Raw genomic sequence first — 72,089 nt, forward strand, 5'->3', positions numbered from 1 at the left:
TACGTGGATGAGTTCAGCAAGTTAGCTCGCTACACCCCAGATGATGTGGCCACAGATGCCGCGAAGCAGGAGAAGTTTATGGAGGGCCTGAATGATGAGCTGAGTATGCAGTTGATGGTGGCAACATTCGCCAACTACCAGGAGTTGGTAGATAGGGCTCTCATGATTGAAGGCAAGCAACAGCAGATTGAGAACCACAAACGAAAGTATGAATAGGGGAAGTACAACTCTGGAGCTCAGCAGAAGCCTCGTTTTACCCCGAACTCAGGAGGACATACTCATCATAACCATGGAGGCCACACTCACAATGGAGGAAGTTCACACAACCACGGTGGCTCTAAGAATGGGAATGGGAATGGAGGAAACAACGATCAGAGCATTTCCACCCTAGCAACACCAGCCAAGAAGGATATGAGTCACGTTACTTGTTTCAAGTGCGGGAAGACTGGACACTATGCCAATGAATGTCCTAAGATAAAGAATGGGAACGGAAATGGAAGCTCAAGGAAGAAGCCCAACCCTTTAACCAGAGGGCAGGTGAACCACGTCAACGTGGAGGAAGTTGAGGAGTAGCACGATGTAGTTATTGGTAAGTTTTTGGTTAAGTCATTTACTACTATTGTCCTTCTTGACACTGGTGCATCGCATTCAAACATATCAAGGGGATTCTTGGATAAGTTTAAGTTGCCCACCGTAGCCCTTAAGACACCTATGTTAGTAAGATCACCTGGAGCAGAGTATATGGCTAGCATAGGATGTTTTCAATTGCCATTAACCATAGGTAGGCATGTTTTCCCCTCAGACCTGATAATTTTGGAGTCACAAGGATTGGATGTGATACTAGGCATGCATTGGCTATCGATGTATGGAAGAAATATCGATTGTGCTAGTAAGTCAATTCTTCTCACTGCCCTAGAGGGTAAACGGATCAAGATGTGTCCAGGCATGCACCAAGGAGGACTCAAGTAAATTCACTCTTGGGAGTTGTTCAGGAGGAAGTGCCAGTGGTGAAGGATTATCCTGATGTATTCCTAGATGAACTACCAGGCATGCCACCAGATCAAGATATAGAATTTTTGATAGAGTTGTTACCAGTCACCGTACCAATATCAAAGAGACCGTATCGGATGACCGCAAATGATTTGGAGGAAATTAAGAAGAAGATTAAGGAGTTATTGGAGAAAGGTTATATTCGACCAAGTTCATCACCATGGGGAGCCCCAGTGCTCTTAGTTGAGAAGAAGGATGGATCTTTGAGGATGGTTGTATATTATCATGCACTAAATGAGGTGATGATCAAGAACAAGTACCCACTACCGATGATCAATGATTTGTTTGACCAGCTGCAGGGAGCTAAAGTATTCTCCAAGATCGATCTTCATCAGGATACCACCAGCTGAAGATCCGAGAATAGGATATACCTAAGACAGCTTTTACCACAAGGTACGGGCTATATGAGTACACTGTCATGTCCTTCGGTTTGACTAATGCCCCTGCCTACTTTTTGAGTATGATGAATAAGGTGTTCACAGAGTTCTTGGATAAGTTTGTTGTGGTGTTCATTGATGATATATTGGTATACTCAAAGAATTAAGAAGAACATAAGGAACATTTGCGCTTAGTTCTCAAGAAGCTCAGGGAACATCAACTATACGCCAAGTTTAGCAAATGCGAGTTTTGGTTGAAGGAAGTTGGATTTCTCAGACATGTTATATCTGGAGAAGGTATAGCAATAGACCCTTCCAAGGTTCGGTCTGTCACAGAATGGTTGGCACCCACCTCAGTTGGAGAGATACGCAGTTTTCTTGGACTCGCTGGATATTACCAGAGATTCATTGAATTTTTTTCCAAGATTGCGAAGCACATGATGGAGTTATTGAAGGACACCAAGTTCAAATAGACCGAAGAATGTGAGGCTAGTTTTCAGGAGTTGAAGAAACGTTTAGTTACAGCCCCAGTGTTAATTCTTCCAGATATACGCAAGGATTTCCATGTTTATTGCGACGCTTCTCGCCTGGGACTTGGAGGTGTACTTATGCAAGACGGAAGAGTTGTTTACTATGCCTTGCATCAGCTTCGACCTCATGAGTTGAATTATGCCACGCATGATTTGGAGTTAGCAGCCGTAGTGCATGCGCTCATGTGACGCCTCGAGACCGATGCGCCAGGTGTCTTCCAGTTATTCGTTGTTGTTGTCTTGTCATTGGCTTGCCTGTTGCATCTTGTCATGTCATCATGTGCATTGCATCATCATGTTTTCAAAACTTGCATTAGTCCGGGTCTCCCAGTTCCGTCCGTTTTCCGTTCTGAACCTAGACACACTTGCACGCGCCCGCGGCATGTCCGAAATAGTATTTTATAAGTGGCCGGAAAATGTTCTTGGAATGGGTTGAAAGTTGGCGTGCGGTCTTATTTTAGTGTAGGTAGACCGCCTGTCAAATTTCATCGCGTTCGGAGTTCGTTTGATGCCCCAACGTATAACTATAGCGGCATTATAGCCGGTCAAATGTCGAACGTTTTCGGTCTCCGGAAACACTCGCCGGGCCTTTCTCTCTTCTCTTTTCTCATGCCCGAGGCCTTCTGCATAGTCCACTACCTACCGCCAGGCCAACCTAACCTCTCTCGTCAGCCCACGGCCCTCCTCGCGTGTGCGTCCGAAAGCTGTCCCGGACCTGACCCGGACAGTCATTTTCAATGGGTCCGGATCAACACCTAACATCCTGCAAGTATCTGTGTTTTCTTTGTTGGACTTCTTTAACCCATTTTTTCTCTTTCTTTCTTTTCCAATTGCCAGTTTGCGATTGGATGATTCTGAAGCCCCCTCAGACATCAAAACCTAACCCTCCATTCTATAAAAGGAAGGCCTAGGCCTCTAGTTTTGGAAATCCTACCCTCCTCCTCGAAACCCGCGCCGCCGCCAGCCTCTTTCCATGCTCGGTCGCCAGGTCCATCCTCAACACGTGCGGGCCCTCTCAGCCCAGATCCAGGCCCGTTCAGGCCCGGTTCAGTCGCCGCCGCCAGGGGGTTCTCGCAGCCTCCCGAGCTATGGAGGCAAGCAACCGTGCGCTGCTCGACCCCGTCGCCTCACCGCCGCCTCCTCCGGCTAGCGGTTCGCGCCGAAGCACCGTCGACTCAGGCTGACCTAGCCTCTAACCTTTCTTCCTCGTGGCTCTCTCTCTCGTCTCTCACATCTTCCTCTCCCTCTCTCTATTTTGCTCACAGGAGACCTCCATGGCCGCTCCAGCTAGCTCCATCGCTATCGTTTCGTGCCGGGAATGGGTGGATCCAGGCTCCCCGCACCCAGATCAGACACTGCTGTGTCATTCTGGCGCGCCGCCGCATCTTCGCCCTCTGGGACGGCATCGAACAGCAAGCAGCCGCTTCCCCGCTCGCCGTTGAACCCCCCCCCCTCCCGAACCGGTCTTCCCCGCTCGCCGTTGACCGCGTCCTGCTGCGTGGGCCGCCTCCAGCGCCCTCCTGGCCGCGTCTCGCTTCGTGGCCCAGCGCCTGCGGAGTCGGCCTGCTCGACCGCACCCCCTGGGCCGCCTCCACCGACTAGCGCCAAGGCCCAGTCGCCCGTGCCTGCTGCAGCCTTAGCCTACCAGATTCGCTGGCCCAAGGCCCGCGAGGTGAGCACAAGCCAGCCCATCCCTGCTTGCTTATGTGACGCCCTGGCGCTGAATAATATCCTGTGCTCAGCCAGATTCGGCCCATGTCATGTTTTTTCCCGTCCTACGAATTTGCTATTTAATCAGAGAACTGCAATTTTTCAGAAAAACCCCTAGAGTTCTTGCATATCATAACTCACCAACTGTGCATCGGATCTAAATAAATTATATATGAAAGTTGCTTAGAATTTTGTCTAGTTTAACAATATTCAACTTTCATGCATGTTAGAAATATTTAAAATGCTGTTTGGTTAAAGTTTCTCAAATAACTTGTTAAAATGTTTTAATTCATAACTAAATAACCGTAACTCTGATTTTAATAAACTTTATATGTAAATGGGGTGGAAAAATGCCTAGTTTAACATGGTGCACTTTTCTTGCATGTTTAATAACTCTAAAATATGGTTTAGGGCAGAACAGTACCAAACCTTAAAAATATGCATATGGGGTTTTACCGGAATTGTTGTTTGTTGTTTCCGGCCTCATTTAAACTTGCCTAGATAGGTAATTTTGTTATGCTTCACCTCTTGCCATCTTAACCAACATTTAAATTTGTTGAGTACCTAACCGGGAGAGAACTAAATAATTAATGTGGTGTTAACATGCAACTCGTTGCATATTGAGCTCCACTTAATTTGTAGGATTGTTTGTGCTCTTTGCCATGCCATGCTTCATTAAACCGGACATGCATCATACTTGGTTGCGCATCATGCCATGTTCATGTCGTGGTTGTTTACTATGTTGTTTGCTTCTTTCCTGTGTTGCTTCTTTGGGTTGGTTCCGATAACGTCGCGTTTGTGAGGATCCGTTCGACTACGTCTGTTTGACTTCTTCATGGACTCGTTCTTATTCCTTGCGGATCTCAGGCAAGATGACCATACCCTCGAAATCACTTCTATCTTTGCTTGCTAGATGCTCGCTCTTTTGCTATGCCTATGCTGCGATACCTACCACTTGCTATATCATGCCTCCCATATTGTTGAACCAAGCCTCTAACCCACCTTGTCCTAGCAAACCGTTGTTTGGCTATGTTACCGCTTTGCTCAGCCCCTCTTATAGCGTTGTTAGTTGCAGGTGAAGATTGAAGTTTGTTCCCTGTTGGGACATGGAGATGTTGTTTCTTGTCGGAACATGTTTACTTGTTGGGATATCACAATATCTCTTATTTAATTAATGCATCTATATACTTGGTAAAGGGTGGAAGCTCGGCCTTATGCCTGGTGTTTTGTTCCACTCTTGCCGCCCTAGTTTCCTCCATATCGGTGTTATGTTCCCGGATTTTGCGTTCCTCACGCGGTTGGGTTATAATGGGAACCCCTTGATAGTTCGCCTTGAACAAAACTCCTCCAGCAAGGCCCAACATTGGTTTTACCATTTGCCACCTAGCCTTTTCTTTCCCTTGAGTCGACCGGCTCAAGGGTCATCTTTATTTAAACCCCCGGGCCAGTGCTCCTCTGAGTGTTGGTCCAACCTGTCAGCTGCCGGTGGCCACCAGGGGCAACTCTGGGCTGGCCTACCGGAACCTTGGACAATCCGGTGTGCCCTGAGAAAGAGATGTGTGCAGCTCCTATCGGGATTTGTCGGCACATTCGGGTGGCTTTGCTGGTCTTGTTTTACCATTGTCAAAATGTCTTGTAACCGGGATTCCGAGCCTGACCGGGTCTTCCCGCTAGAAGGAATATCCTTCGTTGACCGTGAGAGCTTGTGATGGGCTAAGTTGGGACACCCCTGCAGGGTTTTGAACTTTCGAAAGCCGTGCCCGCGGTTATGGGCAGATGGGAATTTGTTAATGTCTGGTTGTAGAAAACCTGAAGCTGACCTTAATTAAAATACATCAACCGTGTGTGTTACCGTGATGGTCCCTTTCCGGCGGTGTCCGGGAAGTGAACACGGTGTTGGAGTTATGTTTGACGTAGGTTGCTCTAGGATCACTTCTTGATCATAGTTGCTTGATCGTGCTTTGCCTTCTCTTCTCGCGCGCAATTGCGTATGTTAGCCACCATATATGCTAGTCGCTTGCTGCAGCTCCACCTCGTACTTCTACCTTACCCATAAGCTTAAATAGTCTTGATCGCGAGGGTGTGAGATTGCTGAGTCCCCGTGACTCACAGATACTTCCAAAACCAGTTTGCAGGTGCCGATGTTACCGAGCAGGTGACGCAACCAAGCTCAAGGAGGATCTCGATGAAGATCTTGTCCTTTGTGTTGATTGTCCTAGTTGATCAGTAGTGGAGCCTAGTTGGGGTCGATTGGGGATCTGTGTAGCATTTGGGGTAGTCTTCTTTTATTTTGGGTTCCATAGTCGGACCTTGTGTGTATCTGGTTGATGTAATGTTATATTCATGTAATTGTGTGAAGTGGTGATTGTAAGCCAACTATGTATCTTCTCCCTTACGTATTACATAGGTTGTGTGAAGATTACCTCACTTGCGACATTGCTTTCAATGCGGTTATGCCTCTAAGTCGTGCTTCGACACGTGGGAAATATAGCCGCATTGAGGGCGTTACAAGTTGGTATCAGAGCCATCCCCGACCTTAGGAGCCCCTGCTTGATCGAATCACTGGCGTTATTGAGTCTAGAAATGTTTTGAGTCATTTAGGAATTATATATATCGGAGAGTTAGGACTTCTTTTTACTCCTCAGTCCCTTCGTCGCTCTGGTGAGGCATCCTGATGTAGAGTTTTGACTCTTCTCTTCTAAAATTTCACTAAAAAAATTATGGATCACGCGGGTATCTTGGAATCGTTCCGATCGATTTGTGACGAGAACATTGTTCTTGGTGCCTCCTGACATTTAGGGGTTGTGGAAGTGTCCCGGGGAGTTGAGCTCCAAGGTGTTGTCATCACAATTTTATCATTGCAGTTCTGGAATACCTGAGTTTAGTTTCGCCGACATCGAAAATCTCTTTTATGCAGTTGTTGGTGAGATAACCTCGACGCCACCCAGTACTGGGGCGGGAGTTCGGGAGTATTGCCATAACTCGTATAACGGATGCTTTTCAAAGGTTGAGGTAGATGATTTCCGAAGGTTTCTTGGTTATGTGTTGAAGGATGGATACAGCTGGATGTAGGATTTGCTAGTTTGGTTGAGATATTATGCTTCCCCTGTATCCCCAACACCTGATTGCATAACCGGAAAATTTCGGGAGTTTATAAGTGGGAATTCAAGTAGCTCTTAGGATATCTTTCTGACAGATGTATGATATGAAATTGGGGTTCGACGTCTAGTGGTCCGCCTATCCATGGTTGGTTTTACAGTGGTCTCGTTGTTCTTAAAGAGTCCTTGGCTATGCCGACTCGGGGACGCTTCGTATGTCATGTGCACTGCCTTGTACATGATGGTGATGTACGATCGAGCCCGTGTAGGCCCCACCACGAAAACTTCGGACGAAATCTCTATCATATGTTTGTTCCGGCTTATTTTGCAAGCCAATCCTTTGTTTTGTTTTGGTTTGTGGTATTCGAGTTGCTTCGAAGTCAAATGTTGACTCCATACCTTCCCCAAATGGTGTTCTCATACTCCGATGTGAATACTAATCCTTCATGATCATCGAGATTGTCATGTCAATCCTTTTCAACCGGTGTTTGCTTCATCCGTTCCAAGTTGTCTTTGCTTTCCCGCCCACCCACCCTTTTTCTTCAAGGAATCCAATGTCTTAATCAAGTATCCATCTTATTGATGTGAAGTCTCTCCATTCTTTCAATCAATGTTCTTACCCGGTGGTTTTCATGAAGATGCTCTACTAGTTCATCATTCTTCGCTCTTTTTCTTCTTCGGTGGAACCAATTCAAGCTTTGTTGATCGTATTCTTTTCTCGTTTCAAATGCCTTCTCTTACCGGTGCACCTCTTATTCTTTCACCTCTCGCTATTCTTTTGTTCTGGAGTGCTCAAGATATCTCGAAGATTCGTGTGCCACTCTACATTCGTTCAAGATCTTTCGAGGATGTTCTCTCGTTCAAGCCTTTTAATTCAACTGGTGGAATATCTCTTTTCAAGTAATCGTTCAAGGGTGTATCTTTTGAGTGGGCCCATAACCCACAGGTTTCCCCCCCAGGATCTTACCTGACTCTTCTATTTTCCCAGAGCTATTCTCAAACCTTTCGAAGTTTGACGTAAGAATGAATTATCATCAGTCAAATGCCTTCTCCTAGATCTTTCATAATTCTTCCATCGTTGGTTCAACCTTTCCATTTTTCATCCCGGAGTATCTCAACAATTTGGTGGTGTTTCTCATCGTCATTCTCAGATATTGAAGACCGAAGAAGAGTTTCTCTTTAATCTTGCTCCATTCTCTTCAAGATTCATGGTGCTAGCTTGTTGCCATCCTCTCATAATTATTTTCAATTGTGAGAATCCTTTTCACCCATCATGATATATTCAAGGGTATTTTCAGTTTGATTATCCGGAGCCTGTCATTTCAGAAGACTTGTTCATACTCAGTTTTCAACTCTCGTTCCCCAAATCTAACCAGTGCATCATTCAATATTCTTTAATCAACGCGTGATCTCTTCGTTTCAGTTGTATCTAAATTCTCTCAAGTATCTTCGTTCATTTCATAATTCTTCCTGGTGTTCCTTTATCTTTTCTTCGTTCATTTTCATTTCTTACGGTGGTTCTTCCAGATTTCTCTTCCTTATCAATTTATTCGTTGTCAATCCTACCAGTGGCTCATCGAAGACCTTCCCAAGTTGGCGCTATATCTCTCTTAATCCTTGCTACGAGAATAAGTAGTGTGCCAAATCCGTTGATTGTCATCAATTTAATTGGTGAAGGATAAGCATAATGTAATTCTTATTCTTGTTTCATCGAGTATATTCAATTACTTATTACAGAGGCTCATCAAATTCTCAGTTTCACTTGGTTCATCTCCCTTTTCCCGGAGTTCCAAGTTCTCTCAATTATATCATCACGGAGATCCATCTAAATTATTACAAGGTTTCACCTCGTGTTTTCAACTTCTCTTTCTTTTCGTTATCCTTTCGTTACCGGAATTCTTCATGGAGGCTCTACATGATGGCCCATCAAGCATTTAATTCCTTTTCGAAGTTTTCATCGAGATTCTTCTCTAAGGAGCTCAAGTATTCTTCATCTTGCATTCCGAAGTGCTATTCGTTCTATCTTATCTTTTGGAGGTGGTGTTATGTCATTTTTGATAATTTTCCTTCGTGTTTCATGATTCACAAGTTATCAAGAATGAGATATTTGAAATCCATCAATCTCGTCATTGGAGTTATCTTGGGTTATATTTCACCTAAAGCCTTACCTAAGGATTGTTGCTATCTATGGTGCTCATAAATGACCCAAGTTCTTCATTTATCCTCCCGGTGAGATAGTTTCTCGTATCCTTGTAATATCAATCCAATCAAATCTTTTCCGTGAGTGGCAAGTTGTCATCTCCTAATTTTGAGATGTCTTCTATAAGTACATATCAAGCTTATCCTTTTCATTGTTGGTTTTCCAACAATTCCGTTCGACACATCTCCTAAAGATGCTTTCAAGCTCATTTGAGGTAGAAGATGTTGTTTTCTTCTCCGTTCTTTTGATTCCATTCTTTTATCTCTTATGGAGGCATTGAGGTGTTGCTTTTTTCACTCATCATATCAGATTGTCAGGACCATGTTCTTTTCATGCCTATCCATTTAACCGTAGTGTTGTGCCCTTTTGCTCAAGTTCTTTTCGCCTTATCAAGCCTTGCATCTCTGTCAACCGGAGTGCTATCTGAGATCTTTTTTACCCCTTGTTCCATTCATTCAATAGTTCCGGAGGCAGTATGTTGTGATTTCATCAAGTATCTTCTCATCTTACCAAGTTCTTATTCAATTCCTTTTCTTTTTAGTCGGAATGCTGCCCAAATTATATCATTCTTAATCCTTTTCTATCTTGTTTTAACCAGAGTGGTTTCAATATTTATCTTGCCCTTCAACCTCAAGGTTTTTCGCAATGTTCTTTGTTCCTCTTTTCTAAAGGAGTGTTTTCGACCTTATTCACCTTCGTTGTGTTCTTTCTCGAATTTGTTCAACCTCGCAAGGTTCCTTGGTTTCACTCGTTTTGTCAAAGAAGCAACTTAGATTTTACCGCTTATCTTCCTTTTTCGTGTCCCTCCGGTGCCATTCTAGATCTCGGGACGAGATCCTCTTGTAGTGGTGGAGTGTTGTGACGCCCCGAGACCGACGCGCCAGGTGTCTTCCAGTTATTCGCTGTTGTTGTCTTGTAATTCGCTTGCCTGTTGCATCTTGTCATGTCATCATGTGCATTGCATCATCATGTTTTCAAAACTTGCATTAGTCCGGGTCTCCTAGTTCCGTCCGTTTTCCGTTCTGAACCTAGACACACTTGAACGCGCCCGCGGCATGTCCGAAATAGTATTTTATAAGTGGCCGGAAAATGTTCTCGGAATGGGTTGAAAGTTGGCGTGCGGTCCTATTTTAGTGTAGGTAGACCGCCTGTCAAATTTCATCGCGTTCGGAGTTCGTTTGAAGCCCCAACGTATAACTATAGCGGCATTATAGCCGGTCAAACGTCGGACGTTTTCGGTCTCCGGAAACACTCGCCGGGCCTTTCTCTCTTCTCTTTTCTCATGCCCGAGGCCTTCTGCACAGTCCACTACCTACCACCAGGCCAACCTAACCTCTCTTGTCAGCCCGCGGCCCTCCTCGCGCGCGCGTCCGAAAGCTGTCCCGGACCTGACCCGGACAGTCATTTTCAATGGGTCCGGATCAACACCTAACATCCTGCAAGTATTTGTGTTTTCTTTGTTGGACTTCTTTAACCCATTTTTTCTCTTTCTTTCTTTTCCAATTGCCAGTTTGCGATCGGATGATTCTGAAGCCCCCTCAGACATCAAAACCTAGCCCTCCATTCTATAAAAGGAAGGCATATGCCTCTAGTTTTGGAAACCCTACCCTCCTCCTCGAAACCCGCGCCGCCGCCAGCCTCTTTCCACGCTCGGTCGCCAGGTCCCTCCTCTCCATGCGCGGGCCCTCTCATCCTAGATCCAGGCCCGCTCAGGCCCGGTTCAGTCGCCGCCGCCAAGGGGTTCTCGCAGCCTCCCGAGCTATGGAGGCAAGCAACCGTGCGCTCCTCGACCCTATTGCCTCACCGCCGCCTCCTCCGGCTAGCGGTTCGCGCCGAAGCACCGTCGACTCAGGCCGACCTAGCCTCTAACCTTTGTTCCTCGTGGCTCTCTCTCTCTCATCTCTCACATCTTCCTCTCCCTCTCTCTATTTTCTCATAGGAGACCTCCATGGCCGCTCCAGCTAGCTCTGTCGCTGTCGTTTCGTGCCAGGAATGGGTGGATCCAGGCTCCCCGCACCCAGATCGGACACTGCTGCATCATTCCGGTGCACCGCCGCATCTTCGCCCTCTGGGACGGCATCGAACAGCAAGCAGCCGCTTCCCCGCTCGCCGTTGAACGCGTCCCCCCCCCAAACCGGTCTTCCCCGCTCGCCGTTGACCGCGTCCTGCTGCGTGGGCCGCCTCCAGCACCCTCCTAACCGCGTCTCACTTCGTGGCCTAGCGCCTGCGGAGCCGGCCTGCTCGACCGCACCCCTTGGGCCGCCTCCACCGACTAGCGCCAAGGCCCAGTCGCCCGTGCCCTGCTGCAGCCTTAGCCTACCAGATCCGCTGGCCCAAGGCCCGAGAGGTGAGCACAAGCCAGCCCATCCCTGCTTGCTTATGTGACGCCCTGGGCGCTGAATAATATCCTGTGCTCAGCCAGATTCAGCCCATGTCATGTTTTTTTCCCGTCCTACGAATTTGATATTTAATCAGAGAACTGCAGTTTTTCAGAAAAACCCCTAGAGTTCTTGCATATCATAACTCACCAACCGTGCATCGGATCTAAATAAATTATATATGAAAGTGTTGGGGAACGTAGCAGAAATTCAAAAAATTTCCTACGAAACACCAAGATCTATCTATGGAGAGACCAGCAACGAGTAGAAAGGGGAGTGCATCTACATACCCTTGTAGATCGCTAAGCGTAAGCGTTCAAGTGAATGGGGTTGATGGAGTCGCACTCGTCGTGATTCAGATCACCGATGATCAAGTGCCGAACGGACGGCACCTCCGCGTTCAACACACGTACAGCCCGGTGACGTCTCCCACGCCTTGATCCAGCAAGGAGAGAGGGAGAGGTTGAGGAAGACTCCATCCAGCAGCAGCACAACGGCGTGGTGGTGGTGGAGGAGCGTGGCAATCCCGCAGGGCTTCGCCAAGCACCACGGGAGAAGAGGAGGAGGGAGAGGGGCAGGGCTGCACCAACAGAGATCAAATCGCGTGTTATGGGCAGCCCCTAGGCCTCATATATATAGGGGAAAGGGAGGGCTGCGCCCCCTTTAGGGTTTCCCACCCCCAAGGGGTGCGGCCAGCCCTAGATGGCAAAGGGGGCGGCGGCCAGGAGGGGGAGAGAGGGGAGGCGCCCACTAGGTGGGCCTTAAGGCCCATCTGGACTAGGGTTTGCCCCCTCCCACTCTCCCTTGCGCCTTGGCACCTTGTGGGGGGCGCACCAGCCCACCTAGGGGCTGGTCCCCTCCCACACATGGCCCACGCAGCCTTCTGGGGCAGGTGGCCCCACTTGGTGGACCCCCGGGACCCTCCCGGTGGTCCCGGTACAATACCGATATCGCCCGAAACCTTTCCGGTGACCAAAACAGGACTTCCCATATATAAATCTTTACCTCCGAACCATTCCGGAACTCCTCGTGACGTCCGGGATCTCATCCGGGACTCCGAACAACATTCGGTAACCACATACAAGCTTCCTTTATAACCCTAGCGTCATCGAACCTTAAGTGTGTAGACCCTACGGGTTCGGGAGACATGCAGACATGACCGAGACGTTCTCCGGTCAATAACCAACAGCGGGATCTGGATACCCATGTTGGCTCCCACATGTTCCACGATGATCTCATCGGATGAACCACGATGTCAAGGACTTAATCAATCCCGTATTCAATTCCCTTTGTCTATCGGTATGTTACTTGCCCGAGATTCGATCGTCGGTATCCAATACCTTGTTCAATCTCGTTACCGGCAAGTCACTTTACTCGTTCCGTAACACATCATCCCGTGATCAACTCCTTGGTCACATTGCGCATATGATGATGTCCTACCGAGTGGGCCCAGAGATACCTCTCCGTTTACACGGAGTGACAAATTCCAGTCTCGATCCGCATAAAACAATAGATACTTTCGGAGATACCTGTAGTGCACCTTTATAGTCACCCAGTTACGTTGTGACGTTTGATACACCCAAAGCACTCCTACGGTATCCAGGAGTTACATGATCTCATGGTCAAAGGAAGAGATACTTGACATTGGCAAAGCTCTAGCAAATGAACTACACGATCTTTTGTGCTAGTCTTAGGATTGGGTCTTGTCCATCACATCATTCTCCTAATGATGTGATCCCGTTATCAACGACATCCAATGTCCATAGCCAGGAAACCATGACTATCTGTTGATCACAACGAGCTAGTCAACTAGAGGTTCACTAGGGACATATTGTGGTCTATGTATTCACACGTGTATTACGATTTCCGGATAATACAGTTATAGCATGAATAAAAGACAATTATCATGAACAAGGAAATATAATAATAATACTTTTATTATTGCCTCTAGGGCATATTTCCAACAGTCTCCCACTTGCACTAGAGTCAATAATCTAGTTCACATCGCCATGTGATTAACACTCACAGGTCACATCGCCATGTGACTAATACCCAAGAGTTTACTAGAGTCAGTAGTCTAGTTCACATCACTATGTGATTAACACTCAATGAGTTTTATGTTTGATCATGTTGCTTGTGAGAGAGGTTTTAGTCAACGGGTCTGAACCTTTCAGATCCATGTGTGCTTTACAAATCTCTATGTCATCTCCTAGATGCAGCTACCACGCTCTATTTGGATCTATTCCAAATAACTGTTCTACTTGGAGCTATTCTAAATTATTGCTCCATTATATGTATCCGGTCTCTCTACTCAGAGCTATCCGGATAGGTGTCAAGCTTGCATCGTCGTAACCTTTACGACGAACTCTTTTACCACCTCCATAATCGAGAAAATTCCTTAGTCCACTAGTTACTAAGGATAACTTTGACCGCTGTCCTATGATCCATTCATGGATCACTCTTGTACCCCTTGACTGACTCATGGCAAGGCACACTTTCGGTGCGGTACACAGCATAGCATACTGAAGAGCCTACGTCTTAAGCATAGGGGACGACCTTCGTCCTTTCTCTCTATTCTGCTGTGGTCGAGCTTTAAGTCTTAACTTCGTACCTTATAATTCAGGCAAGAACTTCTTCTTTGACTGATCCATCTTGAACACCTTCAAGATCATGTCAAGGTATGTGCTCATTTGAAAGTATTATTAAGCGTTTTGATCTATCCTTATAGATCTTGATGCTCAATGTTCAAGTAGCTTAATCCAGGCTTTCCATTGAAAAACACTTTCAAAATAACCCTATATGCTTTCCAGAAATTCTACATCATCTCTGATCAACAACATATACTCATCAGAAATTCTATAGTGCTCCCACTCACTTCTTTGGAAATACAAGTTTCTCATAAACTTTGTACAAACCCAAAATCTTTGATCATCATCAAAGCATACATTCCAACTCCGAGATGCTTACTCCAGTCCTTAGAAGGATCGCTGGAGCCAGCATACCTTTTAGCATCCTTAGGATCGACAAAAACTTTCTGATTGTATTACATACAACCTTTCCTTACGAAAACTAGTAAGGAAACTTGTCTTGACATCCATCTGCCAGATTTCATAAATGCAGCTAATGCTAACATGATTCCGACGGACTTTAAGCATCGCTACGAGTGAGAAAATCTCATCGTAGTCAACTCCTTGAACTTGTCGGAAAACACTTCGCCACAAGTCGAGCTTCATAGATGGTGACATTACCATCCACGTCCGTCTTCTTCTTAAAAGATCCATTTATCTCAATGGATTGCCGATCATCGGGCAAGTCCATCAAAGTCCATGCTTTGTTCTGATATATGGATACTATCTCGGATTTCATGGCTTCTAACCATTTGTCGGAATTCGGGCCCACCATCGCTTCTCCATAGCTCGTAGGTTCATTGTTGTCTAGCAACATGACCTTCAAGACAGGATCACCTTACCACTCCGAAGTAGTACGTGTCCTTGTCGTCCTACGAGGTTTGGTAGTGACTTGATCCGAAGTTTCATGATCAATATCATAAGCTTCCACTTCAATTGGTGTAGGTGCCATAGGAACAACTTCCTGTGCCCTGCCACACACTAGTTGAAGAGACGGTTCAATAACCTCATCAAGTCTCCACCATCCTCCCACTCAACTCTTTCGAGAGAAACCTTTCCTCGAGAAAGGACCCGATTCAAGAAACAATCCATATTGCTTTCGGATCTGAATTAGGAGGTATACCCAACTGTTTTGGGTGTCCTATGAAGATGCAATTTATCCGCTTTGGGTTCGAGCTTAAACCTGAAACTTTTCCACATAAGCGTCGCAGCCCCAAACCTTTAAGAAACGACAACTTAGGTTTCTCTAAACCATAATTCATACGGTGTCATCTCAACGGAATTACGTGGTGCCCTATTTAAAGTGAATGTGGTTGTCTCTAATGCCTAACCCATGAACGATAGTGGTAATTCGATAAGAGAAATCATGGTACGCATCATATCCAATAGGTTGCAACTATGATGTTCGGACACACCATCACACTATGGTGTTCCAGGCGGTATTAATTGCGAAACAATTTCCACAATGTCTTAATTGTGTGCCAAAACTCGTAACTCAGATATTCATCTCTATGATCGTATCATAGACATTTTATCCTCTTGTCACAATGATCTTCTACTTCACTCTGAAATTACTTGAACCATTCAATAATTCAGACTTGTGTTTCATCAAGTAAATATACTCAACATCTACTCGAATCATCTGTGAAGTAAGAACATAACGATATTCACTGCATGCCTCAGCACTCATTGGACTGCACACATCAAAATGTATTACTTCCAACAAGTTGCTATCTTGTTCCATCTTATTGAAACCGAGGCTTTTCAGTCATCTTGCTTATGTGGTATGATTTGCATATCTCAAGTGATTCAAAATCAAGTGAGTCCGAATGGTCCATTTGCATGGAGTTTCTTCATGCATATACACCAATAGACATGGTTCGCATGCCTCAAACTTTTCAAAACCGAGTGAGTCCAAAGATCCATCAACATGGAGCTTCTTCATGCGTTTTATACCAATATGACTTACACAGCAGTGCCACAAGTAAGTGGTACTATCATTACTATCTTATATCTTTTGGCATGAAAATGTGTATCACTACGATCAAGATCCAATAAACCATTCCTTTAGGTGCAAGAGCACTTATTCAGGTTTAATACTAATCTTGATGGTAGAGGGAGCGTGCGATGTTAGATCACATCAAACTTGGAAACACTTCCAACACATATCGTCAGCTCACCTTTAGCCAGTCTCCTTTTATTCCGTAGCTTTTATTTCGAGTTACTAACACTTAGCAACCGAACCGGTATCTAATACCCTGGTGCTACTAGGAGTACTAGTAAAGTACACATTAACATAATGTATATCCAATATACTTCTATCGACCTTGCCAGCCTTCTCATCTACCAAGTATCTAGGGTAATCCTGCTCCAGTGGTTGTTCCCCTTATTACAGAAGCACTTAGTCTCGGGTTTGGGTTCAACCTCGGGTTTCTTCATTGGTGCAGCAGCTGATTTGCCGTTTCATGAAGTATCCCTTTGTTCCCTTGCCCTTCTTGAAACTAGTGGTTTCACCAACCATCAACAATTGATGCTCCTTCTTGATTTCTACTTTCGCGGTGTCAAACAACGCGAATATTTCAAGGATCATCATATCTATCCCTGATATGTTATAGTTCATCACGAAGCTCTAGCAGCTTGGTGGTAATGACTTCGGAGAAACTATCACTATTTCAACTGGAAGATCAACTCCCACTTGATTCAAGTGATTGTTGTACTCAGACAATCTGAGCACAAGCTCAACAATTGAGCTTCTCTCCTTAGTTTGCAGGCTAAGAAAATCGTCGGAGGTCTCAAACCTCTTGACGTGGGCACGAGCCTGAAATCCTAATTTCAGCCCTCGAAACATCTCACATGTTCCGCGACGTTTCGAAAACGTCTTTGGTGCCTCTACTTAAACCATTTAACTGAACTATCACGTAGTTATCAAAACGTGTATGTCCGATGTTCGCAACATCGACAAACGACGTTGGGGTTCAGCACACTGAGCGGTGCATTAAGGACATAAGCTTTCTACTGATCGCATAATCGCTACTATCAACTTTCAACTATAATTTTCTCTAGGAACATATCTAAACAGTAGAACTATAGCGTGAGCTACGACATAATTTGCAAAAGGTCTTTTGACTATGTTCAGGATAATTGAGTTCATCTTATGAACTCCCACTCAGATAGACATCCCTCTAGTCATCTAAGTGATTACATGATCCGAGTCAACTAGGCCGTGTCCGATCATCACGTGAGACGGACTAGTTATCATCGGTGAACATCTTCATGTTGATCGTATCTACTATACGACTCATGCTCGACCTTTCGGTCTCCGTGTTCCGAGGCCATGTCTGCACATGCTAGGCTCGTCAAGTTAACCCTAAGTGTTTTCGCTGTGTAAAACTGTCTTACACCCGTTGTATGTGAACGTAAGAATCCATCACACCCGATCATCACGTGGTGCTTAGAAGCGACGAACTGTAGCAACGGTGCACAGTTAGGGGAGAACACTTCTTGAAATTTTGTAAGGGATCATCTTATTTACTACCGTCGTCCTAAGTAAACAAGATGCATAAACATGATAAACATCACATGCAATCAAATAGAGTAGTGACATGATATGGCCAATATCATATAGCTCCTTTGATCTTCATCTTCGGGGCTCCATGATCATCTTGTCACCGGCTTGACACCATGATCTCCATCATCATGATCTCCATCATCGTGTCTTCATGAAGTTGTCACGCCAACGACTACTTCTACTTCTATGACTAACGCGTTTAGCAAAAAAGTAGTTTACATGGCGTTCTTCAATGACACGCAGGTCATACAAAAAATAAAGACAACTCCTATGGCTCCTGCCGGTTGTCATACTCATCGACATGCAAGTCGTGAATCCTATTACAAGAATATGATCAATCTCATACATCACATATATCATTCATCACATCCTTTTGGCCATATCACATCACATAGCATACCCTGCAAAAACAAGTTAGACGTCCTCTAATTGTTGTTGCATGTTTTACGTGGCTGCAATGGGTTTCTAGCAAGAACGTTTCTTACCTACGCAATACCACAACGTGATATGCCAATTGCTATTTACCCTTCATAAGGACCCTTTTCATCGAATCCGTTCCGACTAAAGTGGGAGAGACTGGCACCCGCTAGCCACCTTATGCACCAAGTGCATGTCAATCGGTGGAACCTGTCTCACGTAAGAGTACGTGTAAGGTCGGTCCGGGCCGCTTCATCCCACAATACCGTCGAAACAAGATTGGACTAGTAACGGTAAGCATATTGAACAACATCAACGCCCACAACTACTTTGTGTTCTACTCGTGCAAAGAATCTACGCAATAGACCTAGCTCATGATGCCACTGTTGGGGAACGTAGCAGAAATTCAAAAATTTTCCTACGAAACACCAAGATCTATCTATGGAGAGACCAGCAACGAGTAGAAAGGGGAGTGCATCTACATACCCTTGTAGATCGCTAAGCGGAAGCGTTCAAGTGAACGGGGTTGATGGAGTCGCACTCGTCGTGATTCAGATCACCGATGATCAAGTGCCGAACGGACGGCACCTCCGCGTTCAACACACGTACAGCCCGGTGACGTCTCCCACGCCTTGATCCAGCAAGGAGAGAGGGAGAGGTTGAGGAAGACTCCATCCAGCAGCAGCACAACGGCGTGGTGGTGGTGGAGGAGCGTGGCAATCCCGCAGGGCTTCGCCAAGCACCACGGGAGAAGAGGAGGAGGGAGAGGGGCAGGGCTGCACCAACAGAGATCAAATCGCGTGTTATGGGCAGCCCCTAGGCCTCATATATATAGGGGAAAGGGAGGGCTGCGCCCCCTTTAGGGTTTCCCACCCCCAAGGGGTGCGGCCAGCCCTAGATGGCAAAGGGGGCGGCGGCCAGGAGGGGGAGAGAGGGGAGGCGCCCACTAGGTGGGCCTTAAGGCCCATCTGGACTAGGGTTTGCCCCCTCCCACTCTCCCTTGCGCCTTGGCACCTTGTGGGGGGCGCACCAGCCCACCTAGGGGCTGGTCCCCTCCCACACATGGCCCACGCAGCCTTCTGGGGCAGGTGGCCCCACTTGGTGGACCCCCGGGACCCTCCCGGTGGTCCCGGTACAATACCGATATCGCCCGAAACCTTTCCGGTGACCAAAACAGGACTTCCCATATATAAATCTTTACCTCCGAACCATTCCGGAACTCCTCGTGACGTCCGGGATCTCATCCGGGACTCCGAACAACATTCGGTAACCACATACAAGCTTCCTTTATAACCCTAGCGTCATCGAACCTTAAGTGTGTAGACCCTACGGGTTCGGGAGACATGCAGACATGACCGAGACGTTCTCCGGTCAATAACCAACAGCGGGATCTGGATACCCATGTTGGCTCCCACATGTTCCACGATGATCTCATCGGATGAACCACGATGTCAAGGACTTAATCAATCCCGTATTCAATTCCCTTTGTCTATCGGTATGTTACTTGCCCGAGATTCGATCGTCGGTATCCAATACCTTGTTCAATCTCGTTACCGGCAAGTCACTTTACTCGTTCCGTAACACATCATCCCGTGATCAACTCCTTGGTCACATTGCGCATATGATGATGTCCTACCGAGTGGGCCCAGAGATACCTCTCCGTTTACACGGAGTGACAAATCCCAGTCTCGATCCGCATAAAACAATAGATACTTTCGGAGATACCTGTAGTGCACCTTTATAGTCACCCAGTTACGTTGTGACGTTTGATACACCCAAAGAACTCCTACGGTATCCATGAGTTACACGATCTCATGGTCAAAGGAAGAGATACTTGACATTGGCAAAGCTCTAGCAAATGAACTACACGATCTTTTGTGCTAGTCTTAGGATTGGGTCTTGTCCATCACATCATTCTCCTAATGATGTGATCCCGTTATCAACGACATCCAATGTCCATAGCCAGGAAACCATGACTATCTGTTGATCACAACGAGCTAGTCAACTAGAGGCTCACTAGGGACATATTGTGGTCTATGTATTCACACGTGTATTACGATTTCCGGATAATACAGTTATAGCATGAATAAAAGACAATTATCATGAACAAGGAAATATAATAATAATACTTTTATTATTGCCTCTAGGGCATATTTCCAACAGAAAGTTGCATAGAATTTTGTCTAGTTTAACAATATTCAACTTTCATGCATGTTTGAAATATTTAAAATGCTGTTTGGTTAAATTTTCTCAAATAACTTGTTAAAATGTTTTAATTCATAACTAAATAACCGTAACTCGGATTTTGATAAACTTTATATGTAAATGGGGTGAAAAAATGCCTAGTTTAACATGGTGCACTTTTCTTGCATGTTTAATAACTCTAAAATATGGTTTAGGGAAGAACAGTACCAAACCTGAAAAATATGCATGTGGGGTTTTACCGGAATTGTTGTTCGTTGTTTCCGGCCTCATTTAAACTTGCCTAGATAGGTAGTTTTGTTATGCTTCACCTCTTGCCATCTTAACCAACATTTAAATTTGTTGAGTACCTAACCGGGAGAGAACTAAATAATTAATGTGGTGTTCCGTCAATATGCAACTCGTTGCATATTGAGCTCCACTTAATTTGTAGGATTGTTTGTGCTCTTTGCCATGCCATGCTTCATTAAACCGGGCATGCATCATACTTGGTTGCGCATCATGCCATGTTCACGTCGTGGTTGTTTACTATGTTGTTAGCTTCTTTCCGGTGTTGCTTCTTCGGGTTGGTTCCGATAACGTCGCGTTTGTGAGGATTCGTTCGACTACGTTCGTTTGACTTCTTCATGGACTCGTTCTTCTTCCTTGCGGATCTCAGGCAAGATGACCATACCCTCGAAATCACTTCTATCTTTGCTTGCTAGATGCTTGCTCTTTTGCTATGCCTATGTTGCGATACCTACCACTTGCTATATCATGCCTCCCATATTGTTGAACCAAGCCTCTAACCCACCTTGTCCTAGCAAACCGTTGTTTGGCTATGTTACCGCTTTGCTCAGCCCCTCTTATAGCGTTGTTAGTTGCAGGTGAAGATTGAAGTTTGTTCCTTGTTGGAACATGAAGATGTTGTTCCTTGTTGGAACATGTTTACTTGTTGGGATATCACAATATCTCTTATTTAATTAATGCATCTATATACTTGGTAAAGGGTGGAAGGCTCGGCCTTATGCCTGGTGTTTTGTTCCACTCTTGCCTCCCTAGTTTCCGCCATATCAGTGTTATGTTCCGGGATTTTGCGTTCCTCATGCGGTTGGGTTATAATGGGAACCCCTTGACAGTTCGCCTTGAATAAAACTCCTCCAGCAAGGCCCAACATTGGTTTTACCATTTGCCACCTAGCCTTTTCTTTCCCTTGAGTCGGCCGGCTCAAGGGTCATCTTTATTTAAACCCTCGGGCCAGTGCTCCTCTGAGTGGTTGTCCAACCTGTCAGCTGCCGGTGGCCACCAGGGGCAACTCTGGGCTGGCCTACCGGAACCTTGGACAATCCGGTGTGCCCTGAGAAAGAGATATGTGCAGCTCCTATCGGGATTTGTCGGCACATTCGGGTGGCTTTGCTGGTCTTGTTTTACCATTGTCGAAATGTCTTGTAACCGGGATTCCGAGCCTGATCGGGTCTTCCCGCTAGAAGGAATATCCTTCGTTGACCATGAGAGCTTGTGATGGGCTAAGTTGGGACACCCCTGCAGGGTTTTGAACTTTCAAAAGCCGTGCCCGCGGTTATGGGCAGATGGGAATTTGTTAATGTCTGGTTGTAGAAAACCTAAAGTTGTCCTTAATTAAAATACATCAACCGTGTGTGTTATCGTGATGGTCTCTTCCCGGTGATGTCCGGGAAGTGAACACGGTGTTGGAGTTATGTTTGACGTAGGTTGTTCTAGGATCACCTCTTGATCTTAGTTTCTCGATCGTGCTTTGCCTTCTCTTCTCGCGCGCAATTGCGTATGTTAGCCACCATATATGCTAGTCGCTTGCTGCAGCTCCACCTCGTACTTTTACCTTACCCATAAGCTTAAATAGTCTTGATCGCGAGGGTGTGAGATTGCTGAGTCCCCGTGACTCACAGATACTTCCAAAACCAGTTTGCAGGTGCCGATGTTACTGAGCAGGTGACGCAACCAAGCTCAAGGAGGAGCTCGATGAAGATCTTATCCTTTGTGTTGATTGTCCTAGTTGATCAGTAGTGGAGCCCAGTTGCGGTCGATCGGGGATCTGTGTAGCATTTGGGGTAGTGTTCTTTTTATTTTGGGTTCCGTAGTCGGACCTTGTGTGTATCTGGTTGATGTAATGTTATATTCATGTAATTGTGTGAAGTGGCGATTGTAAGCCAACTATGTATCTTCTCCCTTACGTATTACATGGGTTGTGTGAAGATTACCTCACTTGCGACATTGCTTTCAATGCGGTTATGCCTCTAAGTCGTGCTTCGACACGTGGGAGATATAGCCGCATTGAGTGCATTACAGCTCAAGACCTGGAGACATTTTCTTATTAGAAACCGTTGTGATGTATACACGGATCATAAGAGTTTGAAGTACATCTTCACGTAGAAGGAGTTGAATCTCAGGCAAAGGAGATGGTTAGAGCTCACAAAGGATTATGATATGAAGTTGCATTATCATCCAGGAAAGGCCAATGTTGTAGTAGACGCGTTGAGCCGCAAGAGTTATGTAAATACTCTAATCACCGGAGGATTACCGCAAAGAGTTAGCCGACGATCTCAAGGAACTTTGTTTGGAGATCGTTCCAAGAGGTTTTGTAGCAGCATTGGAGGTTCAGTCCACATTGTTGGGAAAGATTCGAGAAGCCCAGAGGACTGATAAGGAGATTGCGGAGATAAAGGAAAAGATGAGTAAAGGAAAAGCTGAAGGTTTTCATGAGGATGAGCATGAAACTTTATAGTTTGAGGATCGTACTTATGTGCCTAATGACCCAGAGATCAGGAAGTTAATACTACAGGAGGCTCATGATTCACCATACTCGATTCACCCTGGAAACACCAAGATGTATTTGGATTTGAAGGAACGTTTCTGGTGGACATGTATGAAGAAGGATATTGCCGAGTATGTAGCAGTATGTGACGTATGTCAGAGAGTGAAGGCAGAGCATCAGAAGCCAGCATGATTACTATAGCCTATGTCAATACCCGAACGGAAGTGGGGTAAGCTTGGCATGGATTTCATCAACGGACTACCCAGGACACGATCAGGTTATGATTCCATCTGGGTAGTAGTTGATCGCTTGACCAAAGTGGATCACTTTATCCCCGTGAAAACCACTTTACAAGCACGAAGTTGGCCAAGATATATATGACCAGGATCATATGTCTGCATGGAGTTCCGAGGACCATCGTATCTGATAGAGGAACACAGTTTACTTAGAAGTTTTGGAATCAGTTACACCAGACTTTGGGTACCCTGCTAGAGTTCAGTACAGCCTTTCATTCGCAGACAGATGGATAGACCGAGAGAGTCAATCAAATTCTGGAGGACATGTTGAGAGCTTGTGCACTAGATTATGGGTCTAGTTGGGACGATAATTTGCCTTACGCGGAGTTCTCATACAACAACAACTACCAGGCTAGTTTGAAGATGGACCCTTTTGAAGCTTTGTATGGAAGGAGGTGTAGGACACCATTGATGTGGGATGAAGTTGGAGACTGTCAGATGTTTGAACCAGATTTACAAGGAGTCTGAATAGAAGGTTAAGTTGATTCGTGATCGACTGAAGGTAGCTCAGTCTAGGCAGAAGAGCTATGCTGATACTAAACGCAAGGAGGTAGCCTATGAAATTGGAGATAGAGCATATCTCCGTGTGTCACCGCTGCAAGAAGTTAAACGATTTGGATTCAAAGGAAAGTTAGCCCCAAGATTTGTAGGGCCATACCGGGTTTTGGAGCGTATGGGAGAAGTGGCCTACAAGTTGGAGTTACCCGAAGGTTTGTCAGGAGTTCATGATGTGTTTCAAGTTTCCCATTTGAAGAAGTGCCATGCAGAGATGGTCGATATTCCTCTGAGAGATATAGTGCCCCTGGAATCTATTCAGTTGGAGAGTGACCTAACCTATGAGGAGAAACCCGTAAAGATTCTCGAGTTTGCTAGCCGAGTTACACGCAACAAGGTCATCAAGTTTTGCAAAGTATAGTGGAGCCACCATATCGAGGAAGAAGCCACCTGGGAGCGAGAAGAAGATCTACGGATAGACCACCCGAATCTTGAGGGAGAGATTCATCTTAAGGGGGGTAGGTTTGTAACATCCCAATTTTCAATTTGGATGTTAATCATTAGGTCATCATATGCATCCATGATTCTTGCATTTTGAATTTGTTTTATTTGGACATTTTGATCCTAGAGGCCTTAAACAACTCAAGGACCATTTGAGAGAGTTGGAGGTTTTCATAAAAATCCATTTTCAAATTTTCAAATTTGGTAAGTTGGGTCAAAGTGATTTTTTATTTGAAATTATTTCGAAATAAATAAAGCAATGAGAGAAGATAATATGACTTCTTAAAAACAGAGGAAATAATGGAAATTTAATTTTAAATAAAAATATATTTTTTAGTTTGATTTTATTTGAGATTTTATTTGGTTAAATTAGGAAAAATTGCATCTTATCCCAGAAAAAAGTCCATGTTGTCCTAAATATAAGTAGAGGACCGTGAAAATTATTTTTGGGATTTTAGGATTTTTATTTAATTTATTTTGGATTTTTTTCGTTCGGCAAAATTATTTAAAAAAAACTCCCGAACTAGGCCGGCCCAGCCGAGCCAGCCCAGCCCGCGCCGCCACCGCCTTCCCTGCCCGAGTCCGGCAGGACTCCGTCGCCAGAGCCGTGGGAGCTCGGGACTCCCCCCGAGGTTCGCCGCCCCCCTATATATATAGCGACCCCCGGGGCCCCTTGGACCCCGAGTCAGCTGCGCCGCTGCCGCCTTTAGTCGCCGTCGCCACCCCGCCTCATAGCCGCACCGCCGCTGCCGCGAAGCTCGCCGCCGCCGCCGAGCCACTGTCGCTTTGCGCTGCCGCTGCCGCACCGCGCTACCCGTCGCAGCCCTGCGCCTCCCCCCCCGTCTCGTTGAAGCCTCCGCCCCGCTCGCCGTTGACCGCTGCCGGCCGAACCCCGTTTAACCGGTAAAAGCCGTTCCGGTTCGCTGGTTACTTCTCGGTTTTTTTAAGTTTCGGTTTAGTTAGGATAGATTAGTTTTTTATTTTTTCGGTTAAGTAGCGAACATTCATCCATTTCGATCTCTTAACGAACGAATTCGTTAGTTAGTTTCTGTTAGCGGGCGTTCGTCCGATAGAGTTTTCTTTTTCTGTTTATTTTCGGCCAGGGACCTATCCGCAAATAGTTTCTTTACAGATTAGTCCCTCTTCTTCAATCCTTCGCTACTTTTTGCTCGTTTGTCCAAATCCAGTGAAACCAACACCAAAATCTTCTTCTTGTTCTCCTCTATCCAGATAATCCACTTGAACATGATTTTGGAAATTTAAAATTTGGTTTCAAACAGATTTTAATTCGAATTTCTTTTGATCGTAGTGTGAGTTTTGTAACTCCGATTCGATTGATTCTTTTTGCAAATCGAAGCTCTTCACTTGAAGTTTCAATTGGATCTTTTCTTTTGAGTTTTACCTGTGCAACTTATGCTTGAGTGCTTATGTATGCTATTGTTTGTTCACGATAAGAGTTTCCGGAGTGCGAGGCTTGCTACTACGAATCTCTAGGGTTTTCCTATCGTCAGCAAGGAAAGTAACACTTTGATCATATCCCTTTATTACCCAGTTTTTATGCATTACTCTCAACCCTCAAACATTGCATGAGTAGGACTTGATAACATGTGGATTGGGAAGTAGTTGATGAGGTAGGAACCTATTGTCTTATATTTCAAACCCTGGGTCTTACTACGTTATGCTTATACTGTTATGCTATGCTATGCCCGTAGACGTGGATTGGTTTGAGAGAATTCATGAAAGCTGTGAGAGTTATTAATACCTAAGGGAAACTTAAGGTGGCTACTTTAATACACATCTGGGTGGATTGGTTGTGGGCACCTGGGGATATACCAGTGTTGTTCGAGGAGATCCCGGGGAACCCGTGTGATCATCCTATGGTTCGCCACCCAAGCTCAAAGGGGTCATAAGATTATTCATGCTAAAAACTTCTGTGTGCAGCCACAAGCCATTATGGGCTCTGGCATAGTTGAGTAAGTTGTGGGAATCCTTCCCATGATGGGCTAGCAGATGTAGGGGATTGTAGGTGTACCGGCCTATCTATCGGTTAAGGGGACCTCTTCGGAAAGACTGTGTCTCGATCATCCATTTCTCAAACATCATGTAGTGTGAGAATATCCAACGGAGGAGATTGAGTCTTGTGGGGAAAAGTGCGCAAACCTCTGCAGAGTGTACAAACTAATCATGGTTAGCCGTGTCCCCGATTATGGACATCTTGAGTATCTGGTACATGAGTTATTATGTTGATCTCATCACTTCACTTAATTAATTTATTGGGTTGTAAATTTTAATTTTGGGATTGAGTTGGGGTTACCTCCTCAATTATTTCAACAAACTATCTAGTTAAATAAAATATATTCCTTTGTTGTAGGGAAAAACTAGCTTTATGCAAATGATAACCATAGAGCCTGCACCAGCCATATATGCATGTAGTGATAGCTGTTATTTTGTTCATTGTTCTATAGTGTTATCTTGCCAGCATATTCCATGGGCTAACCTACACGACTGCAACATATCATGTTACAGAATTTTCAGACGAAGAGTAAGGTGCGATAGGTTGTTGTCATGCACTCAGTATTGTCGTGGAGTTGGATGGACTCATTTATCTTTGATGCTTCTGCAGTTATCTTATTTTAGATGGCCTTCAGCCACATTATTGTAATAAGTTTTTTAAGACACTCGATGTAATAAGTGTGTGAATGAACTCTGTTATAAATCCTCGAGTACTATGTGTGTAAACAATACCGATCCAGAGATGACACTTAAACACAGAGACTTGACCGTCTGAGGTCTGGTCGCTACATTTTAGAGGATGAGAAAAACTCTTATCTCAATGCTCAAGCTTCTAATGTGCTTTTCGATGCTTTGAGCAATGTAGTGATATTTCAACTCATGCCATTTCAGCACGCTCATGAGTTGTGGACAAAGCTTCAAGATAAATATGGTGTGTCCAAGATTGGTGGGGATGATTGTTCTCCCTCCACCTTCGGCTGTGTTTCCTTCTCAACTTCTACTTCACCTACATGTGTTTTTCCACAAGGTAATGATATGGTGAGTAGTGATGTTCATTGCAATGATGATAGTGGGCTTATTGTTGATGATCCTTCATCACTTCCTTATTGCAATACTTCTTATTTGTACTTGAACACTTCGAGCACTTCAAATGTTTCACATGCTTGTGTTAATAGTTCTTGCATATCATGTAGAAATTGCTCGACTAAATCTCATGATGATATGATTGCTATATCTTGTTGCCGTGATAAAAATGCATATAGTTCCTCGAGTTGTTGTGCTAAAAATGTAGAGGAAACCCAACACTCCATGGAAGAAGATGTGGTCTTGAATGGTGCCTCAAGGGATCCTACATCATCATCCATTGCTTTTTGCCTTATGTCTAAGGCTTCAATGGTATCTCCTCCCTTGAATCCCAATATGTCTCTTGATGCTGATGTTAATGCTAATGATGATGAGGATAATGATGAAGAGAAGGATAATGTTGCCTCCTTAAAAATTAAGGGGAAATTATTTTTAAAGCTCTTCACAAGAATAAAATTGCTCGTTTCAACTTCATGGAAATCATGTCCATTGCCATTGAGGGCAAGAAATATATTGAGGAGTTGGAATCTCATCTCAAGGAGCATGAGGTTACCATTGAGAAAATGGAAGGTCATGAGCGTGATTACGCTAATGAGATTGTGGACCTTTCCCATGCTCTTGAACTTGAACAAACCACCAAGGAATCTCTTGAGGAGACTTTTGCTCTAGAATTGTCTAGAGTGAAGGAATCTCATGATAGAGCTCTTGAGGTGGTCAATGATTTTGAAACTAAAAATGAGAAGCTTGAAGTTGCGCATGATAAACTCCTTGAGGACTTTGGGCACCTCGAAAATGGCTCAAGGGTCATTACGAGTGAGCTCATCAAACTCACCGAGTCTCATGCTCAAGTTAAAGCTTCATATTCAAAAGATCTTGCAAAATTGCATTCTCCTCTTGTTGTTAATGATGATGCTAGTGCTACTAACTTTATTTCTTATGAAGCATCATTTTGAAGGATATTGTTGAGCTAAGGGCTCAACTTGCGTTGCTATCTAGCAATCATTGGAAATGGGAAGAAAGTCGTGAAAAGCTCTCAAGCTCTCATGATGGTCTTCTAGTATCCCATATTTTGCTAAAGATAGCTCATGAGGCTATGATGACTAAGGTAACATCTAGTGAGCCTCATGTGGATACTAGCACTATTTCAAGTCTAAATGCTATATTGCCATGTGCTAGTCGTCATAATTCACCCACTCATAATGTTGCTACATCTTGTGATGAATTGCTTTCCTTGCCTTGTTGCTCTAACGATGAATCTTATACTTCCTATAGTACTTGTGTTGATACTAACCATGTGGAGGAAATCAAAGAGCTCAAGGCCGAAGTCACTTCCTTGGAGAAAGACTTGGAAAAGAGTCATGAAGGGAAGTCCACACTCAAAAATATCTTAAGTGTGCAAAAATCCCCCAATGACAAAAGTGGACTTGGATTCAACTCCAATAAGAAGAAGAAGTCCAAGATGAATGGGAAAAAGGGCCAAAAACAAGTCAAGAATTTGGCCAAGATTATTTGCTTCATGTGCAAAGTTGAAGGGCATCATGTTAGATCTTGCCCATTGAAGAAGAAGGCCATAAGTGACAAGCAACAAGGTAAGTGGCCACAAGTTCATTCCCATGCTCAACCTCATGTTGAAGAAAGGCCTCTTCCCAAGATGACTCAAGCTAATGCTTCTCAAGTTGAGAAATCAAGTGAGAAGAAAGTGAAGAGTAGACGTTGCTACCTATGTCTTGAGAAAGGTCATGTTGCTTCTTCATGCACGAGTGGTACCTTATCCAACCCTATTCTAATAGATGATGTATATTCCCTTGGGAAGGATAAGGTTGGAAATGTGTTTGCCAAGTTTGTTGGTACTCAAAGTGGTGTCAAGAAAAGAACCATTTGGGTTGCCAAGCCTATTGTGACTAACCTCTTAGGACCCAACTTAGTCGGGGACCAACTATCTCAAACTTGATCAATAGGTGTTTTTGGAGGGCATTGGAGACGTGGCTACATCATGTAGAATTATGGGTACGTCATCATTCTTATTGTCTCAAGCCAAGTCAATTGGGTTATCAAGTTTCTATCCTATATCCAATGTGCCTCCTTGCGGTAACTTGTACTTAAATTGTTTACATTGAAAGTTACTTGCCCATTTGCATGTTTTGGTTTTGTTCCTTTCATGTGTTTGTATATGTTGTGTCTCTAAGTTTCTTATATTGAGTAATCAAGTATGTGTATGTTGGTTTGCACATCATGTACATGTGTGTCGTACGTTGAGCCCTTGTGCATATGGTTTGTATATTAGTTGGCTCTTGTGAGAGATTAATGGAATGTCCCATTGTGGGGGAGTGATGTGCCTTGTGCACCTCACAATCCTATAAATGCGTATACATGAGGAATACCATCTAGTATTGATACTACAAGTTTATCTGGTCGCTATGTGGTATGTCTTCTCATGAGAAATTCAAATTCTAAATAGTCCATTAATTATCTCTTGTTGGTTTTTTATTGCCTCTTGTACGGTTATCTTTGGTATCACATTATGGGGAAGTAATGTGCTATGTGCAAATTACAAGCCTAGAAAATGTGTACATTTGAGATATTGTCACCTAGAATTGATATTGTAAATTATCTTGTCCCTAGGTGGCATGTTAGCTCTACAAGTTGCAATTTTCTTTTGTGTTTGGTGTGAAGATGATGATGGATATCTTTGAAATCTACCACCGGGAATTATTTCCAAATACTTCTTGTCTCTTGACAATTGGTAATCATTTATGTGGTAGAAATTGTTGATCATCTTTACATTTTCCTTTGGTTTTATTTGCCTCATCTCTTACCAAGGATTGTTTCAACTCCTGTTGTCTTCCGTGCCACTTGTGGATCATGTTTATTTCTTGATCTCGTCTAGTGTGCATATGGATATAGTGAAAGCGGTGATCCCATCTTGTCCATTTTTCATTCAAATGCAAATTCTCTATAATGCACAACTCTTAGGGGAGCTATCATGTTTTCTTTAGAACACTCATCTTGTGATCCTTATCAAGTGTGTGTTGGTGGAAGACAAGTCGTTTCGTTTTGGTATTGTGTGCCATCATGAAACTTTGTAGAGGTATTGGTTCGTTAGGAACCTTCCTCTCTTTTGGGAGTTTGGTATCTTCCTTTTAGTGTGTATTAATGGATATCTCATTCCTTGATGTATCTTGTATTTGGTATCCTTCAAGTGATAAGTTCTTCTTTGAGTATCTTATTTTCACTTGGTATCTTTTCTTTTAGGATCCTATCAACCATGTGTTGATTTGGTCCTTGAAGTCTAGAGCATGCATATTTACCTTATGTACATTCTTCGACATGCTTTCTTTCTTTGACCCAATATATAAGGGAAACTCCACCAAGTCTCTAGTTGGCTAAGATGTGCATGAAATTCTATTTCGTATCTATATGCACATATTTATGTGGAGTTTGTCATATGTATTGTTGGTTTGCTAACTCTTTGGTCCCAATGAGTTTGGGTACCATTTTGTTTGTGGTGTTGTTCTAGGAACAACTAGAGATGCATTGGATGCTCGGATCATTCGAAAGGAAGGTGGTGTCACTATGTTCTTATTGGATTCAAGCTAGGACGTTCAATGAACTACTATCGTTTACATTCAATTGGTATCTACTGCATCCTTCCAATGCTATCTCGGTAACAAGTATCTACTCATGCATACATTTCTTACATACAACCTTGTGCAGGTTGCATCATTGCATGAATTTCTTGATTAGTTCTTGTGATACTTGTTTCCCTTCTCAAAGCATCTCAAAAATGATCTCTTGTTGATAGTTGTGATGTCTTTGATGTTCTTTTGGTTGAAGCTCATCTATATACTATAAGATAATATTAAGCCGTGCGCTATATGCTTTTCAAGCAAAGATCTTATCAGTATATTTTATGACTTTTGTCTAGGTATCCTATTCTTTCCTTGAGTAACCATTTCTTGTGTTCATCCTTCTTTGTGGATTGATATCATCATGATTTTCATCTACCTAGAATCTTATACACTTGAGGGAAGTTACATATTTAGTGGGTATCCTTATTATTTCGCGTCCACCTTTCTTTCCTTTGTATTTCCTAGGTGCCTCCATGAAAGGATTTGTCTTGAGTGCGGATCTTATATCTTTGCATCTTGTTGCACTCTTTTGTGGTGAGGATTTTTTTCCTCTTGCTTGTCATTATGAGGCTTTTGCCAATTCAATTGGTATCCCTCCTCTTAACGAAGCTTCCTTTTATAGCTTCACCATGGGTTGTCACAAGCATAGGTTATTTATATGCTTATTTAGTGAGCTTGTGAACCCATTTGCTAGTTGTATGTGGTAATGACAGGCCTTGCACCATGTATCTCATTCATTCAAGACTATATTGATGCTTAATGCTCATTCGTACATTAGTCTTCTCAAGTGTATTGCCTTGACTCACACACATCGGTTTTGGTTGAGCCTATTCCTAAGTTGCCTCTTTTACATGTTGCTCAACCATGTGTATGTTGCAAGTGCTAGGCTTAGTTTCCTATATACTCACTTGCACTTGTTGTGTGTTTCTATTGATTTTCGAGGGGTGATGATCCTACTTTGTGCATGTTGCACCCAAATACAAAACTATATATTGCACAAATCATGGCAAGCTTCTCTATGTTCTTTAGAACACTCCTTCGCTCATATAATAATATCTTGTATCCATGTGGCTTGTAGGATCCATTGTCGGATTGTTTCAGTTGGTATATTTTGATTGCTTGATTGCTTTGTGTCTCTCTTTGTTATGTCTTTGTGACATATCATTCTTTAATAATCTTTGTGCCTCAATATAGTTTGTCTTCCTCCAAGTATTTACCTTTGGATATGTGTATTGCATTCCACTCTCTTGTTGAGAAATACACAATTTATGGAGGACCACAATTTATATTAACCTTCTAAGCTTTTCGCCCATTTTGGCAAGATGCCAATGGGGGAGAAGTTTCAGAGAGTTTGTGGAGAAGTTTAGAGAGTTATTTCTTCTTGCTTTGGTTTTGTTCCTAAGCAATTGCATGTCATACGCATGCATTATTACTTGTTGCATTGCATGGTGATGCATAATTCCTTATATAAACTCTCTTGAAAGTGATTGTCACCAATTACCAAAATGGGGGAGAATGAAAGGATGTGCGGTGCCCCCATGTGTCGTTTTGGTAATTGATGACATTCTCTATGGACTAATGGTTGCATTGAGTTATATTTGAAGGATTTTTCCATAGGCATTTCTTGAAGTCCATGTGTTGGTTTCAAGGAGTTTATGAGTTAACCAAGGTGCTATTAAGGAATTATACAAAGATTGGTCATGTGAGTATTGAGCTTATTGCAAGCATGTCTTGAAGGAGAAGATTGTGTGATCATTCATGTTTACCTTCAAGACATCATCCAAATGAAGAGAGTTGGAAAGAATCAAGGTTGATCAAGACTAAGTATAGAGAGTGATTCAAGTTGATCATCACACAAAGCGTAGAAGATACACCGAGTGGTATCAAGTGATCTCAAGGTTTGGTAAGCATTGTCCATTGCGCTTTGTGTACTAACCCATGGTCTTTGTGAGAGTTCTATGTGGGGTTAGGTTTGCTTCCATGGGCTTGCGTCAAGAGGAAGATCACATACAACCCATGGAGGATGACATCAAATCAAGGTTGTGTTGTGCAAGTTCAGGAGCATCACGAAGAAATCATGCTTGTAGCTTGCCGTCCATTGTGGTGACAATGGACTTGTGAAGGTGTGCCGAAGAGTGACTCACCCATAGTGGAGTATGGGGGAGCAATCAACTAGCCTTCATCAAGCCAACGCAATCACGAAAGGTGGTCCAACTTGAGGGAGTCAATATCGTCATCATCTAGCTCAAGTGGACTTCGTGCAAGGCAAAGGTTTGCCCTTGATAGGTTTTCTATTTTACCGGTCTCATGGTGGTAGTTTGGAGACCGGGTTATAGGATCGATAGCCGTACTATCAAGGGGAGCTCTCAAGTGAGTAGCTTGATCGTATCGTTCGTCGAGAGCTCAAACCATTGCATCCTTGCATCATATTTCTTGATTATTATTTGTACTTTCTCTTTTTTAGGTTTTAGAGCTTGAGGTTTTCTTTGTGACAAGCTCTAGTACATCGAAAACGGATTTCATATGCTTCTTCTATTATGTTTTCGATGTTGGAGGTTTTACCAGTCTTATTCGAGGAATGGTTCTCGCCATTTTCTTCTGGGCCTTTTCTCATTTTCTTCTTTTTGTTATTTATATCAAGATTGTGTTATCCCATGTCGTTAGCTTTCCAACAAACTTGGTTTCATTGAATTCGGAGTCCGTTTGCAGAAGTTGTGACAGTTTTGGTGCCCTTAAAAGGCTGCGGCGGTACTACCGCGGCTACTACCGCTTGGAGGGGATCTAATTTTTTACTACCGCTCCAGAGCGTTACTACCGTGGCTACTTCCGCTCCGGACCAAAATCTCGTATTAAGTCCAGTGGTGGTAGTCATGGATGTATTTTTTTTAGTATCGCTCGCAAGCAGTAGTACCGCTACCCTTAGCGGTAGTACCGCTACCCCAAGCGGTAGTACCGTGAGGACGAGCGGTAGGACCACTCTGGCGGTTCTACTAGCCTTTTGCCTCCTCGCTGTTGTTTTTCAAAGGGATTCCACCACCCTAGCAGTTGTACCGCTCCCATGAGCGGTAGTACCGTTCGGTGCGGGCTGTGAGCATAATGGTTGGATTTTTTCCCACCTATAAAAGGGGGTCTTCTTCCCTAATGAACCTTATCCTTTGAGCTCGTGTTCGTCCCCCATTGTTGACCTTCTTCAAGCTTGCTATATCTCAATCCCTCCATGCATTCTTGCTAGTTTTTTGGGGGGGGGAGAGGAGATCTAGATCCACATTTCCACCAATCACTTTCTCCTCTATTTGAGGGGAACCCCTTGGATCTTGATCTTGGAGTTCTTGGTGTTCTCCTTCTTGTTCTTCCTCTCATTTTCTGCCCTAGCATTAGTTGCTTTGGTGGGATTTGGGAGATAATGACTTGGGCACTCAGTGTGCCCTTGCCATTGCATTTGGTGCATCAGTTTGAGTTCTCCACTGTGATACGTGGAAGTTATAAGTTGAGAAGCTTATTACTCTTGGGTGCTTGGTACCCTTGAGCTTGTTCCTCTTGGGTGCTTGGGCGCCCTAGATAGTTCGTGGTGTTCGGAGCTCAATCATTGTGGTGTAAAGCTCCGGGCAAGCGTCGGGGTCTCCAATTAGGTTCTGGAGATCACCCCGAGCAATTTGACGGGTTCTGGTGACCACCCCAAGGGTTTCTAAAGTGTACGGGTTCGGTGACCGCCCCCAAGGGTTGCCATTTGTATGGGTTTGGTGACCGCCCTCAAGGGTCCCTTAGTGGAATCATGACATCTTGCATTGTGCGAGGGCGTGAGGAGATTACAGTGGCCCTAGTGGATTCTTGGGGAGCATTGTGCCTCCACACCGCTCCAAACAGATATTAGCATCCGCAAGGGTGTGAACTTCGGGATACATCATCGTCTCCGCGTGCCTCGATTATCTCTTACCCGAGCCCTTTACTTATGCACTTTACTTTGTGATAGCCATATTGTTTCTTGTCATATATCTTGCTATCACTTAGTTGTTTTTTCTTGCTTAGCATAAGTTGGTGCACATAGGTGAGCCTAGTTGTTGTAGGTTTTGTGCTTGACAAATTAACCGCTAGGTTTATTACGCATTTCTTCAAGCCTAAACCGTAATTATTTTAAAGCGCATATTCACCCCCCCTCTAGGCGACATCCTCGATCTTTTGAGGGCATTAGTCTCACTCTCTGTTAGCACAAAATTGATATGGAACCTGATGCTAAACCCGTTGTTGATCACCAATGACCTTTGAATCCTAAAATGAAAGAAGTGGTAAGAACTAAAATATTGAAGCTTCTGGAAGCAGGTATAATCTATCCTATAGCTGATAGTAGATGGGCAAGTATTGTTCATTGTGTCCCTAGGAAAGGAGGTATTAATGTTGTTCCTAATGATAAGAATGAACTTATTCCACAAAGAATTGTCACTGGTTATAGAATGGTAAATGATTTTAGAAAATTAAATAAAGCTACTAGAAAAGATCATTACCCACTACCTTTTATTGAGCAAATGCTAGAAAGACTATCTAAGCACACACACTTTTGTTTCCTTGATGGATATTCTGGTTTTTCTCAAATACCCGTTTCACAACCTCATCAAGAGAGAAAAAACCACCTTCACTTGTCCTTTTGGAACTTATGCTTATAGACGTATGCCTTTTGGTTTATGTAATGCACCTGCTACCTTTCAAAGATGTACGACTGCTATATTCTCTGATTTTTGTGAAAAGATTGTTGAGTTTTTCATGGATGATTTTCCGTTTACGGAACTTCTTTTGATGATTGCTTAAGCAACCCTGATCGAGGAAAGAAGTTTACATCAGATAGAACTCCAATAACATCGAGGAGAACATGGTATGGAAGAACATAGAGAGAGAGAGGAAGCCATCTAGCTACTAGCTATGGACCCGTAGGTCTGAGGTAAACTACTCACACTTCATCGAAAGGGCAATAGGGTTGATGTATATGCCCTCCGTGATCGAATGCCCCTCCGGTAGATCGCCGAAAAAGGCCCCAAGATGGGATCTCGCGGGAAGAGAAGGTTGCGGCGGCGGAAAAGTATTTTCGTGGATGCCTCTGAGGGTTTGGGAATATTTGAGGATTTATAGAGCTGAGAGGGAGGTCGGTGGACTTCCGAAGGGCCCACAAGCCAGGGGCGTCCCCCTAGGGCACACGCCCCTACGGCTTGTCATCGCCTCGTGGGTCTTCTAACTTCATCTCCAGGTCTCGTAGGTGTCTTCTGGTCCAAGAAAAATCATCGTAAAGTTTTATTCCGTTTGATATTCCTTTTCTACGAAACTCAAAAACAAGGAAAAACATAAACTGGCACTGGGCTCTGGGTTAATAAGTTAGTCCCAAAAATAATATAAAATAGCATATTAATGCATATAAAACATCCAAAACAGATAATATAATAGCATGGAACAATAAAAAATTATAGATATGTTGGAGACGTATCAGTTTTCTCTAGGAACATATCAAAAATAGGGAGTTATATCGCGAGCTATTGATCTACAACATAGATATGCAAAAACTATTAAGACTAAGTTCATGATAAATTTAAGTTCAATTAATCAAATTACTAATGAACTCCCACTTAAATTAACATCCCTCAAGTTATCTAAGTGATACATGATCCAAATCAACTAACCCATGTCCGATCATCATGTGAGATGGGGTAGTCATCAATGGTGAACATCTCTATGTTGATCATATCTACTATATGACTCATGTTCGACCTTTCGGTCTCCAGCGTTCCGAGACCATGTTTGTACATGCTAGGCTCGTCAAGTTCAACCCAAGTATTCTGCATGTGTGAAACTGTCTTACACCTGTTGTATGTGAACGTAGAGTCCATCACACCCGATCATCACGTGGTGTCTCGAAACGACAAACTGTAGCAACGTTGCATACTCAGGGAGAATAATTTTATCTTGAAATTAAGTGAAGGGATCATCTTATAATGCTAACGCCGTTCTAAGCATAATAAGATGCATAAACGATAAACATCACATGCAATCAAAATATGTGACATGATATGGCCATCATTATCTTGTGCTTTTGATCTCCATCTCCAAAGCATCGTCATGATCTCCATCATCACCGGCTCGACACCTTGATCTCCATCGTTGCGTCGGGGTCGTCTCGCCAACTATTGCCTCTACAACTATTGCTAACGCATAGTGATAAAGTAAAGCAATTACATGGCGCTTGCATTTCATACAATAAAGAGACAACACTAAGGCTCATGCCGGTTGTCGATATTACAAAACATGATCATCTCATACATCAACATATATCACCTCATATCTTGACCATATGACATCACAACATGCCCTGCAAAAACAAGTTAGACTTCCTCTTGATACGTCTCCAACGTATCTATAATTTATGAAGTATTCATGATGTTATATTATCATTCTTGGGTGTTTTACAATCATTTTATAACAACTTTATATCATTTTTTGGGACTAACCTATTGACCCAGTGTTAGTTGCTGTTTTTTTGCTTGTTTTTTATATCGTAGAAAATCAATATCAAACGGAGTCCAAACACCGTGAAACTTTTTGGAGATTTTTTATGGACCAGAACACCCAGGATGGGCCAGAGCAGCACCTGGGGGGTGCCCCGAGGGGGCACAACCCACCAGGGCACGCCTGGGGGCCCAGGCGCGCCCAAGTGAGTTGTGCCCACCTCGGTGGCCTCCCGCACCGCCTCTTTACCCTATAAAATCCCAAAAATTCTGAAAACCCTCGGGGTTAACCTAGATCAGAAGTTCCACTGCTGCAAGGCTCTGTAGCCACCGAAAACCAATCTAGACCGTTCCGGCACCCTGCCGGAGGGGGAAATCATCTCCGGTGGCCATCTTCATCATCCCGGTGGCCACCACGATAAGGAGGGAGTAGTCCACCCTCGGGGCAGAGGGCTTGTACCAGTAGCTATGTGTTTAATCTCTCTCTCTCTCTCTCTCTCTCTCTCGTGTTCTTGAGATGTCATGATCTAGATGTATCACAGGCTTTGTTAATATAGTCAGATCATATGGTGTTTTCCCCTCTCTATCTTATTGTGATGAATAGAGTTTTTCCCTTTGAGATTTCATTGTTATCGGATTGAATACTTTTATGGATTTGAGAACACTTGATATATGTCTTGCAATTGAATACTCGTGGTGACAATGAGGTATCGTATTGATTCACTTGATATATGTTTTGGCACTCAACTCACGGATTCCCGAGGTGACATTGGGGTAATCTATGCATAGGGGTTGATGCACATTCTTGTCTTTGACCGGTAGAAATCTTGGGGCACTCTTTGAAGTTCTTTGTGTTGGATTGAGTATTATGAATATGAATTTGCTTTAGTGTTAATCTATTACGAACTCTAGGATATATTGAATTGAAAGAATAGCTTTGTGTTATTTTAGTATGAACTCTTGGATAGATCAAATGGAAATAATAGCTCTGAGGTGGTTTCGTACCCTACAAACAATTTATTCTTATGTTCTCCACTAGATAGGAACTCTGGAGTGATTCTTCATCGCACTTTGAGGGGTGGTTATATGATCCAATTATATTAGCATTGTTGAGAGGTTGCACTAGTGAAAGTACGAACCCTAGGCCTCATTCTCAAGCATTGCAATACCATTTTTGTGCCCATTTACTATTTGCTACCTTGCTGTTTTTATTTATTCAGATTATAAAAAAAATATTTCACCATCCATATTACACTTTTATCATCATCTCTTCGCCGAACTAGTGCACCTATATAATTTTCCATTGTATTGGGTGTGTTGGGGACACGAGAGATTTCTTGTATTTGGTTGCAGGGTCATTTGAGAGAGACCATCTTCATCCTACACCTCTCACGGATTGATAAACCTTAGGTCATCCACTTGAGGGAAAATTGCTACTGTCCTACAAAACTATGCGCTTGGAGGCCGAACAAGTGTCTACAAGAATAAAGTTGCATAGTAGACATCAAGCTCTTTTCTGGCGCAATTGAATCTTTTAGTTTCTTGTTTTATCACTAGTTTGGTTTATAAAAGAAAACTAGAAAAAAATGGAATTGACGTTGCATCATATTATTGATCAGCTTTATAATATCTTTCTTGAAAATGATGGCTCGGAAAATTGTGCTCGATTATTAGAAGAAGAAGTCAATAAAATGTTTGGCACAAAATATTTGAATGGTGAGCATGATTGCAATGTTGTTAGTATGAATTCTTTGAATATCCATGATGCTAATGATATGCAAATCCATAAGCTTGGGGATGCTATGTTTGATGAAGATGATATTTTTAGTCCCCAAAGATTTGATGCGCAAATTTGTTATAATGATTGTGTGCCTCCTATTTATGATGATTATAATGATGAAAGTGGATTTGGAGAGGTCATGACTTTATTTAGTGATGAATCCACCATTTTGGATGAGGCTTCAATTGACTATGAGGACAAGATTGCTATCTATGATGATTATGGTGATGACATGTATGCTATATTGAATAATGATAACCGTGAAACTTTTCATCATGATTTTAATTTTCAATCACATGAGACTTATTTTGTTGAGTTTGCTCCCACAATTATTGATGAGAATAAATCTGCTTATGTGGAGAGTAATAAAATTTCTATGCTTGTGAATCATGAAAAGAATGCTTTATGTGATAGCTATATTGTTAAGTTCATTCATGATGCTACTGAAAATTATTATGAGAGAGGAACATATGCTTGTAGGTATTGCAATAATATCAAGTTTCCGCTCTATGTGTTGAAACTGTTGAAGTTATGCTTGTTTTGCCTTCCTATGCTAGTTGATTCTTGTTCCCATAAGTTGTTCACTCACAAAATCCCTATGCATAGGAAGTGGGTTAGGATTAAATGCGCTTGTCATGTGATTCATGATGCTCTTTTTCATGTTTCAATTCTTATCTTTTATGTGAGCATAATTGAAATCATCATGCCTAGCTAAAAGGCATTAAAGAAAAGCGTTTGTTGGGAGACAACCCAGCACTTTTACCTACCGTTTTTGTGTGTTCACATGATTAGGCTACTGTAATAATCATGTTTTATTGCTTTTCTTTCAATAAAGTTCCAAGTAAGACCTTTGGGATGGTCTATGGTGATAGTTGATTTGATCTTGCTGAAAAATAGAAACTTCTGCACTCAGGAAAACAATTCTCGTTTTTAACAGAAGCACGATAAAATGCTGATTCTTTTTGCAAAAGATTAATAGAAAAATTTCCGAGGTTTTCTTATTTTTCCAGAATTTTTGTAGTATCATAAGTATGGTTGGAGTACAGATTACTAGAGACTATTCTGTTTTTGACATATTCTGTTTTCAGTGCATAGTTTGCTTGTTTTCTAGTTTCCATGGCTTATATTGCTCAATATAAATTGTGGAAATGATATGCTACAGTAGGAATTGTGTGGAAACAATTATGAATCTTGTCTTTGACAGTACCAGAAGTGAAATGGTCTGCTCTTTATCATACTAACCTATCTCACAAAGTTCCGTTAAGTTTTGTGTGATTGTAGTTTTCTAGTTTTGGGTGAGATGTCGATATGAGGAGAATAAGGAGTGACAAGACCATAATATTGGGGATTTACAAGGCACCCCAATGTAATATTTAAGGAATATCCAAGCAACTAAGCTTGGGGATGCCCCGGAAGGCATCCCCTCTTTTGTCTCCAACATTATTGGTAACCTCACTTGGAGCTATGTTTTCATTCGTCACATGGTATGTATTTTTCTTGGAGCATAATTTTATTTTGTTAGGATTTGCTTGATGTTATTTATAATAATGTTTTGCATCTTTTATTTCAATAAAAGTGGCAATGATAGCCTTTGCCATGCTTATTTTGCAAGTATACATGTTGCTGCTTGAAAACAAAAAGTTTACCGCTGTTGCAAAAATTCCCTAGAAAAGTCAGAATGTGATAAAATGTTTAAACTTTCTGAAAAATGAGCTCTGATAAATTTTATACAGTGTGGTAAAATATTCATAATTTTTGGAGTTGAATAAGTATTGATACTCTTGCATTCTTTATAGATTGTACTATTTTGGCAGATTGGTGTTATGTTTGCATTGTTTGCATATGTTTGCTTGTTTAATGATTCTATTTGAGTATAGGAGCATTAAATATGCAGAGGCATTTAGTATGCAATGTTGAATAATAATTTTAGTGATTTTCTACAGTAGAGAATGATAAGGTTTTTGCATTGGTTTATACTAACTTATCTCACAAGTTGTTGTTGAGTTTTGTGTGGATGAAGCTTTTGAGATTTAGGAAAACCGTGATATGAGAAGAATTAAGGAGACACAAAAGCTCAATATTGGGGATGCCCAAGTCACACCAAGATAATATTTCAATAAGTCTCAAGCATCTAAGCTTGGGGATGCCCCGATAGGCATCCCACCTTTCCTCTTCAACAATTATCGGTTAGTATCGGTTGAGCCTAAGTTTTTGCTTCTTCATATGAGTTGTGCTATTCTTAGAATGTCATTTTATATTCATTTTGCTTGATGTTTTAATAAAATACTTAGATCTGAAAGTTGTTAAATAAAATAGAGTCCTCAAATAGTTACCAAGGAGGCTAGGTAAGCGGCATTCATGTCCCGTCAACGAAGCTCTTTTCTATGTCATTTACTCTTGTGCTTCACTTATATCCTATGAGTAATTTGTTGAATAAGTTGAATATCATGAATTTGAAATTATATCAAGCCTAGTGGTAGCTTCACATTGGGTTTTTAAAGTGAAATCTTTTGAGGCTTGACAATCACAATATTGGTCATATAAGCAATTCACGAATAATCAGTATAAGGAAGAGAACTTTCATATGCAAATACACTATCTTGGAAATCTTTTGCGATTGTGAGCACCCATAAAAATATTATATGCCAAAATTGTTGACGTTGAACAAGGAAGACAACGTAATGGTTTATGTTTGTTTATATTCACATAGAAGTTATATTGTCATGGATCCTTCATCATGTGATGCTTGCCCCCCATCTTTGCTAGCCAAAAAATCCGCACCAAGTAGAGATACTACTTGTGCATCCAAAAACCCCTTAAACCCAAATCTTATTTTCAAGAGTCCACCATACCTACCTAAGGATTTAGCAAGATCCTTCAAGTAAGTTGTCGTCGGTGCAATAAGGCAATAAAAATTGCTTCTAAAGGTGTTAGATCATTTAGTGTAAGAGAAAATTGAGCGTTGTACAAACTTGTGATGGCAAAGAATAAAAGCGGTAGGCTGCATAATAAAGGTTGCTATCATCATAAGGGGCAATATAATGTGACGTTCTTTTGCACTAAGGGGTTGAGCATACAAACAAATAAGAGCATGGCAACCTCTGCTTCCCTCTGCGAAGGGCCTATCTTTTACTTTTCAGTATTTACTTTTATGCAAAGAGTCAAAGTTTTTCTCTCTATTCCTTTTTGTTTTTCTCTTTTGGAAAGCATCATGTGGTGAGCAAAGATCTAGGCACATATATATAGTTGGATATGGGTAGCATGAGTTATTATTGTTGACATCACCCTTGAGGTGAATACGTTGCGAGGCAAAACAATAAGCCCCTATCTTTCTATGTGCTCGGTTGAAACGTTTTGCTCATGTGTATGCGGTGAGTGTTAGCAATCATAGAAGACTATATGATGGTTGAGTATGTGGAGCTCTTACTTAGACTTTGTGAATAAGTTGAATTGCAATTGCTTGGTGACTGAGAACATAGGTTGTTGAGTTTCAAGAGAATTCATTGTTTGAACCTTAACATGTGAATTGGTTGCTACTTTAACATGAGAAAAATTTATGAGAGAAGAATTGTTGTCATGATGCTAGGAAAAATGGTTGAAATTGTCATTGATCAAACTTGTGCACTTTGCTAGCATTCACACTTCATAAATTATTTCTTTTATCATTTACCTACTCGAGGACGAGTAGGAATTAAGCTTGGGGATGCTGATACATCTCCAACGTATCTATAATTTATGAAGTATTCATGCTATTATATTACCATTCTTGGTGTTTTACAATCATTTTATAGCAACTTTATATCATTTTTGTGGACTAACCTATTGACCCAGTGCCCAGTGCCAGTTGCTGTTTTTTGCTTCTTTTTTACGTCGCAGAAAATCAATATCAAATGGAGTCCAAACACCGTGAAACTTTTTGGAGATTTTTTATGGACCAGAACACCCAGGATGGGCCAGAGCAGCACCTGGGGGTGCCCCGAGGGGGCACAACCCACCAGGGCGCGCCTGGGGGCCCAGGCGCGCCCAAGTGGGCTGTGCCCACCTCGGTGGCCTCCTGCACCCCCTCTTTACCCTATAAAATCCCAAAAATTATAGAAACCCTTGGGGTTAACCTAGATCAGAAGTTCCACCGCCACAAGGCTCTGTAGCCACCTAAAACCAATCTAGACCCTGTTCCGGCACCCTGCCGGAGGGGGAAATCATCTTCGGTGGCCATCTTCATCATCCCGGCGGCCACCACGATGAGGAGGGAGTAGTCCACCCTCGAGGCTGAGGGTTTGTACCAGTAGCTATGTGTTTAATCTCTCTCTCGTGTTCTTGAGATGTCACGATCTTGATGTATCGCGGGCTTTGTTAATATAGTTGGACCATATGGGGTTTTCCCTCTCTATCTTGTTGTGATGGATTGAGTTTTTCCCTTTGAGATTTTTTTGTTATCAGATTGAATACTTTTATGGATTCGAGAATACTTGATATATGTCTTGCAATTGAATACTCGTGGTGACAATGGGGTATCGTATTAATTCACTTGATATATGTTTTGGCACTCAACTCGCGGATTCCCAAGGTGACATTATGGTAATCTATGCATAGGGGTTGATGCACGTTCTTGTCTTTGTTTCTCCGGTAGAAATCTTGGGGCACTCTTTGAAGTTCTTTGTGTTGGATTGAGTATTATGAATATGAATTTGCTTTGGTGTTATTTTAGTACGAACTCTAGGATAGATCGAACAGAAAGAATAGCTTTGTGTTATTTTAGTACTAACTCTTGAATAGATCGAGCGGAAAGAATAGCTTTGAGGTGGTTTCGTACCCTACAAACAATTTATTCTTATGTTCTCCGCTAGATAGGAACTCTGGAGTGATTCTTCATCGCACTTTGAGGGGTGGTTATATGATCCAATTATATTAGCATTGTTGAGAGGTTGCACTAGTGAAAGTACGGAACCTAGACCTCATTTTCAAGCATTGCAATACCGTTTTTGTGCCCATTTACTATTTGCTACCTTGTTGTTTTTATTTATTTAGATTATAAAAAATATATTTATACCATCCATATTACACTTTTATCATCATCTCTTCGCCGAACTAGTGCACCTATACAATTTGCCATTGTATTGGGTGTGTTGGGGACACAAGAGATATCTTGTATTTGGTTGCAGGGTCGTTTGAGAGAGACCATCTTCATCCTACACCTCTCACGGATTGATAAACCTTAGGTCATCCAGTTGAGGGAAAATTTCTACTGTCCTACAAAACTCTGCGCTTTAAGGGCCAACACGTGTCTACAAGAATAAAGTTGCGTAGTAGACATCACCTCTACTTTATTGTTGCAAGTTTTACGTGGCTGCTATGGGCTTCTAGAAAGAACCGTTCTTAACTACGCAAAAAAACACAACAGTGATTCATCAAGTTTGTTGTTTTAACCTTCTTCAAGGACCGACCGTAGTCAAATTCGATTCAACTAAAAATGGAGAAACAGACACCCGCCAGCCACCTTCATGCAAAACTAGTTGCATGTCTGTCGGTGGAACCGGTCTCATGTGCGTGGACATGTAAGGTTGGTCCAGGCCGCTTCATCCCACAATATCGCTGAATCAAAATAAGACGTTGGTGGTAAGAAGTATGACTATCACCGCCCATGACTCTTTGTGTTCTACTCGTGCATATCATCTACTCATAGACTAGTCTCGGATGCCACTGTTGGGAAATGTAACATGGAAAACAAAAAAAATTCTATGCACACACAATGATCTATCCATGAGATGCATAGCAACGAGGGCGAGAGTGAGTCTACGTACCCTCGTAGACCATGAGCGGAAGCGTTTAACAACGCGGTTGATAGAGTCAAACTTCTTTGTGCTCCAGTCGATCAAGTATTGAACGCACGGCACCTCTACGTTCTGCACATGTTCAGCTCAGTGACGTCCTCTGCCTTCTTGATCCAGCAAGACGACGAGGTAGTAGATTGTAACACCCGGATAATTAGGCTACAGTAAAAGTCTCTTAATGATGTCATGTCATCTTTGATTACTATTGCTAAACTTTCTTAGTTCAAACCAATTCAAAAATCAATTCAAAAAATGGCAAACAACAGAAGTTTTCAAAAATTAAAACAAAAATGTTCAGGTGGTGCCATAAATAGTATATTTAATTATGGTGTAATAAACACATTTTTATAAAGTGCCTAAGAATTTTAAAATGGATTAAAACAGAAAAGAAAAATAAATAAAAATAAAAGGAAAACACAAAAACAAAACTAACAAAAGCTAAAAAAGGAAAAAAAACCTGCCGGGCCTTGGCCCAGTTGGCCAACCAGACCAACCAGGTCAGCCCAGCCGCGAACCTCCCCTACTCCCTTATCCCCCCACACCCCCGCAACCCCGAACCGCCACCGATACACCCCCACACCCCCCGCAAAATATCTCCTCCCCCCTCTCCCCCGATTTGGATCGGGATCGAGGAGGAGGCGCCCGACGCCGTGCCCGCATCGCTGCTCGCTTCCTCCTGCGCCAGGTCGTCCTCGCCATTCTTGCCGCACTCGACGCGCTGGTCCCCGCCGTCGCCGGAGCACCACCAACGCTTGGACCTCGTCGCCTCCTCCCCTGCGTCGTTGTCGTCCTCGACATCCACCGCGTGCACCACTGCCCCCGAACCCTACGACTCCCCAGTGAGCAACCGCCCCCTCCCTTTCTCCTCTGCGCCTCTCGCCGCGTCTCTCCCCCCATCGCCTCTCCCCGTCCGGTCTCGTCGCCGACCGCGGTCACCTCGCGCTGGCCCTGATCTTGATCGTACACGTTTGCGTGTATGATTAGTGTACGATTGAATCGGGGGCGTCACATAGATGAGTTTCGGCAGCACAATGGCGTGGTGATGGTGATGGTGATGCGATCTACGCAGGTCTTCTCCTAAGCACTACAAAAATATAACCGAGCGAGTAAACGGTGGACGGGGCGCCGCACACGGCTAAGACAATGTTGTGTCCTTGTGTGTCACCCCTCCCCATGTATATATAGGTGGGAGGGGAGAGGGAGGCAGCCAGGGCGCCCCCTAGGGCTGGCAGCCGGCCCTAGGGCTCGTACCCTCCTGCGCCCCCTTTCCTTGTATGGACAAGGGGAAAGGAAAGAGGGGGAGAGGGAAGGAAGTGGGAGTCCAACTCCACACTTTCATTTCCTCCTCCCTTTCCTTTCCCTCCTCATAGGGCCGTCCCCTATAGAGGGTGCACCAGCCCTTTGTGCGCTGATGTGTTCTCTCACTTGGCCCATAAGGCCCATAACTTTGACGGGGATGCCCGAAACTCCTTCAGTGACCCGATAAGTACACGGTATCCTCCGAAACACTTTCGGTGTCCGAATACTATCACCCTATATATCAATATTTTCCTCACGACCATCTCGAGACTCGTCGTCATGTCCGTGATCTCATCCGAGACTCCGAACAACATTCGGTCACCAAACCATATAACTCATATAACACTATATCGTCAACGAACGTTAAGCATGCGGACCCTATGGGTTCGATAACTATGTAGACACGACCGAGACACCTCTTCGGTCAATAACCAATAGCGGAATCTGGATGCCCATATTGACTCATACATATTCTACGAAGATCTTTATCAGTCGAACCGTTATGATAACATATGTAATTCCTTTTGTCTATCGGTATGTTACTTGCCCGAGATTCGATCGTCGGTATCTTCATACCTAGTTCAATCTCATTACCGGAAAGTCTCTTTACTCGTTCCATAATACATCATCTGGTAACTAACTCATTAGTCACTTTGCTTGCAAGGCTTCTTATGATGTGTATTACCGAGAGGGCCCAGAGATACCTCTCTGATACTCGGAGTGACAAATCCTAATCTCGATCTATGCCAACCCAACAAACACCTTCGGAGATACCTATAGAGCATCTTTATGATCACCCAGTTACTTTGTGACGTTTGATAGCACACATGGTATTCCTCCGGTATCCGGGAGTTGTGTAATCTCATAGTCGAAGGAATATGTATTTGACATGAAGAAAGCAACAACAATAAACTGGACGATCAATATGCTAAGCTAACAGATGGGTCTTGACCATTACATCATTCTCCTAATGATGTGATCCCGTTATCAAATGACAACACATGTCTACGGTTAGGAAACCTTAACCATCTTTGATCAACGAGTTAGTCTAGTAGAGGCTTACTAGGGACACGGTATTTGTTTATGTATTCAAACATGTATTTAAGTTTCTGATCAATACAATTTTAGCATGAATAATAAACCTTTATCATGAATAAGGAAATATAAAATAACAACTTTATTATTGCCTCTAGGGCATATTTCCTTCAGACAAAACCATGAACATGCTAGGGGGTCGACGACGAAGAACACGTCATGACCTAGCTTCTCCAGTCACCATCATCGTTGCCACCTGGGTCTAAACGCCAACCACTCGCATCAACGGTTGGTCACCTACCTACTACGATGTCGTGCATGTCTAGTAAGACGATGCTCAAGGAGGGAAGAAAGTAAGCAATGTGGGGACAACATCATTGACAAACCTTGCAATAAGGTCCTTAGGCTTTCACCCAAAGACAATGGTTAAAAGGCTGAAAAACTCCATAATGACCCCTCCCCCCCCAAGAAGGAAATAAGACTTTCTGGGCGCCGCTTTGTCGTTGCTAGCAAGAGAGAGGAACACATTCACATGAGTAAATAGCCTCGAAACTCTCACGGGATTGGCGAAGGTAGAAGCACCATCAGGACACCCACCCATAAACCCGCTGGCCCGCACACCTCCAACGCCCAGCCGAGGCCACCACAACCACTAGAGTTATCATTGTCACATCGCTATCGCGAGTCATCTCGCCGAATAAGGGTTTGTTTTCCCAGGGCCTTCAAATTCACAAACTTTTTTTAGTTCATGAAAAAACCCAATATGTGAAAATTTAGTAAAACTCTTGAACATTTTTCATGGTTATTTTTAAATTGGCTAATGTTGTGTTTGGATGTCTGCCCTGTTCAAGAATTCATCCGATTAACCAGTTAACTTGCCGATTAATCCCTACTCATAGGATCACCGAGTAGCCGATAAACCAAAAAATCATCCGATTAATTGATTAAATGGCCGATTAACTTGCTGATTAGCCGATTAATCCCCTACTCGCTAGCCAACCGAGCAGCTACCAGTTAACGATTTCCTCAACAATGGATGTCTGTATTCTAGGCCTCCATATTTAATTAGTTTCAATTCCAATTCAACCAGGAAACTGTATTGGACATGAATATGAATTTGGTTGTTTGGGTGTTAATTGAATTGGCTCACGGAATCCAACTCGGGTTTCCATACGGAATCATGTTTGGGTGTCAAACTATGGAATTGCGTAGCAACATTAGTATATGAATCAAAGCAGAAGTTGTACAATGTGTGACTATAATTTACTGATTATATTGCAATTTGTTTATCAAATACTCTAAATTTAACAACACAATTGTTCAAAAAAGTTGAACTTGAATATGACTTAGTTCCAAATATAAAAAAACAAATAGTTCAGATAGGTTCAAGTTCATCCAATTTTTAGCAAGACATGCAACAACAAATAACTTTGTTCAGATAGCTTGTGCACGAACAAGAAAGAGGAGTAGAGGGAGGGGAAGAAGAGGGGCGACTTGGATCTGGTGGCTATTGAGTAGAGGAGATGAGGAACCTGCTGGTAGAGGAGGAGGGACATGGGAGCATGGGAGGGAAGTCAGAGCAAGAGAGGGATGCCCAAGCACGGGAGGGAGAGCTGGAGCGACAGCGGATGGCCCGAGCAAGGCCATGGCGGCCACGAGCAAAGGAAAGGGCCACCAAGGGAGGAGGAGGAGGGCCGACTAGGGGATCTACCACTGGGGAGGCGGAGGAGGGTCGGCCGGGCGGACGACTCGCCGGAGTATGGGAGGAGGAGGACGACCGGCGAGGGGACTAACGTGGGCGCCGCCGTCGCTTCCCTGGATGCCTTCGCGTGGTTCCCCTGCTCGAGCGAGCCTAGGGGTGGGGATTCCTGCTTGTTAGCGAGCAGAAAAGGGAGAGAATCGTCTTCTTTTGCGATGGTGGGTGTTTCCAGTGAAATCGGAGGGATATGGCTCGGTATCATGGGAGGACATTTTCCATGCGTAAGATTCAGTGGCTGTATCATTTGCATTTTAGTCCGCTGTTTCCATTTACAACCCAAACACGTGAATTTGTATTATTTTCAAATACCAAATTCAATATAGCGCCCCAATAGACATCCAAACATGGTGTAACATGTTTAAATTTGCACACATGTTTTAAATTTATAAACATTTTTTTGGAATCTTTTTTAGCAAACCATGAACATTTTTCCATACTCATGGGCAATATTTAAATCCATGCACATTTTTAAATTCATAAGTTTTCATATTTTTGAACATTTTTAATTTCACAAAGTTCCTTCAAATATTGTTATTTTCTAATTCATGAGCATTCCATTTTTAAACAAGCTTTAAAATCTTTGAACAATTATATATATATATATATATATATTGAAAATGTACAGATTAATTGAGCTTTTCAGAAGGGGAGCAAATTTTCACCCTAATCCGGTTTTCTGAGGAAGCAACACAAGTGAGCGAATTTCTTGGTGAGCTTAGTAGCAATTTCTATTTGTCTTTCTTTAACGCTTTCTTTTGGTTTTTATTTTGTTTTTTAAATATTTTTTTCTTTATTTTAACATTTTTCAAATACTCAACTCTTTTTATACACACGTTTAAAATTTGAAGTATATAGGTTGAATATTTTTTAGATACACAACAACAACAACAACAACAACAACAACAACAACAACAACAAAGCCTTTAGTCCTAAACAAGTTGGGGTAGACTAGAGGTGAAACCCATAAGATCTTGCAACCAACTCATGGCTCTGGTACATGGATAGCAAGCTTCCACGCACCCCTGTCCATAGCTAGCTCTTTGGTGATACTCCAATCCTTCAGGTCTCTCTTAACGTACTCCTCAGATGTCAAATTAAGTCTACCCCGCCCTTTCTTGATATTCTCTGCATGCTTTAGCCGTCCGCTATGCACTGGAGCTTCTGGAGGCCTGCGCTGAATATACCCAAACCATCTCAGATGATGTTGGACAAGCTTCTCTTCAATTGGTGCTACCCCAACTCTATCTTGTATATCATCATTCCGGACTCGATCCTTCCTCGTGTGGCCACACATCCATCTCAACATACGCATCTCCGCCACACCTAACTGTTGAACATGTCGCCTTTTAGTTGGCCAACACTCAGCGCCATACAACATTGCGGGTCGAACCACTGTCCTGTAGAACTTGCCTTTAGCTTTTGTGGCACTCTCTTGTCATAGAGAATGCCAGAAGCTTGGTGCCACTTCATACATCCGGCTTTGATTCGATGGTTCACATCTTCATCAATACCCCCATCCTCCTGTAGCATTGACCCCAAATATCGAAAGGTGTCCTTCTAAGGTACCACCTGGCCATCAAGGCTAACCTCCTCCTCCTCACACCTAGTAGCACTGAAACCGCACATCATGTACTCGGTTTTAGTTCTACTAAGCCTAAACCCTTTCGGTTCCAAGGTTTGTCTCCATAACTCTAACTTCCTATTTACCCCCGTCCGCCTATCGTCAACTAGCACCACATCATCCGCAAAGAGCATACACCATGGGATATCTCCTTGTATATCCCTTGTGACCTCATCCATCACCAATGCAAAAAAGATAAGGGCTCAAAGCTGACCCCTGATGCAGTCCTATCTTAATCGGGAAGTCATCGGTGTCGACATCACTTGTTCGAACACTTGTCACAATATTATCGTACATGTCCTTGATGAGGGTAATGTACTTTGCTGGGACCTTGTCTTTCTCCAAGGCCCACCACATGACATTCCGCGATATCTTATCATAGGCCTTCTCCAAGTCAATGAACACCATATGCAATGTTGGAAATATGCCCTAGAGGCAATAATAAAAGTATTATTATTATATTTCCTTGTTCATGATAATTGTCTTTTATTCATGCTATAACTGTATTATCCGGAAATCGTAATACACGTGTGAATACATAGACCACAATATGTCCCTAGTGAGCCTCTAGTTGACTAGCTCGTTGTGATCAACAGATAGTCATGGTTTCCTGGCTATGGACATTGGATGTCGTTGATAACGGGATCACATCATTAGGAGAATGATGCGATGGACAAGACCCAATCCTAAGACTAGCACAAAGATCGTGTAGTTCGTTTGCTAGAGCTTTGCCAATGTCAAGTATCTCTTCCTTTGACCATGAGATCGTGTAACTCCTGGATACCGTAGGAGTGCTTTGAGTGTATCAAACGTCACAACGTAACTGGGTGACTATAAAGGTGCACTACAGGTATCTCTGAAAGTATCTATTGTTTTATGCGGATCGAGACTGGGATTTGTCACTCCGTGTAAACGGAGAGGTATCTCTGGGCCCACTCGGTAGGACATCATCATATGCGCAATGTGACCAAGGAGTTGATCACGGGATGATGTGTTACGGAACGAGTAAAGTGACTTGCCGGTAACGAGATTGAACAAGGTATTGGATACCGACGATCGAATCTCGGGCAAGTAACATACCGATAGACAAAGGGAATTGTATACGGGATCGATTGAGTCCTTGACATCGTGGTTCATCCGATGAGATCATCGTGGAACATGTGGGAGCCAACATGGGTATCCAGATCCCGCTGTTGGTTATTGACCGAAGAACGTCTCGGTCATGTCTGCATGTCTCCCGAACCCGTAGGGTCTACACACTTAAGGTTCGATGACGCTAGGGTTATAAAGGAAGCTTGTATGTGGTTACCGAATGTTGTTCGGAGTCCCGGATGAGATCCCGGACGTCACGAGGAGTTCCGGAATGGTCCGGAGGTAAAGATTTATATATAGGAAGTCCTGTTTCGGCCATCGGGACAAGTTTCAGGGTCATCGGTATTGTACCGGGACCACCGGAAGGGTCCCGGGGGCCCACCGGGTGGGGCCACCTGCCCCGGGGGGCCACATGGGCTGTAGGGGGTGCGCCTTGGCCTACATGGGCCAAGGGCACCAGCCCCTAGAGGCCCATGCGCCAAGATAAAGGAAAAAGGGGAGAGTCCTAAAGGGGGAAGGCACCTCCGAGGTGCCTTGGGGAGGATGGACTCCTCCCCCCTCCTTAGCCGCACCCCTTTCTTGGAGTAGGGGGCAAGGCTGCGCCTCCCCCTTCTCCCCTGCCCCTATATATAGTGGAGGGGAGGGAGGGCATCCACACCTGAGCCTTTGGCGCCTCCCTCCCTCCCGTGACACCTCCTCCTCTCCCGTAGGTGCTTGGCGAAGCCCTGCAGGATTGCCACGCTCCTCCACCACCACCACGCCGTTGTGCTGCTGTTGGATGGAGTCTTCCTCAACCTCTCCCTCTCTCCTTGCTGGATCAAGGCGTGGGAGACGTCACCGGGCTGTACGTGTGTTGAACGCGGAGGTGCCGTCCGTTCGGCACTTGATCATCGGTGATCTGAATCACGACGAGTACGACTCCATCAACCCCGTTCACTTGAACGCTTCCGCTTAGCGATCTACAAGGGTATGTAGATGCACTCCTCTTTCCACTCGTTGCTGGTCTCTCCATAGATAGATCTTGGTGATTCGTAGGAAATTTTTTGAATTTCTGCTACGTTCCCCAACAGTGGCATCATGAGCTAGGTCTATTGCGTAGATTCTTTGCACGAGTAGAACACAAAGTAGTTGTGGGCGTTGATGTTGTTCAATATGCTTACCGTTACTAGTCCAATCTTGTTTCGACGGTATTGTGGGATGAAGCGGCCCGGACCGACCTTACACGTACTCTTACGTGAGACAGGTTCCACCGATTGACATGCACTTGGTGCATAAGGTGGCTAGCGGGTGCCAGTCTCTCCCACTTTAGTCGGAACGGATTCGATGAAAAGGGTCCTTATGAAGGGTAAATAGCAATTGGCATATCACGTTGTGGTATTGCGTAGGTAAGAAACGTTCTTGCTAGAAACCCATAGCAGCCACGTAAAACATGCAAACAACAATTAGAGGACGTCTAACTTGTTTTTGCAGGGTACGCTTTGTGATGTGATATGGCCAGAAGAATGTGATGAATGATATGTGATGTATGAGATTGATCATGTTCTTGTAATAGGATTCACGACTTGCATGTCGATGAGTATGACAACCGGTAGGAGCCATAGGAGTTGTCTTTATTTTTTGTATGACCTGCGTGTCATTGAAGAACGCCATGTAACTTACTTTACTTTATTGCTAAACGCGTTAGACATAGAAGTAGAAGTAGTCGTTGGCGTGGCAACTTCATGAAGACACGATGATGAAGATCATGATGATGGAGATCATGGTGTCATGCCGGTGACAAGATGATCATGGAGCCCCGAAGATGGAGATCAATGGAGCTATATGATATTGGCCATATCATGTCACAACTATATAATTGCATGTGATGTTTATTATGTTTATGCATCTTGTTTACTTAGGACGACGGTAGTAAATAAGATGATCCCTTACAAAATTTCAAGAAGTGTTCTCCCCTAACTGTGCACCGTTGCTACAGTTCGTCGCTTCTAAGCACCACGTGATGATCGGGTGTGATGGATTCTTACGTTCACATACAACGGGTGTAAGACAGTTTTACACAGCGAAAACACTTAGGGTTAACTTGACGAGCCTAGCATGTGCAGACATGGCCTCGGAACACGGAGACCGAAAGGTCGAGCATGAGTCGTATAGTAGATACGATCAACATGAAGATGTTCACCGATGATGACTAGTCCGTCTCACGTGATGATCGGACACGGCCTAGTTGACTCGGATCATGTAATCACTTAGATGACCAGAGGGATGTCTATCTGAGTGGGAGTTCATAAGATGAACTTAATTATCTTGAACATAGTCAAAAGACCTTTTGCAAATTATGTCGTAGCTCACGCTATAGTTCTACTGTTTTAGATATGTTCCTAGAGAAAATATAGTTGAAAGTTGAAAGTAGCAATTATGCAGACAATAGATAGCTTATGTCCTTAATGCACCGCTCAGTGTGCTGAACCCCAAACGTCGTTTGTGGATGTTGTGAACATCGGACATACACGTTTTGATAACTACGTGATAGTTCAGTTAAACGGTTTAGAGTTGAGGCACTAAAGACGTTTTCGAAACGTCACGAAACATATGAGATGCTTCGAGGGCTGAAATTGGGATTTCAGGCTCGTGCCCACGTCAAGAGGTATGAGACCTCCGACAATTTTCTTAGCCTACAAACTAAGGGAGAAAAGCTCAATCGTTGAGCTTGTGCTCAGATTGTCTGAGTACAACAATCACTTGAATCAAGTAGGAGTTGATCTTCCAGATGAAATAGTGATAGTTTCTCCGAAGTCATTACCACCAAGCTGCTAGAGCTTCGTGATGAACTATAACATATCAGGGATAGATATGATGATCCTTGAGGTATTCGCGTTGTTTGACATCGTGAAAGTAGAAATCAAGAAGGAGCATCAATTGTTGATGGTTGATGAAACCACTAGTTTCAAGAAGGGCAAGGGAAAGAAGGGATACTTCATGAAACGGCAAATCAGCTGCTGCACCAATGAAGAAACCCGAGGTTGAACCCAAACCCGAGACTGAGTGCTTCTGTAATAAGGGGAACAACCACTGGAGCAAGATTACCCTAGATACTTGGTAGATGAGAAGGCTGGCAAGGTCGATATACATTATGTTAATGTGTACTTTACTAGTACTCCTAGTAGCACCAGGGTATTAGATACCGGTTCGGTTGCTAAGTGTTAGTAACTCGAAATAAAAGCTATGGCATAAACGGAGACTAGCTAAAGGTGAGCTGACGATATGTGTTGGAAGTGTTTCCAAGTTTGATGTGATCAAACATCGCACGCTCCCTCTACCATCAAGATTAGTATTAAACCTGAATGGTTTATTGAATCTCGATCGTAGTGATACACATTTTCATGCCAAAAGATATAAGATAGTAATGATAGTACCACTTACTTGTGGCACTGCTATGTAAGTCATAATGGTATAAAATGCATGAAGAAGCTCCATGTTGATGGATCTTTGGACTCACTCATTTTTGAAAAGTTTGAGACATGCGAACCATGTCTATTGGTGTATATGCATGAAGAAACTCCATGCAAATGGATCGTTCGGACTCACTTGATTTTGAATCACTTGAGATATGCAAATCATACCACATGGGCAAGATGACTGAAAAGCCTCATTTTCAGTAAGATGGAACAAGATAGCAACTTATTGGAAGTAACACTTTTTGGTGTGTGCGGTCCAATGAGTGCTGAGGCATGCAGTGAATATCGTTATGTTCTTACTTCACAGATGATTCGAGTAGATGTTGAGTATATTTACTTGATGAAACACAAGTCTGAATTATTGAATGGTTCAAGTAATTTCAGAGTGAAGTAGAAGATCATTGTGACAAGAGGATAAAATGTCTATGATATGATCATAGAGATGAATATCTGAGTTACGAGTTTTGGCACACAATTAAGACATTGTGGAAATTGTTTCACAATTAATACCGCCTGGAACACCTTAATGATGGTGTGTCCGAACATCATAGTTACACCCTATTGGATATGGTGCGTACCATGATGTCTCTTATCGAATTACCACTATTGTTCATGGGTTAGGCATTAGAGACAACCACATTCACTTTAAATAGGGTACCACATAATTCCGTTGAGATGACACCGTATGAATTGTGGTTTAGAGAAACCTAAGTTGTCGTTTCTTAAAGGTTTGGGGCTGCGACGCTTATGTGAAAAAGTTTCAGGATTAAGCTCGAACCCAAAGCGGATAAAATGCATCTTCATAGGAAACCCAAAACAGTTGGGTATACCTCCTAATTCAGATCCGAAAGCAATATGGATTGTTTCTAGAATCGGGTCCTTTCTCGAGGAAAAGTTTCTCTCGAAAGAGTTGAGTGGGAGGATGGTGGAAACTTGATGAGGTTGTTGAACCGTCTCTTCAACTAGTGTGTGATAGGGCACAGGGAGTTGTTCCTGTGGCACCTACACCAATTGAAGTGGAAGCTTATGATATTGATCATGAAACTTCGGATCAAGTCACTCCCAAAACCTCGTAGGATGACAAGGATGCGTACTACTTCAGAGTGGTACGGTGATCCTGTCTTGAAGGTCATGTGTAGACAACAATGAACCTACGAGCTATGAAGAAGCGATGGTGGGCCCGAATTCCGACAAATGGTTAGAAGCCATGAAATCCGAGATAGTATCCATATATCAGAACAAAGCATGGACTTTGATGGACTTGCCCGATGATCGGCAATCCATTGAGATAAATGGATCTTTTAAGAAGAAGACGGACCTGGATGGTAATGTCACCGTCCATGAAGCTCGACTTGTGGCGAATAGTTTTTCACAAGTTCAAGGAGTTGACTACGATGAGATTTTCTCATCCGTAGCGATGCTTAAAGTCTGTCGGATTCATGTTAGCATTAGCTGCATTTATGAAATCTGGCAGACGGATGTCAAAACGAGTTTCCTTACCAGTTTTCGTAAGGAAAAGTTGTATGCAATACAATCAGAAGAGTTTTTTCGATCCTAAGGATGCTAAAAGGTATGCTAGCTCCAGCGATCCTTCTAAGGACTGGAGTAAGCATCTCGGAGTTGGAATGTACGCTTTGATGAGATGATCAAAGATTTTGGATTTATACAAAGTTTATGAGAAACTTGTATTTCCAAAGAAGTGAGTGGGAGCACTATAGAATTTCTGATGAGTATATGTTGTTGACATATTGATGATCAGAAATGACGTAGAATTTTTGGAAAGCATATAGGGTTATTTTGAAAGTGTTTTTCAATGGAAAGCCTGGATTAAGCTACTTGAACATTGAGCATCAAGATCTATAAGGATAGATCAAAACGCTTAATGGTACTTTCAAAATGAGCACATACCTTGACATGATCTTGAAGGTATTCAAGATGGATCAGTCAAAGAAGAAGTTCTTGCCTGAGTTGTAAGGTACGAAGTTAAGACTTAAAGCTCGACCACGGCAGAATAGAGAGAAAGGACGAAGGTCATCCCCTATGCTTAAGACGTAGGCTCTTCAGTATGCTATGCTGTGTACCGCACCTGAAGTGTGCCTTGCCATGAGTCAGTCAAGGGGTACAAGAATGATCCAAGAATGGCTCACAGGACAGCGGTCAAAGTTATCCTTAGTAACTAGTGGACTAAGGAATTTTTCTCGATTATGGAGGTGGTAAAAGAGTTCGTCGTAAAGGTTACGACGATGCAAGCTTGACACCTATCCGGATAGCTCTAAGTAGAGAGACCGGATACATATAATGGAGCAATAATTTAGAATAGCTCCAAGTAGAACAGTTATTTGGAATAGGTCCAAATAGAGCGTGGTAGCTGCATCTAGGAGATGACATAGAGATTTGTAAAGCAAACACGGATCTGAAAGGTTCAGACCCGTTGACTAAAACCTCTCTCACAAGCAACATGATCAAACATAAAACTCATTGAGTGTTAATCACATAGTGATGTGAACTAGACTACTGACTCTAGTAAACTCTTGGGTATTAGTCACATGGTGATGTGACCTGTGAGTGTTAATCACATGGCGATGTGAACTAGATCATTGACTCTAGTGCAAGTGGGAGACTGTTGGAAATATGCCCTAGAGGCAATAATAAAAGTATTATTATTATATTTCCTTGTTCATGATAATTGTCTTTTATTCATGCTATAACTGTATTATCCGGAAATCGTAATACACGTGTGAATACATAGACCACAATATGTCCCTAGTGAGCCTCTAGTTGACTAGCTCGTTGTGATCAACAGATAGTCATGGTTTCCTGGCTATGGACATTGGATGTCGTTGATAACGGGATCACATCATTAGGAGAATGATGCGATGGACAAGACCCAATCCTAAGACTAGCACAAAGATCGTGTAGTTCGTTTGCTAGAGCTTTGCCAATGTCAAGTATCTCTTCCTTTGACCATGAGATCGTGTAACTCCTGGATACCGTAGGAGTGCTTTGAGTGTATCAAACGTCACAACGTAACTGGGTGACTATAAAGGTGCACTACAGGTATCTCCGAAAGTATCTATTGTTTTATGCGGATCGAGAATGGGATTTGTCACTCCGTGTAAACGGAGAGGTATCTCTGGGCCCACTCGGTAGGACATCATCATATGCGCAATGTGACCAAGGAGTTGATCACGGGATGATGTGTTACGGAACGAGTAAAGTGACTTGCCGGTAACGAGATTGAACAAGGTATTGGATACCGACGATCGAATCTCGGGCAAGTAACATACCGATAGACAAAGGGAATTGTATACGGGATCGATTGAGTCCTTGACATCGTGGTTCATCCGATGAGATCATCGTGGAACATGTGGGAGCCAACATGGGTATCCAGATCCTGCTGTTGGTTATTGACCGGAGAACGTCTCGGTCATGTCTGCATGTCTCCCGAACCCGTAGGGTCTACACACTTAAGGTTCGATGACGCTAGGGTTATAAAGGAAGCTTGTATGTGGTTACCGAATGTTGTTCGGAGTCCCGGATGAGATCCCGGACGTCACGAGGAGTTCCGGAATGGTCCGGAGGTAAAGATTTATATATAGGAAGTCCTGTTTCGGCCATCGGGACAAGTTTCAGGGTCATCGGTATTGTACCGGGACCACCGGAAGGGTCCCGGGGGCCCACCGGGTGGGGCCACCTGCCCCGGGGGGCCACATGGGCTGTAGGGGGTGCGCCTTGGCCTACATGGGCCAAGGGCACCAGCCCCTAGAGGCCCATGCGCCAAGATAAAGGAAAAAGGGGAGAGTCCTAAAGGGGGAAGGCACCTCCGAGGTGCCTTGGGGAGGATGGACTCCTCCCCCCTCCTTAGCCGCACCCCTTTCTTGGAGTAGGGGGCAAGGCTGCGCCTCCCCCTTCTCCCCTGCCCCTATATATAGTGGAGGGGAGGGAGGGCATCCACACCTGAGCCTTTGGCGCCTCCCTCCCTCCCGTGACACCTCCTCCTCTCCCGTAGGTGCTTGGCGAAGCCCTGCAGGATTGCCACGCTCCTCCACCACCACCACGCCGTTGTGCTGCTATTGGATGGAGTCTTCCTCAACCTCTCCCTCTCTCCTTGCTGGATCAAGGCGTGGGAGACGTCACCGGGCTGTACGTGTGTTGAACGCGGAGGTGCCGTCCGTTCGGCACTTGATCATCGGTGATCTGAATCACGACGAGTACGACTCCATCAACCCCGTTCACTTGAACGCTTCCGCTTAGCGATCTACAAGGGTATGTAGATGCACTCCTCTTTCCACTCGTTGCTGGTCTCTCCATAGATAGATCTTGGTGATTCGTAGGAAAAATTTTGAATTTCTGCTACGTTCCCCAACATGCAAGTCCTTCTTTTGCTCCCTATATCTCTCTCCATAAGTTTTCGTACCAAGAAAATGGCTTCCATGGTCGACCTCCCAGGCATGAAACCAAACTGATTTTTGGTCACACTTGTCATTCTTCTTAAGCAGTGCTCAATGACTCTCTCCCATAGCTTCATTGTATGGCTCATCAGCTTAATTCCATGGTAATTAGTACAACTCTGAACACCCCCCTTTTTCTTGAAGATTGGTACTAATATAATCCGTCTCTATTCTTCTGGCATCTTGTTTGCTCGAAAAATGAGGTTGAAAAGCTTGGTTAGCCATACTATCGCTATGTCTCCGAGACCTTTCCACACCTCAATGGGGATACAATAAGGGCCTGCTCCGTCCTTGATGCATTTGACTTGGCCAATATCCCTCGCCTTCCTCTCTCGGATCTTGGCCATCTTATAGATGTCCCTTTCACCATCTTTCGTGCCTAACCATTGGTAGAGGACCTCATATGCCCGACCCCTTGCTTCACCAACAGCTCGCTTTGCGGTCTTCTTCGCCATCTTGTACTTCTCTATGTTGTCTGCACTCCTATCCAGGTATAGGCGTCTGAAGCAATCTTTCTTCTCCTTAATCTCCTTCTGGACATTATCATTCCACCACCAGGTATCCTTATCTTCGCTTCTCCTTTCCCTGGACACTCCAAACTCCTCCGAGGCCACCTTATGAATGCAAGTCGCCATCTTCATCCACACATTGTCCACATCCCCTCCTTCCTCCTAAGGGCCCTCCTTAATAACCCACTTCTTGAACGCCTGAGCTACCTCCCCCTTGAGCTTCCACCACTTCGTTCTAGCTACTTTGGCATGCTTATCCCGCTGGACATGAATCCGAAAGCGGAAGTCAGCAACCACTAGCTTATGCTGGGGTACAACACTCTCTCCAGGTATCACCTTACAGTCTAGGCACACACGCCTATCTTCTCTTCCCGAGAGAATGAAATCAATCTGGCTAGAGTGTTGGCCACTATTAAAAGTCACAAGATGTGATTCTCTCTTTCCATAGAGGGTGTTAGCTACAATCATGTTGTAGGCTAGAGCAAAGCTTAAGACATCTTCTCTTTCTTGATTCCTGATGCCATAGCCAAAGCCTCCATGCGCCCCTTCAAAACCTGTGTTAGATGTACCCACGTGTCCATTGAGGTCTCCTCCTATGAAGAGCTTCTCACCAATCGGGACACTCCTAACCATGTCTTCCAGGCCTTCCTAGAACTCACTCTTGGTGTTCTCACTGTGGCCTACTTGTGGGGCATACGCACTGATAACATTGAGAACCACGTCTTCAACTACCAGCTTGACCATGATAATCCGGTCCCCACGTCTCTTGACGTCTACCACTCCATACTTGAGGCTCTTGTTGATCAAGATGCCTACCCCATTTCTGTTTGCAGTCGTCCCCGTGTACCAGAGCTTGAAGTCGGTATCCTCCACCTCCTTCGCCTTCTGTCCTCTCCATTTGGTTTCTTGGACGGAAAGGATATCAACACCTCTCATTGCCGCTACATGAACTAGCTCCCGAAGCTTCCCTGTCAGAGACCCTGCATTCCAGCTACCTAAGCGAATCCTCCTAGGCTCGGCTAGCTTCCTTACCCTTCGCACTCGTCGAGTCAAATGCTAAGACCCTTGCTCATTTTCCACTACATCCGGGCGCCGATGTAGCGCGTCACTAAGGATGCGACGGCCTAATCCTCGCTCACTTGCCACCGTATCCGGATCAAGATACAACGCGCCACCTGGGGGCTGACGGCCCGGCCCTTGCCCATTTTCCACTACACCCGGGTTCCGAGAGGGTTACGCCCCAACGAAAATCTTTTGGGTTTCATCTCCATAAGAGTGGCTGAGTTTTTACGTTGGCTCGCCAAGCCTATCACAACCCTCCTCCTTTACCCATGCTTGGGACCGGCTATGTTGAGACAACATAGGCGGAGTTATTTTTTAGATACACGTTGAATATTTTTCAAATAGACGTTAAACCAGTACCCTCATGCATGCTGAAAATTTTGTAACATGCATGTTAAACATGTTTTTAATACACATTGAACATTTTTTAACACAATTTGAACATTTCCAAAAAATGTCGGAACATTTGTGAAAAACAGGCAACCATTTTGTTATGTGTTAGAACTTCGCGTTAGCATTTTTATATGTTATGACTATTTTTCTAAAATTGTGCAAGCAATTTTGGAAATTCATGAAACATATTTTTGAACTTCTATTATTTTGTTGAAATGCCATGGTTTTTTTTGAATGGGTATGGTTATTTTACAAGTTACGCGAAGAAAAATTTAAGATATAAAAAACATCTTTGAAATAAATATTAAATATATCTTTAAATGTGTGAAGATTTTTCAGAATGTGACATGCATATTTTTGAATGATATCATTTAAAAAAAATTGCGCTGATAAAAGTTTACAATTCATGAAACTTAATTAACCTATGTTTCACAAAAATATTTACAATATTATGAAATATAAACAAAATTCAAAAAGAGAATAAGAGAAACAAATGAACCTGAAACTACTAGGATAGGAGACCCCATAAACAGTCAAATATTTTTAAATAGAATTGGCAAATCCCATTTGCCGTGTTTTTTTAACACAGTACATCAAAATTGTTCACATACTTTTTTTTGAGCCGGGCTAATCCCCTTTCCATTATAGAAATAACGGAAAGACAACCAAGTTCAAGAGAAGTCCAACAGGGAAAGGGAAAGAGCGAGCTCAAGCACTCTAGGGAAACCCGTTGTAGCTGCTCGCAATCGAAACGACCACTACGAGGCGAAAACCCTGGAGCACTATCATCTCACCGCAAAAGTATCAAAAGTTTCACTACTACACCACAACCTACGCAAAGGCATAACAACACGAGCATTAGGATAACAAGACGACAGGTAGACATAACAGGAGCCTAAAGACAAGCACGACTAGCTTCAAAAGGAAGAGCTTCAAGGGACCCGGCGCCATGATCATCCCTAGGTGGTTCCCGCGTGCGCAGACGCACAAAGGCTCATCATCTCCTTAGCATTCCTCTTCAGAAGTGTCGCGCCATGCTCCAGCTCCGTTCGTTCTTCGCCCTTCAACAGACCTGCCCAGTAGGATAAATGTGCACAAGCATTGAATACAATCTCAAAAAGAGATGACTGTTTCTTGAATTCAAAAGTAGCCTGATTCCTACGGTTCCAAATGGCCCAACAAATGGCCGCAAGCCCCACAGTAAAGTGCTTCTCTCCATGAGGAAGAAAAGCATAGCACCAAGAGTATAACTGACAGATTGTTGGGGCATAAATCAGTACCAAACATCGCACCAACTGTGCGCCAAGCAACCTTTGCAACAGGGCACCAAGAGTAAAACTGGCATAGATTGTTCACATACTATTTGGCGCGTGGGACCTCCTATACCTCGCCCGACGCACTGGGAGGGGACACAGCTCGCACATGTTGTCCCCCAGCGTGCCATTTTGGGCCGGCCCTTATGCGGCGCCCTATTTATTTTTAAATTCATTTTTCTCTTATATGTTTCCTTTTCCTTTTTTACTTTAAATAATTTGGGATTCTCAAGTTTTTTTTTATTTTTCTCTAAAAATGAGTATTTTTTGAATAAATATTCAAGAAATCATATAATGTTAATAGATTTAAAAATTGTTTGTGGTTTCAAAAAATGTCCGCGTATTCCAAAAAATTTCATCAATTTGTATAAAAGCCTTTTATTGAAATAATGTTCATGAAAATGCCAAAAACACGTTAAAAATGTAAAGTGTTTGCGAATTTCAAGAAATTGCACCCAATTGTTTTTTTAATCTTTGCTCCAAAAAATGTTTGCAGATTTAAAAAATGTTCTCGAATTCAAAAAACGTTCATGTATTTTAGAAAAATCACCAAACATCTGCTTTTTTCGGATTTTTAAAAAATTCCGTATATTTCAAAAAATGACCGCTGATTCAAAAAATGTTCAGGAATTTTAAAACATGTTTGCGATATCAAAAAATGTTCGTGAATGTATAAAAAAGTTCATGAACATATCAAAATGTTCTTAAATTTTTAAAGAATGTTCACAAATTTGATAAAAATACCGATTATTTCATGAAACATGTTGATGAATTTGAAAAATATTTCATGATCTCGAATTAAATGTTCACAATGTCAAACAAATGTTAAAAAATTTCAATGATGTCAATAATAATTAAAATAAAATAGAAACTAAAAAATAGAATAAAAAATAAAAATAGAAACATAGAAGAAAAAAGGTAAAAGAAAGAAACATAGAAGAAAAAAGGAAAAAGAAAGAAAAAATGATAAGAAAAAACAAGAAAACCGGTTCACACAAGGTTCTAGAACCTCCCACAACCGGTGAGGAATACACCTAGACTGGGCGGGCCCAAACGCCGATTGAGCGTGCTGGTTGGTGCGCGTTGGTCCTCTGTTTGCGGCCCATTCCGGGTTGGTCCTCTGTTTGCGGCCCATTCCGGGTTTGCGCGTATAGGTTGCTGAATAGCCATCTAGTGCCATAATAAGAGAAGGCTAGCCGCCTAATTCGCTGAATAGTCTTTTTTAGGGGTAAACGACCGGCTTTTAGTTATTAAATAACAATGGTTCTTGGTACAAGGGAAGAATCTAAAGGCTTCATGAGCCATACACGCCGACCGTTTTGTAGGCTGACCGAAGATCTAGCTAACAAGTGAGCTTCACCATTTGATTCCCGCCTTTCCTGAACAAAAGTCACCTGCTGAAACATGCTTCTTCGGCATGTTATTTCACGCAGAACTATGCTGTAATGGCTGAGGCTTCCTCCATTAATATCCTTCACTACATTAGCTGCATCAAACTCACACTCTCTAGAAATTTAGGTCTGATGCCAAACAAAGGGCCTCACAGCACGCCATCGCTTCTAATGTTCCAGGTCTGTCACACCCATGACCACTTGGGCTGATGAGCCTAGATAATTTCCTACCGAATCTCGTGCAGTAGCCGCCGCTGCACCTTGGCCCGCATTTTCTTTGAAACCGCACCATCAACGTTAATTTTGGTCACACCTTGAGGCGAAGGGACCCACCTTGCTGCACTAGGTGCATCACGCCATGTTCCCTGCTAATGGTCCTTCTTAAGAACAGAGATGTCCGAGATGTGTTGGGAATGTAGCATGCAATTTGAAAACATTTCCTACGATCACGCAAGATCTATCTAGGAGATGCATAGCAACGAGAGGGGTAGAGTGTGTCCACGTACCCTCGTAGACCGAAAACGAAAGTGTTAGGTTAACGCGGTTGATGTAGTCGAACGTCTTCACGATCCAACCAATCCAAATACCGAACGTACGACACCTTCGTGTTCAGCACACGTTCAACTCAATGATGTCCCTCGAGCTCTTGATTCAGTAGAGGGTTCCGACAGCACGACGGCGTGGTAACGGTGATGGTGATGTGATCCACGCAGGGCTTCACCTAAGCACAACGACGCTATGACCAGAGGAGTAAACTGTGGAGGGGGGCACCGCACACGGCTAAGAGATTTCATGGTGTGCCCCCCGACCCCGTATATAAAGGGGGGGGGGGAGGAGGAGGCCGGCGGCCAGAGGGGCGCGCCATGGGGGGAGTCCTACTTGGATTCGCCCCCTTTTCCTTTCTCCACCGGAGGGAATAGGAAGGAGAGGGGGAGGGAAAGGAAAGGGGGGCGCTGCCCCCTCCTCCTTGTCCTATTCGGACTCCCAAGGAGGGTGGCACGCGGCCATCCCCCGCGGGCGTCCCTCTCTCTCCCTTAGGCCCATATTGGCCAAAAACTTCCCTCGAGGGTTCCGGTAACCCCTCGGTACTCCGGAAAAATACCCGAATCACTCGAAACCATTCTGATGTCCGAATGTAACCTTCCAATATATGAATCTTCACCTCTCGACCATTTTGAGACTCCTTGTCATGTCCGTGATCTCATCCGGGACTCCGAACAAACTTCGGTCACCAAAACACATAACTCATAATACAAATCGTCACCGAACGTTAAGCGCGCGGACCCTACGGGTTCGAGAACTATGTAGACATGACCGAGACACATCTACGGTCAATAACCAATAGCGGAACATGGATGCTCATATTGGCTCCTACATATTCTACGAAGATCTTTATCGATCAAACCGCATAACAACATACCTTATTCCCTTTGTCATTGGTATGTTACTTGCCCGCGATTTGATTGTCGGTATCATCATACCTAGTTCAATCTCGTTACCGGCAAGTCTCTTTACTCGTTCCATAATGTATCATCCCGCAACTAACTCATTAGTTACATTGATCGCAAGGCTTATAGTGATGTGCATTACTGAGATGGCCCAGAGATACCTCTCTGATATTCAGAGTGACAAATCCTAATCTCGATCTATGCCAACTCAACAAACACCTTCGGAGACACCTGTAGAGCATCTTTATAATCACCCAGTTATGTTGTGACGTTTGATAGCACATAAGGTATTCCTCCAATATTTGGGAGTTGCATAATCTCATAGTTAGAGGAATATGTATAAGTCATGAAGAAAGTAATAGCAATAAAACTAAACGATCATTATGCTAAGCTAATGGATGGGTCATCACATCATTCTCTAATGATGTGATACCATTCGTCAAATGACAACACATGTCTATGGTCAGGAAACTTAACCATCTTTGATTAACAAGCTAGTCAAGTAGAGGCATACTAGGGACACTCTGTTTGTCTATGTATTCACACATGTACTAACTTTCCGGTTAATACAATTCTAGCATGAATAACAAACATTTATCATGATATAAGGAAATATGAATAACAACTTTATTATTGCCTCTAGGGCATATTTCCTTCAAGATATAACTCTATAAACACCATGACCGAGACCGAGCTTTGAAATATCTTTTCATGCAGTGCCTTGCGTGCTGCAGCCCAGATTGCCCATAAGGTGACCAACACTCTGATAAAATTCTCCAGGCTGAGCGTATCCCAGAGATAAAAAATCCACTCTTTTGCATCAGGACAGATGTACATGCACATATATTTAGTCAACTCCTCATCTACCGATACCCATATGCATGGAAACATTGTACAATCAAGGACGGTGTGCCTCCACGAGTCTTCGGCTGCATGACAAATGTCATACACTGCCGTAGTAGCCATATTACTATGCTCCATTACTTCTCTTGTTGGTACATAATTTTTTGTGAGTCGCCATGCAAACACTCGGATTTTTTACAGTGCCTTAACTTTCCATAGTTTCTTCCACACGGTTTTAGATTTTCTACTGCTTGAGCTCGTTTTGCCTTCTAGCTATTCCTCTCTTTCCTTCTTTGTTCCGACAAGCATTCTATAGGCAAATCACACAGAAAACACACCAGACCTCTCTTGGTGCGAAGCCCAAAAGTCGTCATGTGATCCCATGCTCAAAGGAATTTGCTTTATCACATCAATATCCATTGGTAGAAAGAGTTGTTGCAGCAAAACAGTATCCCGTTAATTGCCTACTCTTATTAACTCTGAAACCCGAACGGGCGGGGCTTCTGAAATAGCAGCGTAAGCCACAACCTCTCAGTCCTAGGTAGCCAGTTATCCCGCCATACAAAAGTGTTATTGTCGTTACCAATCCTCTTAATCCACCCTATTTTGAGTACATCTCTCCCTTCAAGCACAACCCTCCAAATCTGTGAAGGCCTGTAACATCCCAAATTTTCAATTTGGAATGTTATACATAGGTCACCATATGCACATAATATTTTATTTGCATCTCGTTTGCGATCCTAGAAATCCTAAGCAACTCAAGGACCCACGAAGAGAGTTGGGGATTTCACTATTTTCATATTTGATTTTTTTCTCAAATTTTGAAAAGAGGATCATTTTGGTTTTAATATTTTTCTCTCCGAAATATTTCCAATATCAAAATAAATGAGAGGAGATAAAATGACTTCTCCAAAATAAAATAAATATTGGAGGAAAATGTTAAAATCAAATAAATATTTTATTTGGTATTTTATTGCTATTTTATTTGAATTAAAAAATATGCATTTTTCAAAATTGCATTTTTAGGCCAGAAAAATGTTCACTTTGTTCTAAATATTTTATTTAGACGGATAAAATTGTTTTTGGCATTTTTAGAATTTTTTATATTTTTTTAGGATTTTTCCTTCGGCGGAATTTGTATAAAAAAACTCTTCTGGACCGACCTGGGCCGCAGCCCAGCCGGCCCGCTCGGGCACCGCCTCCGCGCACCGTGTCCGTGCCAGACTCCGGCAGGAGTCCGGGTCGCCGCCGCCGCGCTGCCCCCTCTCCCAAGTCGGAGACCAAGAGGGGGTGAGGTAGTCCTGGATTAGGGGGTGTCCGGCTGGCCGGACTATACCTTCAGCCGGACTCCTGGACTATGAAGATACAAGATTGAAGACTTCGTCCCGTGTCCGAAAGGGACTTTCCTTGGCGTGGAAGGCAAGCTTGGCGATACGGATATATAGATCTCCTACCATTGTAACCGACTCTATGTAACCCTAACCCTATCCGGTGTCTATATAAACTCGAGGGTTTTAGTCTGTAGGACAACACAATCATACCATAGGCTAGCTTCTAGGGTTTAGCCTCTCTGATCTCGTGGTAGATCTACTCTTGTACTACCCATATCATCAATATTAAATCAAGCAGGACGTAGGGTTTTACCTCCATCGAGAGGGACCGAACCTGGGTAAACTTCGTGTCCCTTGCCTCCTGTTACCATCTGGCCTAGACGCACAGTTCGGGACCCCCTACCCGAGATCCGCCGGTTTTGACACCGACAGGGGGGAGGGCCTTTAAAAGCCACCGCCATTGGTGCTTTCATTGAGAGTTCCTCTGTGTCGTCGCCATCAGGAAGGATGCCTCACCCCGTCTTTAAAGACGGCACCGTTGCTAAGGGAGCTTTGGCTGTCGGCCAAACCCTCTGGCTAGGTGGTTTTCTTATGACCGCCTGTTCGGCTTCTGCGCCGACGATGACCTCTCGAGCCATCGAAACAATCTTCATGTCAGCTCGGAATTCGCCGAGCAGTTAGATACAATGGAGCTCTCCTCCATAAACGAGCTCTTGGATCGCATCACCGCCCTGGGAGTCGCTACGGATTACGACCAGATTGGGCCCAAGCCCGATCTGAGAGAGATTAACTCTCCTCAAGTCACCCATCACGTTGCCGTGGTAGAGGGACAGTGCGACGACCCCTCATCTATCTTAAGGACTAGCTACGTCCGGATTCCCGATCCCTCCAAGCCGAATACTCGCGGAGGGGAGGATATCACTCAAGACCTGAACCTAGAGTCAGGCAACGGACTGGATTCATTGGACAACATCCAGGAATCCAAATTTTCGAGTTCAGAAATTCCTCGGCCTCTGAGCCTCAGATGGGGCGAGGCTTCGGATTTAATTCCACCCACCCACCCGAACATTAGTGATCTATCCCAAATTAGGCAAGAGCCCGAAGAAATAGTACATCATTACTGGGCCAGATTCCTCCTGGTTATGAACAGGATAAAGGACTACCGCGAGGAAGACGCGATTTCATTCTTCTACAATAATTGCACGGACAAGGGAATCCTCAACGCCATAAGTTGCCGTGATATTACATGCTTCACTGACTTGGCGTCCAAAGTACGAAAGTACTGTGCGATGGAAAGCGCCTGGAAAACCGAAATAAAATTTTGGACAATCCGGCCCTGAATGCAAACCCAGTCCGAAATAAAAGGGTGCATCATCGCCAGACACCCGGGTCAAACACCAAAAAGCAAAAACCCTCTACAGGGCATGGAACCGTATTGGAAGGATGGCTTAATGGACCCTGTAAAATTCACAGTACAGAGGACGCAACGCCAACTCACAGCCTTAGAACATGTTGGATACTCCGGCAGGTGGCCAAAATTGGCAAAGATCTCCTAATTCCGGAGGCCACAGAAATCCACCCCAGAGACACCAATACGGTATTAACAGTCTTCGAGACTTTCGCATCAAATAACATGCGAAAAAGGACACTCCGCAGCCTTGCCGAAATCTACCAAGTGGCAACAATAAACCCATGGAGTGACACGGCTACCACCTTTAACGCCAGTGTTGAACCTAAATTCCGAACAGCCCGAGTACCGGCTGCATTGGTCCTCAGTCCAATAGTGGACGACTTTCGTCTTACCAAGATACTCATGGACGGCGGCAGCGGATTGAACCTCATTTATGAGGAAACCCTTCAAAAAATGGAAATAGACTGGAACCGCATTGAGCGAAGCAGCACAACCTTTAGAGGAATAATCCCCAGTCGGGAGGCGCGCTGTACAGGAAAAATCACACTAGATATGGTGTTCGGTACGCTGGATAATTACAGGTCCGAAGAGGTCACGTTCCATGTGGCTCCGTTCAGCAGCGGTTATCACGCTCTGCTAGGGCGGGAAGCATTTACGATCTTCCAAGCAATACCCCATTACGGGTACATGAAGCTCAAGATGCCCGGGCCCAACGAGATCATCACTCTCGCTAGTGATCCGGACATAGCACTCCGCGCCGAAAACAAGACAGCCACACTGGCCCTTCAGGCACTATCCGAAGCCCTAGCGGCTGAGGAACTGACTGTGCTGCGCTCCATGGTGAATAGAAACGACGTGGTACTCGACAAAAGATCCAAATCCACCTCCTTTAAACCGGCGGACGAAATAGTGAAATTCCAGGTCCATCCAACGGACCCCAATAAAACAGCTTCCATCGGGGCACATTTAAACCCTGATGTAGATGCCGCACTGCGAGAGTTCCTACAAGAGAACTGGGACATTTTTGCCCGGCACCCTTCAGACATGCCAGGAATCCCACGCAGGCTGGCCAAGCACAGCTTAAATATCCTAAAAGAATTCAAACCTGTCAAGCAAGCTCTTCGGCGTTTTTCCGAACCTAAGAGACAGGCCATGGGAGAGGAGCTAGCAAAGCTATTGGAGGCCGGATTCATCAGAGATATAAAACATCCGGACTGGCTAGCAAACCTGGTGATGGTACCAAAGAAGGACAAATCCTGGCGCATGTGCGTTGATTTTAAAGACCTTAACAAGGCTTGCCCAAAGGATCCCTTCCCCCTCCCCTGCATCGATCAAATTATCGACGCCACCGTAGGACACGACTCATTGTGTTTCCTCGACGCATATTCCGGCTACCATCAGATCAAGATGGCAGAATCAGACCAAGCCGCAACGGCATTTATCACACCATACGTCCCATTCTGCTTCAACACAATGCCCTTCGGGCTCAAAAATGCCGGCGCAACATATCAGCGCATGATTCAGACATGTCTGGCAAACCAGATCGGAAAAACAGTGGAGGCATATGTAGATGATGTGGTCGTCAAAACAAGACATGTCGAATCTCTAGTAGACGACTCGAGGCTCACATTCGATAACCTCCGAACATACGACATCAAGCTCAACCCAGAAAAATGCATTTTCGGCGTCCCAGCCGGAAAGCTCTTGGGCTTCATTGTATCCGGTAGAGGAACTGAAGCAAATCCAGCCAAGATCCAAGCTCTGTCATAATTGGATATCCCAAAGGACCTCAAACAAATACAAAAATTAACCGGATGCGTGGCGGCTCTAAGCCGCTTTATCTCCCGCTTGGGAGAAAAGGCCCTACCCCTTTACCGCCTCCTTCGGCGCACCGAACACTTCGAATGGACGGATGCAGCCACGGCCGGACTCGACGAAATAAAAGCCATACTGGCAACAAACCCAGTCCTGGCCGCGCCAAACATTGGCGAACCAATGCTATTATACATTGCAGCAACACATCAGGTTGTAAGCGCGGTGCTCGTCGTCGAACGAGAAACGGATGGACACAAATCCCCCCTTCAAAAGCCGGTCTATTATGTGTCCACTGTCCTCACTCCTTGCAAATCACGGTACCCGCATCATCAAAAGATTGCGTACGCGGTATTCATGGCATCCCGGAAGATACGACACTACTTTCAAGAGTGTTCAATAACAGTAGCCTCGGAAGTACCACTTAACGATATTATAAACAACCGTGACGCAACGGGCTGGATTGTAAAATGGGCCATTGAGCTCCTCCCGTTCGACATAACTTATAAGCCACGGCGAGCCATCAAGTCGCAAGTCTTGGCTGACTTCGTCGCAGAATGGACGGAGGCCGAACTCCCTAAAGAATACGACACATATTCAAATTGGATCATGCATTTCGACGACTCCAAGATGTTGGCCGGACTGGGAGCTGGCGTCATTTTGACGTCCCCCACAGGAGACACAGTTCAATACGTACTCCAGATTATGTACACGGACTCCAACAATGCAGCCGAATATGAGGCCCTTCTACATGGTCTCCGGATGGCAGTATCCATGGGCATTCAACGCATAGAGGTGCGCGGGGACTCGAACCTCGCAATATCCCA

Source organism: Triticum dicoccoides, chromosome 6A, assembly GCF_002162155.2.
Source record: "Triticum dicoccoides isolate Atlit2015 ecotype Zavitan chromosome 6A, WEW_v2.0, whole genome shotgun sequence".
In the NCBI taxonomy this organism is placed as follows: domain Eukaryota; kingdom Viridiplantae; phylum Streptophyta; class Magnoliopsida; order Poales; family Poaceae; genus Triticum; species Triticum dicoccoides.